At 50.6% G+C, this 66566-nt stretch overlaps 10 protein-coding genes across 13 annotated transcripts in view; 3 read left to right on the top strand and 7 right to left on the bottom strand.

The window, feature by feature from the left end:
• Positions 1-3697, bottom strand: part of LOC131212794 (uncharacterized) — an 11612-nt gene extending 7915 nt beyond the window's left edge. The window contains exons 1-5 of the mRNA XM_058206816.1: positions 3578-3697; positions 2755-3177; positions 548-673; positions 266-448; positions 2-181 (exon numbers count right to left, since the gene is read on the bottom strand). Of these exons, the coding sequence (XP_058062799.1) occupies positions 2-181; positions 266-448; positions 548-673; positions 2755-2934 (669 nt within the window). The 5' untranslated portion in view covers positions 2935-3177; positions 3578-3697. The remainder of the gene's footprint in view (position 1; positions 182-265; positions 449-547; positions 674-2754; positions 3178-3577) is intronic.
• A 186-nt stretch (positions 3698-3883) lies between these two features.
• On the top strand, positions 3884-5182 carry LOC131209008 (zinc finger HIT domain-containing protein 2). The gene is made up of 2 exons (XM_058201973.1): positions 3884-3912; positions 4058-5182. Exons 1-2 carry the CDS (start codon positions 3890-3892, stop codon positions 5169-5171), a joined length of 1137 nt encoding a protein of 378 aa, XP_058057956.1. The 5' UTR covers positions 3884-3889; the 3' UTR covers positions 5172-5182.
• A 376-nt stretch (positions 5183-5558) lies between these two features.
• On the bottom strand, positions 5559-10237 carry LOC131209007 (fez family zinc finger protein erm-like). The gene is made up of 5 exons (XM_058201972.1): positions 10163-10237; positions 9931-10050; positions 6934-8310; positions 6477-6857; positions 5559-6392 (listed from the first exon to the last, which is right to left on the bottom strand). Exons 1-5 carry the CDS (start codon positions 10235-10237, stop codon positions 6168-6170), a joined length of 2178 nt encoding a protein of 725 aa, XP_058057955.1. The 3' UTR covers positions 5559-6167.
• A 6392-nt stretch (positions 10238-16629) lies between these two features.
• Positions 16630-17700, top strand: LOC131210547 (TSC22 domain family protein 1). Its single transcript, XM_058203808.1, has 2 exons — positions 16630-16738; positions 16892-17700. Exons 1-2 carry the CDS (start codon positions 16716-16718, stop codon positions 17376-17378), a joined length of 510 nt encoding a protein of 169 aa, XP_058059791.1. The 5' UTR covers positions 16630-16715; the 3' UTR covers positions 17379-17700.
• Positions 17701-17749: 49 nt separating this feature from the next.
• LOC131208365 (AP-1 complex subunit beta-1) lies at positions 17750-24138 on the bottom strand. Of its 3 annotated transcripts, none has more exons than XM_058201093.1 (6): positions 24020-24138; positions 22911-23043; positions 22658-22828; positions 21399-21425; positions 20403-20588; positions 17750-20341 (listed from the first exon to the last, which is right to left on the bottom strand). In XM_058201093.1, the coding sequence occupies exons 2-6, from the start codon at positions 23016-23018 to the stop codon at positions 17999-18001; spliced, it is 2835 nt and encodes a 944-aa protein (XP_058057076.1). In that variant the 5' UTR covers positions 23019-23043; positions 24020-24138; the 3' UTR covers positions 17750-17998. The 3 variants fall into 3 exon arrangements, with proteins under 3 accessions (XP_058057076.1, XP_058057074.1, XP_058057075.1); XM_058201091.1 differs by lacking the exon at positions 24020-24138 and adding an exon at positions 23135-23249; XM_058201092.1 differs by lacking the exons at positions 21399-21425; positions 24020-24138 and adding an exon at positions 23135-23249.
• A 7671-nt stretch (positions 24139-31809) lies between these two features.
• LOC131210226 (probable cationic amino acid transporter) lies at positions 31810-40457 on the top strand. The gene is made up of 11 exons (XM_058203438.1): positions 31810-31832; positions 36151-36277; positions 36383-36536; positions 36608-36739; positions 37998-38096; positions 38211-38419; positions 38484-38655; positions 38727-39326; positions 39405-39551; positions 39621-39786; positions 39851-40457. Exons 2-11 carry the CDS (start codon positions 36152-36154, stop codon positions 40455-40457), a joined length of 2412 nt encoding a protein of 803 aa, XP_058059421.1. The 5' UTR covers positions 31810-31832; position 36151.
• Positions 40458-42938: 2481 nt separating this feature from the next.
• On the bottom strand, positions 42939-45308 carry LOC131208378 (carboxypeptidase Q-like). The gene is made up of 3 exons (XM_058201112.1): positions 44065-45308; positions 43870-43995; positions 42939-43812 (listed from the first exon to the last, which is right to left on the bottom strand). The coding sequence occupies exons 1-3, from the start codon at positions 45291-45293 to the stop codon at positions 43677-43679; spliced, it is 1491 nt and encodes a 496-aa protein (XP_058057095.1). The 5' UTR covers positions 45294-45308; the 3' UTR covers positions 42939-43676.
• A 237-nt stretch (positions 45309-45545) lies between these two features.
• Positions 45546-47118, bottom strand: LOC131211712 (carboxypeptidase Q-like). Its single transcript, XM_058205294.1, has 3 exons — positions 45956-47118; positions 45770-45892; positions 45546-45696 (listed from the first exon to the last, which is right to left on the bottom strand). Exons 1-3 carry the CDS (start codon positions 47116-47118, stop codon positions 45546-45548), a joined length of 1437 nt encoding a protein of 478 aa, XP_058061277.1.
• Positions 47119-47372: 254 nt separating this feature from the next.
• On the bottom strand, positions 47373-49430 carry LOC131211709 (probable RNA-binding protein CG14230). Its single transcript, XM_058205291.1, has 4 exons — positions 49235-49430; positions 48236-49172; positions 47651-48168; positions 47373-47584 (listed from the first exon to the last, which is right to left on the bottom strand). Exons 1-4 carry the CDS (start codon positions 49428-49430, stop codon positions 47373-47375), a joined length of 1863 nt encoding a protein of 620 aa, XP_058061274.1.
• A 4555-nt stretch (positions 49431-53985) lies between these two features.
• On the bottom strand, positions 53986-61988 carry LOC131210429 (protein sprint-like). Of its 2 annotated transcripts, none has more exons than XM_058203677.1 (3): positions 61409-61988; positions 54653-55057; positions 53986-54573 (listed from the first exon to the last, which is right to left on the bottom strand). In XM_058203677.1, the coding sequence occupies exons 1-3, from the start codon at positions 61571-61573 to the stop codon at positions 54046-54048; spliced, it is 1098 nt and encodes a 365-aa protein (XP_058059660.1). In that variant the 5' UTR covers positions 61574-61988; the 3' UTR covers positions 53986-54045. The 2 variants fall into 2 exon arrangements, with proteins under 2 accessions (XP_058059660.1, XP_058059661.1); XM_058203678.1 differs by lacking the exon at positions 61409-61988 and adding an exon at positions 59077-59136.
• Positions 61989-66566: the final 4578 nt, after the last annotated feature.

Genomic DNA, 66566 nt, shown 5'->3' with positions numbered 1-66566 from the left:
CCCCTTTGGCCACACTGGCTGTCTGAATGCTCAGCTGCTTCTCCTGTTCCGCGATGCGCTTCCTCGTGGCCAGCAGCTCCAGCTCCAGCTTCCGTGTCTGCAGCTCCAGCAGCTCCCGCCTCTTCTCTTCCAGCTGGGCGTGGATCGTTGCCGTTGCCGTGGGCTCAGGTCCCGGCTGCTGCTGAGGGCGAAAGATCAGTCAATTCTCGCATTAGGAGGCGGGGTTGTTCACGATCGTTCAACTGGGCGGCTGGCAACTACTCACGTTCAGGAACTTTGGATTCAAATGAATTGACGGCTGTGTCTTCGGCTTCAACGATGCCGTTATTGGCCACCCGGAATCCATCGAGTTTATCTTGATGTCCAATGCGTACAGCTTGGACTGGGGGAAGAGATCGTTCCACGTCAGCCGCAAGTTGAACATCTTCTCGCGCACCCGGTCGTGGGCCTGTGTGTGGGTTGTAAGAGATCGAGAAAAGGGGACCTTTGCTAGCTGAGTCATTGTCCAGCCCTCCAGTGGCGCACTTTGCGCGCGCGCGGTACGTACCGTTTGAAACACGCCGCAAAACATATTCACTATCACCTGACTGAACAGCGATTGGTACTGTTTGCCCACGTTTTTAACGATCGAATCGACTAGGTAAAGTATCGGCAATTTCACGTCGGGTCCGACCTAAATTCAAAATCAATGCAACGGGGCGTTATTTAGGATGACTTCGACTGCTTTGCTGTTGCTGCGTTTTGATCTTTTCTTCTTTCTTTTTGGACCATTAACGAGTGACTATCGCAACACAACCAACTTTATCCGACCAAAAAGAGGGTACACGACGGGGACCATGGGGCGATTTTTGCCACCATGAACAGGCCTGAAGGCCGGAAAGTGGAATACCCGAAGAACTTTAGAAGAACCTTCGAGGGCAACATCAACAACAACTGAGATTTATCAGTCAAGGAAAAACATACAAATAAATGAACGCGGCATCGGGCACAATCGGGTCTATTTGATCGATTTCGTTAAAGTTACTGAAGAAATGAAACGGTTTTTTTTACAAAGACTCTCTGCTCCAGTAGGGCAAATATATCAACTTCACTTTAAACACTTCACCGGAAATGATTAAATTCTTAGGATAAAACATTAACGAAAGCAAATCGAGGCATGTGTGCCACATTTCTGTGCGCCATCATCGACACGAAATCGAGCGCAGAAATCGATCAATCATTAGGGAAATATCAATCTTTACGCAAACTTTCATTCAAAGCGATCAAAGAAAAACGGTCCACGCGTTGCTGGCCGTAAGTTGGTTGTGAGTCAAAAGGAAAGGTTTATCTACCAGTTTTTCCGCACTCTGTCTATCTCTCTGCCAACACGCTAGCCCAGCAAAGGGGACACTCTAGAGGTGTTACAATCGAACGTAAAATAATACAAAAAACTATAACGGAATAAAACTGAGCGACTCCATTCAAACCGTTTCGTTTAATTTTTTGTAGGGAATTAAAAGATATTTCGCTTCAGAATGATTTATTGGTCAATAGTCAATGGTTGAGCTCTTTCTCTCCCTGTTCCTTTGACTCGGTGGTTTATGTGCCGATTGTCGGCCATGTTTTCCGGTTCTTGGCTTGGTGTTGAGAACTCTGTGGATACGATTGGCTGTTAAAAGCACAACCTGCACAACAACTACATTAGGAATTTAAGACTAGAAATTTTCGCAAACTACTCTCTTTGTGTATCTATCACTGGAAACAGTCGTTGCAAAACAAAAACTCAATCTTATTTCGAATCAGTCTTACTTAGGTTACTCGGTAATAGTGTTTATACTGTACAATTGAAAGAGGTGTGTTGCTTTGGTTTGGTTGCTACGAATTATGCTACTTGCTCAGTGGATGCCCTATCTCAACTCAGTATGCCATGTTGTACTGCACTTTTTCCAGCCATTTGCGTCAGGTCACGCAGTGCACGACGAGCATGACTTTTGTGGTTTTATGCCAGCATTTTCATTATAGAACGACATATATGATCGTTCGTTAAATATGTTTAACCTAAAGTGCCACACCTCGGATTGGGACCATCATTTGCATGGTTGCCGTAGACTCAAAGGGATCATCGAGACAGTGAAGGGGAAATCATTTGCAACGGCGAGTGATCGTGATAAAACCGCATGTGAAACTCCCTGAGCAGTGACTACGCCAAACTAGCACACAAACTATTCTGATATGTACATGTACATACACTTTGTAAATCAACCGCACAACAATACCAACGATCAATCTTCGACATTACCGAACTTAGTTTGCTTTCGCTACATGCAATAGGTGAGTAGATGAGTTAGATTTTCATACTTCTAAGTTGCCCATGGCAACACAGCACAGCTAGCAACCCTTGGAAGGGGCTCAATCAAACTGTCTCGGTAACTCAGGGGGGATGCCGATTGACTCTACACTGTTGATGCTACCTCGACCGCACCGCAAAGATCACATCACTATCGATGGGGACAAGGCGACTGGCACTGGTACATTCGTTTCACGTACGACATTTTATCCGAACTCACTCGTTTACCCACGTACACGTAAAATCTACTAAGTTTTGTTTTAAATGGTTGACTACGCATTAACACGCTTGTTTATGGTGCGCGTGTGTGCTGGGTATGCTAATTCAGTCACGCGCGGATTTGCGCGCAGCTGGCGAGCGAGTTTGGTCCAACATTCGCGAGAAGATGGTATGAAAGTGTGGAGCATAATTTGCATAAAGGGTTTAACCTGGGCGAGGTGTTTTTCCACCGCGTTCACGATGATGTGGGCATACTCTAGGTTTTCCTCGGCCAGTATGGTGAGCATGTTAATCAACGGCTTGCTGTTGACATTCAGATCGGCCAAACTGGAGAGATACTCCTTCTCGATCTCCTCCGCCCGCTTATCGAGTGTTGCTTCCTTCTCCATGGTCGTGTCCGCACCACCGCGGCAACTGTCGCACAGGTGCGCGGTTTGCTGTCCGGTGTGCAGCAGGGGCAAGGTAGCTCGTCCGGCCCGGCTGCCGACGATCTGCTACCGTTGCCGAGCTCCGGCTGGAAGGGCGCGGGGCTTTGACGCCGCCGACAATCCGCTTCGCCTGTACGTTCGTTGCCACCTATCGTGCACCGTGGGTTGATAACGTGATGGTCACTGCTGCCGTGTGTAGGTCAACTGTTGGAACGGAAAGAGAGAAAGTCTTTTTAGAGCGCTGCTGCTGCAAAAAAATACAAGCCACGTCGGAGAAACTCAGTGTCCGTTACGAAACGAAAAGCGGACAACATTTGGTATGTCAAAACGCACTTATGTAGTGAAAAATGGGGAGAAAATGAAACGCGGCACAAGGTATTTTCTTTTTCCTCACGAATAGCACCACCTGCCCTACAATGAAATAACACACACCGAAAGACGCTTCGCGACGACCACTGACACAGTCGCGTGAACAGAAGAAAAAATCTAGCGCTCCGCCATTTTCTTCCGAAGGTTGAGTCACATCGTGTGGCACTTTTCACGGTTCGATTTTAACGCACTCCACTACTCCCGGGGCCACTACTGTACCAGCAATTCGACTCACCTGCGGTGCGCTGTCGAAAACAGCGTATTCTAACCAGATTCGAAGCCAAATTACACATTTATTTCATCACTTATTTTCTGCGCTGCTGCTGCTTGACTTGCTAGCTTGCTTGCTTGACTTGCTTTTTACACGTTGACGTTTAATCGCCATACTCACACATTTTCACATTTCTGCAGATAGACAGAGAGAGGAGAGCTCCTCTCTCGCTTTCTCAACGATTTTGCCATAATCCAATTATGGGATGGGATTATGGCAAAATCGTCGGCTGGCGAAAATACTCTGTTGGCAACACTGGCTCGGTTCGGACCCAGAATGGAAACACAAAATTGCAAAATGTAAGTTGTTATTGTTTTACTTAATACTTATCTGGAAGAGATGAAAGAAGCTTCAAGCTCAAAATCTCTGTAATCAAGATAATAACAATGCAAAATGTAAGGGCTTGTCGTTCCTAACCTAACAAATGTCCATTATCCTTTTTAGCTGCGAAACCGAAGCGCCCAAGTACGTATGCCCCCGATGCAACATTCCGTACTGCTCCGTTGCCTGCTACAGATCGCAAAGACACTTGGAATGTTCCGAAGGGTTTTATCGCGAAAACGTTGTGCAAGAACTGGCGCTCCGAAAAGCCGAAGGCGCTGCCGATCAATCGACCCAAAGTATGATGGCGATACTGCACCGGATAGCACATGCAGACAGTGGCGCGCTGGACAATGACGAGGCTAGCGAAACGTGCGGCCCAGAAGAAGGCAACGATGAATCCGACGGTGTGTTAGATTCCGACGACGAAGAGGAAGAACCGGATCTGGCCGTGCGGCTAGCCGGAATCAATCTAGACGATGCGTCCAACGTTTGGGAGCGCTTGACGAGCGCGGAAAAAGAAGAGTTTGAGCGAATGATGGAAAACGGAGAAATCATGTCGATGGTACCCGAACCGGACCTATGGTGGACGAAAGCGTATAAGGTGGACCTAGTTCAACCGTCCGCAGATGAGCGGTCGCATCAGGAACAGCAGCTTTTATCGGCCTGCCCACCGGTGTGGGACAAAATTGCCGATTTCAACCAAATGCTCCCCAACAAGCCGTCTCCAGTGGTGCGTTTTAATGTCGCCAATGTGCTGGCCGGGTACTGTTTCGTGTACACCTACTTTTACGCCGATCTACACGCCCATCCACTGGAGACGATCGGCTGTCTTTTGGATGTGTGCCTGAACTTGAAAAATAACACAAACTTTGATACGGAACCGATGGCGATCGAATCCGTCGTTAGTGAGTGTCGTAATGAACGGCTGCCGGTTCACCCACGGACGGGTCCGGCACTGAAAGCGCACATTCGAACGCTCTTCGAGGGGCCGTGCGGTTGTGGGAGAAAGTTCAAAAAGCTCTTCCTTCTTGCCGCACTGTCCGATGTTAGGAGTCTACTGTGTCAGGCCCGGCAACAGTTGAAACAACCAGAAAACCCCAGCGATACGGCCGAATGTGCGGAAGAAGGGTCCCGAAACGATGATCTAAAACTCAGAGTCAGCTCGACCGCCCTACGTGGATGCGAAAAAAAGATTGACTTCTACTTGGCGTACGCAAAATCGGATTATGTGTGAATAAAATCCCCGTGCACGATTTGTTACCAAATATATAATACTTCACTTTTTATTCTCATCTGCCTTATGAAATCTAAATCCTTTCTGTTGTATGTACAATTTTGTCCGAGCGGAAAATCTGCTCCTTATATGTGGGCCCGAACATGATTACAGTAGATAAAAACAACTGGAGAACGAGTATTACGGCCGATGTTGGCTGCGTTGGCCTCGAGGTGGTGGTGTGTAAATAAATTAAAACATGGCCCTGGTAAATACCGATAAGCGAAACCTAGAGCTCCGCCAAAAGCAACGCCGTGTCGCGTTTCTTTCGGGGCAAATGGATGAAGCGCGCACTTGAGAGTTTTCAAAGAAATTGGTTCGAATGAAGTTACAGTGCGGTGATGGTTTAATAAATATACTTTCTTATCGTACGCTTGATTTGCCTCGACAACTAAAAGCCTAAAAGGAGTGTTAAATATTAAAAAAAAACATACATCAACATATATCAATACAGCGAAAGGGAGAGTAAAGTACAGATCAACAAACGAACAGCACTACATGAGCCGCCGGCTCCGTGGTGCTGACGACGCAAGGACTTAGTAAAACAAACGCATAACGATTCTCAACAAACTACGATGCCTCGAACGCAATTCGTAATGAAGAGAGTTACTCATAATGTGATAGTGCGGATAGTAGTAAAAAAAAATCTAATCATATAAAAACGAAAACAAATGCCACTGTCCGAACAACAAGCGATCCGTTCACGCAAAAAACACCACCTTCGCGCTTGTTGGCTGAGTATTGCAGCACCCGTCATCGTATTGTCCACCACCGGGGCGGGAGGACAGAAAGCGGATGAACTTAAAAGCTCCCTTTCACCCTTTCATTAGCAGGTACCACGATGCATTGGCTGACCATCGTCGACGGAGAAGCGGATCGCGTGATCTCACAACCCCCAACCGGTCGACGGTGAGGCCGTTTGTTTGCGATTTGTTTGTGCGCCGTCGCTGCCGCGCATTATAAGGACGCAGCCGACGAGCTGAGCGAAGCGGACGTGGTGGAAGCACTCGACGAATGCACCGGATGGTGCAGCTGATGTAGGCCGTCCGACTGGGAAGAGCTGGCCGTGCTGGTGGGCACCAGGACCGTGCTTGTACTGCCGTCAGGCTCGGTGTGCTGCTGCGCCACCAAATGGGGAAGAGTGATTTGCACCGGCAGCGTTTGGTTATCGGCCGTCGGTACCTGCAACGGAACGTTAAAGAGGTGATTGACGTAAAACGCACAATTGCCTTTCCCCCCCCAGCCGTTTTTTTCTTGGCCACTCACGTGTATCGTTACACCTTGCGGTAAACTGATCGCACTCTGTAGCAGATTGTGTGTTGCGGATGCCGTGCTTACGATCGATGGTGGTTGCTGTCCACCGGCCAGCAGGTTTGAACTGCTCGTTGTGATCGTCAGCCCGGGAGGAATTCCCGACGGCAGACTGATGATGGCGTTCGTCGCACCGGCACTACTGAGCGGAGTGATCGTGGTACCGACCGTTCCGCCGTTGCTGTTGTTGTTGCGGTTGTTGCTGTTGCTATTGTTGTTGTTGTTGTTGTTGCGACTGGATGCCTTTTCCTCCTTCAGCCGCCTCGTCAGGTGAGATTTTATGTGCTTCCGTAAATGATCTTTGCGATAGAAGCCTTTCCCACAATCGTTGCATATCTGAAAAGCGGACCAAACCGGAAACCGTGTGTAAAGCGAACGATAACGCAAGCGCTACTCCGGGGCGATTCCTTACCTCCGTCTTCACGCCACTGTGGATGACAAAGTGCAGATTGAGGTGCTCCTTCCGTTTGAACCCCTTCATGCACACGCTGCAGATGTACGGGCGCTCCGGGTTGTGGCCGAGCTTGTGCCGCTCGAGGTGCTCCTTTCGCTTCAGGCCCGCGCCGCAGATATCACATATGAACCGCCGCTCGATCTTGTGCACTACCAGGTGCTGCTCCAGGCACTCCTTCTCCGGGTACGCCATGTGGCACTCGGGGCAACAGAACAGCACCGTCCCGTCGAGCGCGGTCGTAATGTGCACTTGTCCCGGCTTTTGTCGCTTCGGTTTCGGTGGTTTCGTTTTGTACTTCCGTTTCTTGCGCGCCTTGCCCGTGCCCGCCGACCCGTTGCCGTTCGTGCCCGCCGCCGCACCGCCTTCCGTTCCGTCGTTCTCCCGGCCAGTCGCACCCGGCGAGCCACCGTTCTCCTTCAGCCCGCTGCCGCTACTGCTGTCCGCCACACCGTATTGGGTGTTTTCGTTGGAATGATCGTCCGTTATTTCCTGCTTTATGACCGTGCCGCCACCTATCGTGAGGCCGGACGGTAGCACCAGGTGTGGGTGGTTTCCGTTCAAGTTGTTGTTGTGGTTGAACTTCAAGTATGGCTGCAGGTTGAGGTTATGGGTGCGCGATTGTTGCTGCTGTTGCTGCAACAGCTCCGTCAGCTCGCCGGACAACAGCGACGACGGAACCAGGGCGGACTGATTCCACAGTGGGCCACTCGATTCTTGCTTGATTTGTCGCAATGGTGGTGGGTTTTCACTGTCCACCTTTGTTGTTGTGTTCGCGGATAGGCCGGATTGTGCTTGCTGTTGCTGCTGTTGAAGGATCGCTGCGGTGCCGGCGTTCTGCGAAGCAAGTAGCTGCAGATCCTGCGGCTGGAGTGCGGCCACAATGGTCATGCCCTCCGGGAGACCATGGTTGTGGATAACTTCCTCGTCCTGGGGACTGTACGCTACCGTCAGTACCGTTGTGCCCTGCTGGAAGCCTTGGATGGGTATTTGCATCTGGCCCATTTGAAACTTCGGTGTCTGGATGGCCGTTTGACCCGCGGTCGCCGTTCCTGACGTTGTTGTCGTCACCTGGGCGGGCAGAGGGTTTGGGTTGAGCACCTGAATCTGTACGGTTTGCTGCGCGTCACCCGGCTTGGCACCAGGCATCGTGATTGGCAGCGTAATGTAGGCTGGAGTGGACATTTGCGCGTGCTGCATACTACCCGCCGTCACCGTTTGCCCTTGCTGCGATTGGTGGTGGCCGAAGACGGCCGATGCCGCGCTCACTGCCGCTCCGTCCACTTGGCGCAGCATTGGTACGCCACCTTCGCCGCCACCAGATAGTAATCCGAGGACCTAAAAGACGAAACAACATCAATCGAAACAAGTCCGTTATTTTGTGACAACGTTGTGGATTAGTCTGTCGATTTATTCGCTGAGGCACGTTCCGTAACAAAAAGAACATAAACCGTTACGCCAATCCGGAACCAGTAACCTTTGACATTGTGCGCAAATGTCAAAGTTCAACCATTCTTGGCATAAAATCGGAGTCTGCGGAAACGGCGACATTCACTTTCGAGACCCCTGCCGTTGCACGATGCAATCTGCATTTCAGGTACTTGGTTGGTAATGGCGCGGTGGTGGGAAACTTTTATTTGATACTCGCGAGACCCCCACACAGCATCCGGAACCAACACAACACATTTCCTGTCCGTCCGCGTTCCCATGCGCGCCTAGTTCGTGGCTAGTTTTACTTTTTCTTTCCACTTTTCATTCTATCAACATGCGGCCCGGAGAGCGGCCTTTGGCCCCCTCCCTAATCGAAAGAGGTGAATGCCGCGGACTCGGCACGGCGCGGACAAGCAATAGCAGCAGCAGCAAAAAGTCGAGTAAAAGTGAAAGTTTTCTCTCTTTCTCGAGGAATGAACTCGAAGACGGCTGCACGCGCGGAAGAAGAATTGGAAGCGGTCAAAGGAAATACCGTAACGGAATGGTAAGAAAAAGCACCGCGAAAGGAAACACACGGAAAGAATGAATAAAAAAGCACTCACACAGCAGCGTACTCCGCGAGAGAGCTTTGGGCTGCAGAAAGTGCTCCATGTATCTGATTTACATACCAAACGGGCAAAAGCTCGGAAAGAAATGCAAAAAAGGCACCGCGTTTTCTCCCATAATCTGAAACACTGTATGTTCTAATTTCTTCAAACAGTTCCAAATAGCAGCCCCAAACTCAAACATACGAAAATTGTACAATTCTCACAGGACTCAAATAAATCGTTTTATTTGCAGCGTGTTTATACGAAGACAAGTGGCACAAATACAAACAGATCAAGATCGCACCAAACGCATCAATGTTCTGCGTTAATTCGAAAAGAACATGCAGGGCCTCGTTGGTCTGGTTCATAACGCGTGGCAAGGTTCGCCTGCAGCAGATTTTCTCATCGCATTCATTACTAAACACAGCTTCTGTACACTGAGAGCGCCGAGATGTCGAAGAAACGACCTTATTCGGCTCGTTGCACAGCCTTCACACAGTTCTGAAAATGACTCTATTATTCTTCTGCCTGCACAACCCGAAGACTCTCATGAACGAACGAATCTTGACGAGCATAAGTAGGCACCCCAACTCCCAGTAGGCGTAACACGTGGCGTCGAGTGCATGTACGCAGGGTTTCTCGCTTGCGCTCTTTCCATTGCAGCGCAGCAAGCATTGAAATCACTTTCCGACCGATTTGGCGACGTCGGCGACTCGGTTCATGTGAAACATGAATCGCACAAAGCAAAGAAAAACGGGCTTCTAACGTTCTCCAAGTGATGCCGTAAGAGCTCTGTGTTCGCACTCCACGCTACGTAAGTTCTTCTGTTTCTAGCCGGTACGGGGGACTTTATTTGCAGCACTTTCGGTTCCCAAAAAACTAGTACCACCAACGTTTAGAATTGTAGGACGTATTCGGTGGTCGCTTCTCGAAATCTTACCTGTCCATTGCCGGCCGTCGTCGATAGGTTCTGTGGGAACTTTGCCGCAAACTGATTCGCTGCTGCCAATGGCCCAGCAGAAAATGGGGAAGTGAATTGCGAAAAGTTCATTTTCGAGTACTGAAAAAGAAGCCGAAAGAAAACGCGTGAACGCAGTGGGTAAAAATAACTTCCTTTAGCAAAGAAGGGGTGTAGAGAGTGTGGACACATTTTCTTCAGCCGATGTTTTTACCTCAATATAGTTTTCATTGTCATCCATTTTTTCGCCTACTTCTCTCCCTTCGGCAGAAATGCTCGTTTCGTTCATGGGAGCGTTTGCAAGGGATCCAGTAACCACCAATCACAAAATGGAGCGAATCACAAAAACGATTTGTTTCTAGCATTCAATACGCTCAACACTGGACCTAAAAATTTCAATACCAATTCCATCAAACTGTTGAACGAATTTCACTTGCACCCCTAGCGGCGTGGCGGGCACTCTAAGGAGCAGAGCATTGTGACACCAAACCGATGGGATACGGTGTTTCGTAACGGTTCTCATTTGCTTTCACACGACAACAACGGCGCGCGATGGTGGATCGTGCTTTACTTAGGGGCCGGCCACATTATTTATCCATTTCAGTTGCCCGTTTCGTTCACTGCGCATGCCATCGAAGACTCTCACTTTGCCACGAGACTTGTATGCAAATTAAAGCATCGCTAGGCGAAACTAAGTTTTCTAGCTACCGCGGTACGAAACCGAAACTAGGTTCTCCTTAACTCACGCCGCTTAATTACACTCCGTCTACTATTTCTGGGCGCCCTGAAACGCCATCACCAAACATTTTCTACTCGATCCATCGAATCCGAACAAATTTCAAAACCAATTAATGTGTTTGTTGTTTTAGGTATCCTGTGCAGTGATGTCATAGAAAAGTGAAGCTTGCCTTTCACTCTTCGGTCACTCCGCCGGGGCTTTAAGTCGCCCCGATGTTAAAGTGTGAAATCAAATCTCAATTGCATATCGCAACGCCCTTTCTCTTTTGTGGCACATTTCCGCTCTCATAGAGCGTTGTGTTGTGGTTGGCGTTTAGTACTAACGTACTAACGTTTTAGTTTTCTTACAATAATTTGACAAAGGAGTTTTGCACAGCACTACGATGCTGGGCCAAAGTCACCACCAGCCTGCTGTGAGTGCCACTAAACATGAACCGATGCTTCAAAGCACAGTAACCACTGTCACTATAGAGAAACTTCAAGCATCACAGAGTAAACTTTGAACACCACAACAAAATATTAATTCTGCATATCCATATTGGGTAAATGTATGTGCACTCTTCACAAAACTACAGAGCCCCTCATTGTATGGAATTGCTAATCGTCGCGGGAATAAGCTGTACAAAAACGGCACGGCAACTTGTCTTTTGGTGCGCCAAAAGAGAAGATTGCTTTCACATCGATAGTGAAACTACTTTCTGCGGCGGCGACCCCACGAACATCGGGCACGTTCCGTTTCGGGAGCTCAGCATGGAGCACAAAAAAAGACACACACATACAGGCGCTATGCTGAATGTCACACACCTCGGCTACGCGGGATGGACAATCGGGCGAGCGAAATCCAGACGAGGATCGCGAATCGCGAATATCGGAAATTACAACCGAACCCGACCGCGGATCCGTTCACTATGCGCTATCGTTCCGCTGGGCGCGCGTGCGCCCTTGCGACGCTCGGGAATCGATCGGTCTTCGTACGCGGATGTAGCTGAACGCTGCGATCGTCACGATCCCGTACCCGAAGCCACGGTGAGGTTGGCTTTCGGTGCTTTCTCTCTCTTGGCCGACCACGCACACTCTGCGGTAGTGTACGTTAAATGAGCCTCCCAGACCATCGACGCTCCGACGGCCCCGTCCCGTGGCTCGCATGTGGCGATCACTACTACCATCCATACAAGCGGCACACGACAGCAAGCCACTGCGAAAGCGGCTCTCTTGAAATTCTTACAACTTGTTTAATCTTTACATAGACATATCTTCAATGCGTCCCTCTATTTACTCTCCCAATAGCCACCGTATAGTGCCATACGTTTGTTATTTAACAATTCTAACAATCGGTTCCTAGCCGATTTCTAAGCACTCAACACACAAAAGACTTTCATGTTTAACACCGTGATCAATGAAATGTCCCGCTTAGTGTACTTACGCATACCACATAAGCCGACAACACGGAACTACGGCCGAGGCGTGCGTGCGAAGATTAGTGTTTCGTGATGGCATTGGTATTGGTGACCGCTGGACGAGAGCTTTTGTCGGTCCAACCTTTTCTTTTAAGGCAAGCGAAAGCTCTCATCTCAGCAGTCTTTGAGCCTATCTGGTCTGGTAGTAGACCGTCACTACTACTACACAAGTCTGCGCATTTCAATGATCGAATCTTACTTGATCGTATTTTTCGTACAAATCGGTCGCAAAAAAACATTACACGCACGGCTACAGGCTGAGAATGAGCACAAAAAACCACCGTTCATACGTAGAGCCATCCACGGTCCGATCGGTCCGTTTGATGCGTGTGTGTATGTTGGCGCGTTTCATAAACTGATGAATCACTACCGCGTCCACCGCCGAGACAGCGCAACGGAATCAGGAAACCATATGATTTCTATCTCAAGGTGTGTTCTACTGTAACGTAGCAAACTGGCGATCGGTTGCAAAATGAATGATAAGCCAGCACTACCCAGTGGCAGTTACTACAAACGCTATCGGGAACTAAACCTTTCGGCACAAGGTACCGATCGTTTAAAACAATCAATTACAAGAATCCAAATTTATTATTTGCTAGATCGCCCGTATCGCTTTTGCATCGTTCCAAAATGATCGCGAATATTGCGCAAAGCATAAATATGAAAACAGGAGTTCAGCAGCTTCTAGATCGGTTGAGCAAACCGGATTATCGGTGACTTTGGTCGTAGCGCGGGAAATCACCGAGCCGGATCTAGTATACTCATGATTTATTGAGAAACTGGCGGAACAGAGTGCAAACACGAGAGGTTCGTTGTTTGCTCTGGCGTTAAAGTCTTTCGTTCCAGCAGACTGTCTCGCATCTTCGCCAAAGAACCATGGTGCGATAGCTTCCGTGTTACAAGTGATGTAATATTCAGATCTTCTAGTTTCTAGCTGGGACAAGCGTTTACAACATTAGTAAACAAAAACCGCGACCCGAACCGGAGATGATAGAGTGATGGTTCCCAGAAAAAAAAATAAAAATGCTGTCGATGCCGCTTGATTTATTGGCCGATTGACCGTCCCATTAAAACAAACCAACACTCACACTTTACAACAACAAACCCCCAAAAGCATCTACCCAAGGCGAGACAACGGTGTGTGGTTGTGTGCCGTTTGCTCTACTATGCGGCCACCAATGAGAGCTTTGTTCGCGGCCACGGTCGAGTCACGCGCGTTTCTTCGCGCGGGAAGAAAGACAATTTAGAAAGTGGAGAGAGAGTTTTATATAATCCAACCAAGTACCACTCTGCAACATCGATTCCATCGGCCGTTGTTGTGGTTTGCGTTGCCGCCTATCTCGCTTCAGCATTGTTTAGGTTTCTTCATGCTATCTAACTTTACTTCATCCAACTTCTCACTCTATCTCTCTTTCTGTCTTTTGCACACTACATTTTGCTTTGCGTCGTCCCGTTTTCTCTGACATTTTCTTTCCCACTCCAGCGTATTCTTGCTCTTTCTGTTTGTTTTAGTTTTGTCAATCACGTTAAACATTGATTTTCGATGTTGTCGATGGTCAATCTGTCATCCGTCGTTCTGTCCACATTATCGATATTTTGTATATCCGTTTGTACTTCGTAACGAATCCTTGTTTAAATAAATGCGAAACAAACGGCCGGAATTGGCTCAAAGGCAAGGCTTGTGTGGCAGTCGATCGGTGATCGAACGTTCGAATCCGCACGCAGTATAACCTTTAGACAGAAGCAACGGATCCTCCTGTTTTTTGTTCATCCCTTCTCTTTGAAAATGGCCAAACATGCCATGTTTCGAAGCATGCCAAATTCCCCTGCGCCGTAAGAAACACCGTTTTTCTTTCAACGAGTTGTTCGTTGCTATCACACCGAGACCCGAAGATCCAAAGCCACCGTACCAGGCTGCTAGCTCGGGCCATCTATGTTGCCGCTGTTGTGTGTGTCTTCGCAGGTCGTGAAAGATCAAAAGTTTCACTTTCGTTTTGCGCTCGCGTTCGCTCTATTAGATCAACCGGATTTATCTTACCACGTGTTACGTGTTTGAACTCAGACCACTGGCACCAGTAGTTCAACATATTTAACAGTCAACAGAACGCGGCATCGGAAACAGTTGAACTGTTTTGGTGAAAACACCGGATGAAACTGCCATTTTGTAATATTCACAAGAAACACTACCCCCCCAGTCGTTAGTGTCAGGGTTTTTTTAAAGAATTTAACACAATCGCTACAGTCCTGTGATTGGTTGAGTCCATGTAGAAAAACAGTTCCCTCCAAAAACTGCTCTTGCAAACCGTGAACCGAATTACGAAACAGGTGGCCACCACGCTGCTTCTCACATGCTCTCTCGCTTGGCGATCTCTCGGTCGTGCTCTCCCGTGGCGTGCGAAGCAAATCTCACTCATCTTATGTTGGGCCAAAAAGGGGTTTGTCGGATAGAAAAACGCGGGACCACCGTCGCCGCTCGCAGCTGTGTGCGATCGAATCATCACGGCCCGTGAGCGTCGGGGCACGGCGTTTGCTTGCTTCTCGACAAAAATAAACCCACAACATGCTCTCATGCACCACCACCAGCACCATCGTCCGCGATGATACTGCGTGAGAAAGTTTACCTTCTTTGCTTAATTTTGATCGTAAACATTAATGGGGCTGCCGTAATTCCGATTCGTGGGATTTCTTTACATCATTTCGCACACCGAAGTTGGCGTGGTTCTGAATGGATCACTGGCTGTTGCGGTTGTAACTCCGTTCGGTGCATCTTTCTGCCACATCTGGTTGCTCTATTCTATTAGGAACTAACCTAGGAACAATGGGACAGTGATTCGTGTTTCCTTCCCCGATTTGTGCGTGTCCGGCAGTGGGACAGAGACCCATCAACGACACGCGTCGCTGGGCGTGCAAGCGAGCCAAACCTATCGTCCTCATGGTAGAATGCATTTCCTCCACCTGACGCACGAAGCAATAGAGGGGAGATTCATCTCCTACTGCACATTTATGCGAGTTTTGGTATTCTGCATAAAACCGGAGACCGGTGCAGTGAGTTTGTTAACAGTCCTAATGGAACGTAGACAAATTAGTGTTGCTTACCTTGTCCAGTGGTTAATGTGGCACCAAATTTGCCGCCGCTCGCAAATGAAAGATAGATTGAAACCACCGCTTGCTGCGGTGCCCGACAGGATAATTACACGTTGGCAATGGCTACGCCGACGGAAGACACTCGAAGGAGGCAAGGCAGATGGTGATTTGCGGGATTTTAAACAAAACACTAGTTCATGCTTTTTATGCCCTAAACGGTAGCACCGACACAAGCACGACTTGGACACAAAACACACAGTATGATCACTGATAGCGGCTCATGCACAACAAAGAGGCCGATTCCAGGTACGAGAGAGGTATTTCCGCAATGATAAACATAGACCGCCCCAACACAGCACAACGGATCTCCACACAAACCCTTTCGCGGGACAGATTGGGTTCAACGTATCAGGATTTGTCGTACCTGGTGGCCACAATTCGGCAAGCAATGTTACCTTCGCAGGTAACAACGGACAGTGTGGATGAAGTGCACCACGGACGAGCAGTTCTCCATTGTGGCCAAGCTGAACGTGACCCAAAAAATCACCAGGCGATGCGATCAGGCACTGAAAACTCCGACGCGACCGCATAATCCTCCGCGAAAAGCGTGCGAACAGTTTTGGCCAGCAGAATGATGTTTGCGTTTCACAACGAAAACAGCCGCCTGTCACACTATGGGAAATTTGTATGAGACAAGCGGACATATTTCGTTTTAGGAAAAATCTACGTACTTTTTTCAAGATTTCTTTTCATGTGTTTCGATTAAATTCAATATTTTAAGTGTATTGCACGTGTTCAAGCATAGATAACTTCTCTATTTTAGGAAAATGTTACTAAAATGCTCACTTTTTACAGTCAGTTTATGGCTACCTGTCTACTGTTTATTACCCATTGTTGAAAACAAACCCGAATCGTTGTTTATAACGTCTGTCAATCAGAAACATCGCCGGGCGATGTTTACGAGCGCCAGGACGAAGAAAGCAGTGAGAAATCAGTGGAACGGCGCAAAAACAAGTGAAGAAGTCTACAATAAAAAGTATTTTTTTGTTACTGTACCAGGCAGCCTCAATATTGAATACGAAGGAGGCTTCTTTTTTGACATTAAGTGTGAAATAAAAAGTTGTCCAACACCCAACTGTTGAAACGGGGGGCTACGGAGTTGAAAATTTCAGACGGATACGATAAAACAAGACCGTTCGAATTAGGCAGGCAGCAACAATTAAGCCGATGTGTTAGATGAAATAAAGTTCTTTGTCATTTGCAATGATTTACTTCCAAGTTTCGATCCTTTTCATTCGCCATTTTTTCATTCCTTTTCAAATCTAGAAAAACGCAAAATGGCTGCGTCCGTTTATAGACAATTGGTTGACAACAGCCGCAGCCGACAAAGTACAACAAACACAATGCAGGCTGAATCTACAAAATCTGGGCAGCCCTGAAAAAGTCCGTATCAAAAAATCCGTACATTTAATTTTAAAAACCCAAACCATGGCAGGCTCTGTGGACACGAGGTAAGTGGCCGGTGTGCGGTAGTGTGGCCGCGTTGTCCTTTGTTTCCACGTCCTGCGTTCCTACACACCACGTCCATCAGCTGATCTGAGGGACAGTCTGGTGGGTTGGTGCAATTACCATTTTCCTAACCAGCGCCGCTCTGTTTCCCGTAGGAAGCGATCTCGCGAGGAGGAGCAAAACGAATTTATGCCACTGTCGAAACGCATCAACAATCTGCATCTGAACAATAATCAAAGCAACCTGGGGGGCCCTATTCCGGAGCAGCTCGCAACGGTAGCAAGCAATGGGCAGTTTTCCATCGGGGACCACCACCAACCGGACTATGCTGGCCACCACCCAAATCTTCACCACATGCACCAGTTGCATCACCATGGCCACCATCCGCACCATCTGCTCGGGGTCATGAACGGTGGCGCCAGCGGAAGCAACAGCAACAGTAGCAGCAGCGGATCGCTCTCACTCGCGGCCAACAGTGGCAGCAACAGTCCCGCCTCGACCCATGCCTCCACCATATCGATTAACGGGGAAATCCTCGGTGACTACTGCCCGGTGCTGAGTGCCGAGGAGAATCCGCACTACTTCACTACTAACAAGGTTCTCTACGATCTGTACGTCGAGCGGATGAGACGGCTGCAGTGATTTGCGAGGCGTAACGGTTAAGAACTATTTACATTTACTTTATTCTACCTAACTTATCGGAATATGTGTTTACGGAATTCGTCGTGGCTTGTTTTAGTCTTTTTGGAACGGTAAAATTAAGTATCAACCACAGAGAGAGAGGGAGAGAGAGCTGGAATGGATTCTGTGTCGCACTTCCGTATTCGTGGTTCCAAAAACCTCACAACAAAAACATAACAACACCAGCAGTGGAAAATAATAATAATCCAAAGACGCTTCGAACCACTAGGACCCCATTTTAAAGGGTAACGAGTGAATCAAAAATGATGTGTGAAATAAAAGAGTCTGGAACTCGAAATACGCAACAACCATTTCCGTTCGCATACATATATTTCAATAGTTTCCACTAATGCAGACATAATTTATTGTTTCGTTCGCGCCTAGAGAGATGAACGATTTTACGCCAAAAATACTAAACACATTGCTTGCACATTGCGCAGTGGTGTGCAATAGCAAATCGTCAAACACTTGGTCACTCCAAGTGGCCACCGTGGCGCAGCAGTAGAGTAGATAAATGGAGATATTGCGTTACGTTACAATCTAATGGAATATGATAACAGTGTGCCCCGTACCCGCGGCGCTTACGGTGATCGGATGATCTGCTCGTAGGCGGCGAAAATTATCGCACCCACCTCGACCGAGCGCGTCTTGAGACTGAGCGTCGCATCCGAGCTGCCGGGCGATAGTTTCAGCTCCAGCAACACCCAGATGTTGTTCGTCAGCTTCAGCGACTGGTACAGCATGTCCTGGCCCTCGACGTTCCGCTTGGCGATCGTGAAGATGTTGTTCGCCGTCATCTTCGCGGCGACGGTATCGGCCGTGCCCACGATACCGTGCAAATTGTACTGGATTTCGTTCGCGGCCGGAATCTCCTTCCAGGTGGTCAGAAAGACCCGTTTATCGAGCTGCCCGTCCTCGATGAACAGCACGTTGCCGTGCACCAGGCAGGCGAAGTAGAAAATGTCCACATTGTTCTTGATGGCCACCTGGAGATTGTTGAGCGGTTCCATGCGTTGCACCGGCCCGGTGGTACCGAGCAGTAGCGATGTTTCCGTCGACTGTGACGGCTGCAGTGGCGCTACCTGCAGCGGAGCACTCGGCACGAGCCCGAAGCTGTTCTTGTTTAGCTGTATCGCAAATCCGGTCATTGCCTGCATCGCCTTGTTGGTGAACGTCATGTCCATGTACACCTGGCCGGCGCGCCGCGAGAACGTGCCCTGAATTTCGAGCCCCTTGCCCTTGTCGGCCGGCAGCCAGACGATCTTCGGAATCTGAATCATGTTCGTGCTGCTGACGGGTCCGATGCCGAAGATGTCGCCCAGCAGACCACCGGCGGCCGATCCTCCTGCACCAGCTGCTCCAGCCTGTGCGGCCGCGCTGGCCGTGGTGGTGGCGGTATCGTTCGCACCGCCACCCAACAGAATGTCAAGTCCACCGCCCAGCAGATCCACGTTGCTGCTGGCCGGTGCAGGAGCGGCCGGAGGAGCCGGAGCATTAATGTCCATCGAGAGCAGATCACCGATCAGCGATTCCTGATTCGGAATGACGGTCGCTTCGGGGACGGAGGACGAATCGTCACCGGCGGCAGCCGATGCCGAACGATTCGGGAGCGATTTGCGTACGCCAGCGCCACGCCCTTCGACGAACGCCGTCGGTGGCTTATGGTACACACTGGCCAGCGAGCTGATGTGACAAATCAGCTCGTCGAGCAGCGTCGGTTCCAGGAGATCCGTTTCCTCCGAGATCAACGGTTTGTCGGCCAACACCACCTCCTTCGCGGCCGCCGGGTCCGTCGACAGCAACCGCCAGTAGATGAAGCCGCGGTCGCGCAAATCCGGATTGTCCGAGTCTTGCGTGGCGAGCGAGAGGACGTGCTGCACAAGTTCCTGCGTGTCGGCGGGCCGCTTGAGGAACAGCTTCACCACGGCCGTCAGCAGTTGCAGCTGAACCTGGGCATTCTCGTCCTGGAAGCCCTCCAGAAAGCTGTCGAGCAGCTCGTCCGCATTATCGATGCGCTCCGCGTACTCGCCAATGATCCACACCATCGAAGCGCGCGCCTCCGGTTCGTCGAGCGTGTCCAGATTTTCGCACAGCGTGCTGATGATGCTCTCGTACTTGTTCGGGTACTTGCGGAAAATGTCCTTGATCACGACGATCGCCTCTTGCACGACGTAGTTCACCTTGGTCTGGATCAGATCGAGCAACGTCGACACGCACCGCTCGGCCGACGGTTCCACTTTGATCGCGCACCGACCGATCGCGCGAACCGCTTTGCGCACAAAGTCCACGTCCACCTCGGTGGCGTACTCCTTCAGTTCGCTCAGCACCTGCGCGATGTTGCTCTGGTTCGCCAACCGGATCATGATGTCCAGCTTCTCCAGCTTCACGTAGATCGGATCGTTGTACTTCACGAAAAACACCTTCATCTCGTGCTTCAGGATGTCCGGGCGCTTCTGGACGATCAGATTGATGTTACGCAACGCCACGTACTGCACCTCCGGCTCCGAGCTGAGCAGCGTCACCAGCGGCGGGGCCAGTTTCTTCGTCAGCATCGCACAGAAATCACCGTCACCGGCCAGTATTTCCAGCAGTTTCATCAGCACCTTGATGGCACTCAGCACGACCGCCGCGTTGGCATGGGCCAGCCGGGGCGTAATACGCTCGCAGATCGATTGGGCTTCCCGTTCGTCCTTCGGTGTGTAGTTGGCGAGCGAGTCAAGGATAAACACTTGGCCCCACTCGGTGCACTCGTTCAACGCCGTCAGTAGCTTATTGATGGTGGCCGAATTCATCTCCACAAGTGGCTGCCCACTGGCGCTGGCTTCATTGATTTCGCTCAGTGCAGCCACCGCGTTTGCCACCACCATCGGGTTGGAGTCGGACAGCAGATCCTTCAGCTGGTCCAGGAACCCTTGATCTTCTACCTGTGTGTAAAACCCAAAAGGTTTAATAACGTTGTCTATCGATAGGGATCGCAATACATACCATCGAGCTGGAAATATCGTACAGTTTGGCCACGCACACGGCGGCCGTCTTGCGCACGTACGGATCTTCGTCCTTTAGACACTTGCGCAGCGGCTCACACAGATACTCCGTGATCTTATCCACCCGAATACAACCCATCGTGCGTACGGCCAGCGCACGGATCAGCGGGTTCGTGTCCTCGCAGTCCTACAGAGACGGACGGATGGGAACGGTTAGAAGGGTGGTGCGATGCGTGATCGAACGACGCAAAACAAACGTCTTCTATGGAACTCAAAACAACTAGAAGCACTCTCAAGACGAAACTGAAACCGAAACCTAAAAGGACAAACCGAACACTCTCGCAATGTTTGTACACAACAACTGGAAACAGAAGAAGGAGCGCGCAGAGGCCACAGGGAACACCAAACGAAACGGGATGCCGAATGCGCGTGTCAGCAACAGCAATTTTGGGCAGGAATCAAAGGTGTACAGAGAAGCTATCATCATCATCGTCACCAAAACTTAGCTTCATTCGCTAAATAACTGATGGTATGTACAAAATGGACAGTTTTCGGAGGACGAACTTGAGTGGCGCGAGGAACGTGCAACAGAAACGTGTGGCGCGGAACACAACAACAACAAAACCAATTATTGTGGCGCGTGAAACAAAGCATGAGCATGAGAACTAGGACTATTTTGTGGCCACATCGAGTGAATATCACTAAACAGAGCACTTTTACTAGCGGAACAAACTGGACACTGGCCAGAACCTACACTCTACACGCTAGAGGACACTAACATTCAACCAACATTCAACTGAATTCGAGGAAATAATGAAGCAAACGAACATCCAACGAACGAAAGATTGCACGCAAAGCGAGAACTCAAGAGGATCGACCACAACCCTCGCGGACAAGAAGCACGAAAAACAATCCGACTTGGAACAACTTAAACTAATCAAAATACAGGAAAATCGTAGCTGCTAAGCTCAATGGCAAGAATTTATTGGTGATTTACCTTAACGAGTTGAGAATGTGGCAAATCCTTACATAGTTTATTCAACAATATTACAAATACATAGGTTTATATTTTATTTGATTCAGTTTTATCTCATCGGTAAAAAAATGGCAGATAAAAGGGGTTAGTAGAAAGAAACTGAGACAGTGATAGTGTCAAGGGAAACAGATGATAACGGATGTGATAACAAAACAAGGCACGAGGGCAGGGCAGAGAGACCGATCAATGCGTCACTTCTATGAACGGGCGGTGAAGAACGTGATTAACGTTTAAAGGTGGTAAAAAGGTGAATTAGAAACACTCATAAAAAGCTGGGAAAGAAGAAAGGGTGAAATCAGATACGGAAATGGCAAACGCAAGAAACACACGACGAGAGACTCGCTAGCGGTCGCAAAATTCTAAATAAACCACAGTCATAACGATGGAAGAGATATAGAAGCACAGGCGAAAAGTAGTAAAAGAAGAACGAAACACAGATAAGGATATAGATCGATAAGAGTGCAAACAAAATACGCGAGGAACGCCGAAAACCGAAAGAACAGTCCTTGATAAGCGTGACAAAGGAAACAACCAAACGGAGGCGATGAACTTGTTAGGAGCTCGCAGCGATTTCGCATGACGAACCGTCCACCGGTTTGTTTCAAAACTTTGCCGGGGTTATTTTTTTACCTTCCGGCCAAGCTTCAACGTTCTACTGAAGATAAAGCATTAGCTCTTATCGGCCACCCTAAGGGGTTCGCGGGGAGTGATATGCTATCTTTGGGCCCGCGGATACCTTGGGCAACCGGAAACAAAGAGAGTTACGCGCAGCTTGCGTGAAAAGGGGGGCACCAAACAGCGGCAAACACGGCCCCAAACACATCACAATTGTGCAAGATCGTCGCAAATGCACTTTTGAGTTGGCTTTTGTTCAAGAAAAGGGCGGTAAGTTGGGCCCCGGGGGCTAACAAAAATAGACAGAAGTTTGCCCAGCTGATAATTGTAGCCCAGCGACCCCCGGGGACGATTCCGGATGGGCGCGATTGTGAGCATCAGTTTTCGTACAAACGCCTTAGGTTTGAAATTATCTTCTCGATCGCCACGAACACGTGTGCGACCTCGAAACGCGCGCGATCATACGCGAACGGTGCCGAGGCGGATGAGGGAACGGAAAAACATAAAATGAATGGAAGAGAGACTGAGAACGAAACGAAAGAACGCTTTGATAGCACGGTGGCGCAAGTGGATCCGCGGTGCAAGCGAAGACCACGAATACTTACCTTAACGAACGTGTTGACCGCCATGATGGCCATATCGGGCTGTGATTTGGCGTAGTTCATCAGATACAGGTACACCAGCTTCTTCAGCTCCAGATTGTCGGTCTGCATGCAGTTGACCACGTCCGGGAACAGGGCCGACACATCTTTCCCGACGGTCATGCTGGCAATGACCTTCAGAGCGCGCGGAAAAACCCCCAACAAATCGTTAAGACAATGATCCTGTTTGTGGCACCATGTGTCCGTCTTGGCATACCTTCTTCACGGCTTCCTTTTTCTTCTCCTTCTTGTCATTGTTGAGCTCGGACTTGAGTTCAAAAATTTCACCCTTCTTCGTGGTGGTAAAGTACTTCGAGTCCGTCATCCCGCGCGAGTCGAATATGCGCAGCCTGTCCGAGGAAAGATGCAGAAGATGGTTGTGAAAATATGTTACCCACCGGAGTTCGAACGCATCGCGGGAACGGATATGCGCCGCATTACTGGATAGGGGCGATGGGAATCATGTTGCTTGTTTTTCCGGTGGCCGACGGCTTTTACTAGAACGACCTGGCTGCTCAGCGACCAAAAAACACAAACACTCCACTGTTGATCGAAGGAGTCATTGGTTTGCCAACCGCAAACGGGCAATGAACGAGGGCGACTGCGAGCGAGAAAAAGGCATTGCGCTGCTCCGACCGCCAAACAACGCGACGCATCTGAGCAGACCCCCGAGCCTTCGGGGGTCACACGGTGGGGTGAGAAATGGGGTGCACAGGGAGGGTGGCGCGCTCTAGGCGCCAAGGGTCACGATATGTGGCTACTCGTAATAATGTGCAGTCGTTAACGGGGTCGCGTCAGAATTGCCGAGCAGATTGCGACAGAGAGCGAGAGCGACAATCGAAGCAACCGCCGCATCATTGGTACAAATCGTACGCAGGGCCCCGGAGCGCAGAAAACTAGATATCCATTAATTGATGCCATGATGCTGGAGCACTGTGTCATCGGCGGGCATTCCAACCAGGCGAACATTTACTGGCCTCGCCCACTCGTTTCACCGGGGATTACTGCGCACACCACCGAACCCCCGCAGTATTCGAGAACAGTGATAAGAACCGCGAGCTTCCGTGCACGCTCCCCAACGGGGCGGTGTTTGCTTCCCAACTTGTGCACAACTAGTGCGTATCGCAAAGCGAGTTCTGCCGATTCTTCATCGGTCTCTGATAAAAAAAAACACAACATAACAGTGATTCCAGCTATCAGCACTAGTCGAGCCGCAAATGACGGAAACCAAAAAATCGATTCACTCCCTCAGACACTTTTCGGACGGTCGTCTTTTGGAAGGGGTTTCCTTCACACTCTCCCGAAGATCATGCATAAATTCTATACCTGCTGGTTGGGAAAGAACTGCTGCACGATAGAACGATAACTTTTGGCTTCGGTGATTTGTTTTATTGGCCGAAAATACACTTTTTCTTGGGCAAACTCTCGGATCGTGTCACTTTGTCACACTCGGGAAAATCGTGGCGCGTTTGGTGCACGGGTTGAATACTTCACTTTTTGACAACATCCAACTGTCAGTCGGTTGTTGGTCGATTTCGATTAAATATAAAACTCGACTTAAAGTTTTACAGTGCTTGCCATTAAGGTAACCCAACTTAGTCCGTGCTTTGGGGTTTTGTCTATCCGCTCATGAGGGAAATTCGTTAACAATGTCTGACATACGGGCACATTTTCAAATATATATTAATGACAAAATCTGTTGCATCGACTGCGGTGTACATACTTTAGCGAAAACTGGCAAACTCGTCAGACTGAGTGCGCAGGAACCAAACACAACGCTCTGTTGCGCTCAGCCATTCATTGAATGAATCGGAATAACAACAACCGTAATATCGTGCGACCAGAACCGATATGAGAAGGATGGGCAAAGCTGACGCGATGTGATAAAGCCAAAGCTCTACCGAACCGATTCGTTATTGATGGCAACATCATCCGCAATCAACCAAACGCGTAGGATGGTATGTGAGATTGGGCGGTAAGTAAAATATTGAATGAATTTTCTACCGAACAAAAGGCTGATTCTGGTACGCGATTCAGAAGGATGTTCATATGAGAGGACTTTTTTACGCGAAGTATGATATCCGCTCTCTCTCTCTTTATCTCGGCGCTTTGGATTAGGATTTGTTGCTCCATCAAAGCCGAACTTTGTACGCTTTCCTTGGCTCATTCTCTCTCTCGCTCTCCGCGCTCTCGTGACCGTGATGGAGCAGCGAAAGGAAAGCGCACTTCGTATTTTCCATGGCAATTTTCCACGGCTGTGCGTGCCTGTGCGCTCTCGCGCAAAGGTAAAATTTCCCTCGAACCAGTCGGACGGTCAGTGAATGTGCCGTGCGTTCTGTGGTCCAATTGTTTCCCCAAAAGCCCTGTGCTGTGGGAAAAGGCTGCCCAAAGGTTAGTCGAGTACGAATTGTGCTTTTGTGTTTTCCCCCGTGCTTGGATGCTTACGGGTGTACTACGGAGGGCCGAACTGGCGGACCTTGACGGTCCAAAATATTGCTCCCCACGAGCCACAGGTTTTTCTTTAAATAAAGTCGCCCAAACAACCTTCACATTTCAGTTGCCGATGCGAGTGTGTGCTTTTCCGTAAACTCAATGTGAAAACTCTGTGTCCTTTCTCCTGGAAAGTACGTCCGCTACGTTCGTTGTCGTTTCAGGGGGCTTTACGAATTGTACCGTAACTCTTGAAGGTTGTCTCACGTGAAAATCCGTGCCAAGTGACCGAAAGCATTCGCGAATGCCCGTGTCCTTTCGCGAAGCGGTGAAGCGTTTTCGTGTGGAGCACTGAAAAGTATATCCGCGGGTGGCAAAGAGTGAGCAGATTGCGCGACGTCCAGCGTCGCGGTTTCCGCCGACGGCTGCGAGCGCTCGAAGCGAGTCGCAGAAAATAGGATATCGGTAAACCGAATATTTCCCAACCGTGCGTGCGTGTGTGCGTCTGATTAGGCAGGCAAAAAGAGTGTGTCCCGAAAACCCGAACGTTCAACCCGGGGAGTCGTGAGACGAAAGACGCCGACGCGGCCGTGCGTCCGAGCCCGATTTTCCGGACGCAAAAAGCTGTTGCTGGAAGCACACTCACGGGAGCCGAACCGAAATCGTGTAAGTACCGCGTCCCGCGTCAGGAACGGCACGTTTTCTCGCAGACAAAGAACAATGGACCAAGCCCGCCACCAGAAATAGGAAAAGAATGGACCCCACCCCCGAATGTCTCGAGATGGACTGGAAACGAATGGCAAATGTGCGTGCCCGCGTCAAGGGCCGCGAACGACAACACAAACCACTGACACGGTCGGTGGAGCTGCCCCTGCTTTGCAAGACAAAGTTTGAAACCATTTATGATACTCCAACTTGGCCCATAAAATGGCCGCGGTGGCCGTCGGAAAATCGCCGGCCTTCGGCCGAGTGAATTAGCAGAAGAATCTCCGCTGAAAGGCAGACCATCAAAAGCAACGTTACTTTTAACTGTGGCACTTTTAATAAACCGTTAAAGGTGGTGAACCGAACCGTGCTGAACCGAGTTCCTTTCTGGTGTCTGCTTTGAATTAGACTGCCCCAACAAGGACATTCGATGCTCGGCGAAAATCCCAAATTTTCCCAACCCAACTCTAACGTAATTACCGACCGGAAGTTTAAACTCTTCCACGAAACGACGACGACGACGACGACCACGACGGATCCACAACCTTGGCATAAAAGATTACGTCATCGTTGTCGTGCGCGGGCGGTGACTAGAACGCGTATATCCTTGTACAGCGTCCTTGCCGTTGCCGAACCCGCCGAGAACCATCGTGCACCAAGACCGAGGCCCGTCAAGGCGTAGAAAAGAACGATGAAGCGGCAACAATCTATTAAAACCGACAACGACGCCGACGACGACGACGAGAGACGACGGCTTTACGGTGGTGGTGTCTGGGGGGGCTGGTGGGGATACTTTTCGAAAATAGATTTACTCGATAGCGAGCGCCTTGGTGGTGGGCGGGTTACTCTAAACTTGCACAGGACATGCGTGCGACAATGACGCCTCCGCGCGCTCCAAACGGATATTCGAAAGTCGAATTATCGTTAACGCACGACCGAGCTGCGTGTCCTGCGAAGGTCCTGCAGACGTCTGGCTCGGCTTTCGGAGAACGGTTCCGAGAACGTTTTCCGCAGCGCCGAATTGTTCTTTTAGAAAATCCGACGGAAAAGCTGGGAATCGGAATGTTCAATATCGTTTCGGGTATCGCTTCCAGTTGGCGCATTTCGGGATTGAAATATCCAATCTCGTTTTACGATCCCCGAGATCCTTGGTGCGATCGTTCAAAAATATATTTGAAGCCAGTGGACCACAAGATATCTTCCCGTGGTTCCATGCAAAGCAGTGGAAGCAGCGATTCTCGTAATATTTGTGGCCTAAATGGCCAAGAACCGCAGCAGCACGGCTCGCCGGTGAGTTGAAAACCGTTTCATACGATCGGGACACGAGCTCCCACAGGTTGGCCACAAGGCAAGGCAAGAATGCGAGCATCGCGTAGAAAATAAATGCTCTGTTCGTGTGCATTGAGGTGAAAAATTAAAAGCCTCATAAAACTGGAGTTTATTTTCTCATTCGCAAGAGAAAAGAAACTTTCCTGGTGGTGCTTCCGGTGGCGCTCTGGTGTGGTGCGAAGAAGACGACCTGGTTCCAGCATGGTCCAGCCCCATCGTTCCTATTATGTTCACGTTCACCTATTGAGCGAATCTACCCGCAGGCAGTAAAACAAACGCCGAACCTTCCAGATGGGGCACATCTTTCGTGACCACCGTGATGGCTCTCCAGTCTAGGCAGCCTTGAACAATAATCTACCGTTCGTTGTTTGTCTATGCGGCACCCAAGACTACTTAGTTTACTTCTTCCCGTTGCCCGTTACTCGTTGCTCGTTTGCTTACTAAAAATATGCTATGAGACTGCTACTATTAGAGAACAGAAAAGTAGGCGCTTAAATCACAGAGCGTTACCGAGTGTTACTATTAAGGAGATTAAGCTTCAAGGGTTCAAGGGTGCAGATTCCCATCAATAATCAGCTTTTCTCAGGCAGGAAGATCCGGTGCTTCTTCTGTCCTGCTTTCGGTCGTTCGCAGGCCGATAAATCTTGGCAACGGAAAACACAATACATTAACAATTTCGGCAAGCGAGTGCGAAGCGCAGGTAGAGGACCTTTAGCATATGGCCCCGCTCTGCTCTTATTGATGTTGGCGAGCCGTAGGTGCATAATCGAGACAAATCTGGGATCCCATTTCCTCTCCATAAATTATTTACCGGGTTTAAGTGTGGAGAATCAAATTGAGTAGCAAACAAGTAACAGTAAAGTAATACATCATAGTAGGCATTGGTGAACAATTTTAGATTTAACAAAATATAAAGACGATCCATTAAAAGCGAGCCACCCAAAATGGTTCGCCAACTGCGATGACGACGACGACGTGCTTTCTATATTTTTCATACAAGTGGCACTTTAGTTAAAATAACACATGCCACCCGTTGCGTTGCGGCCCCAGGCATTCAGATTCAGCTGAACGGAAGCGACGCTCTAAAAATACTCGCCCACAAGTGGCTGGGCCCCGGAACCGGATATCAAAGATCGATGCCAAAACCGTGGCAGTGTGCAGTTGCTGTAAGTTGGTGGCGCCCGAGTCCTCGAGCCACTTAGTTACATCCCGTTCGTTTTGCGCTGTGAATCCGGAATCCGTCACTCCGTGGGCGATATCCGCCGCCCCGGTTGGCTTTGTTGAATCTGGCTGAAGATAAGTGATGTTCCGAAATGAGTGATGTTTGCCATCGTCTCTGTTGCTGCCATCTTTCAAGCCTGGCGCCAGGCCCTTTTGGGTACACTTTTGGGCATGGCCAAAAAGTGAGCAAAAAAAACGGCACATTTTCATCTTGCTTACATGGTTTGGCTTTTCACGGATAAAACCGAGCCGGATCATGCTCGGGATCGAATTTTTTTTTTCGACACACGAGAACTCCAGTGCCACTCAAGGCAAGGCCCGCCATTTACCGTTTTGAGCCGGAGCGCAAATAGAAAGAGTAACTCTTCCGAAAACAAACCAAACACTGAAACCTCTTTTGCTTCAAGACTCGCACTTCAACGGTGCGATTGAAATGAATTGAAAACGTGTCCACACAACATTCGGTGGCTGGCTGGCTGGCTGGAACATTAATCTCTCGACGGCCGCAAAGGTGAAAGTTGTCACATTATTCACAAACGCGCGTCCATTCGTCATCAAGGAGAGCGCAACGCAAAATGAAAAAAGCAATCTTCACCTGCCCAAAATCCCTGCGGCTTCGTTCTGTGCTTTACGCGTGCCGCCACCTCACAGCCACAGGATAGCCAAATTGCGTGGCACGGACCCCGGACGAGGTCGGTCGAATCCAAAAACGGAGAGCGGGAAAACACCGATTCTCGAGTCCTTTGCCATTTTACGCACAAAGGTTAAACCGACGGTGACCGTCGTTGGGCGGCCGGTTTTATTTCGACCTTTTGCTGTAATCGAATGTTGGCATGTGTTTTTATTTACGAGCCCGTGAATTAATGACGATTTCGGTACGTTCGTGTTCGTAAACTAATATTTTGTGACGGACATTTCAATTTCTGTGGCCAAACTCGTCTGCCTGCCATTACGTTGACGAGTTGAATACAGTAAGAGTGATCATGGTATGTTGCCATGGCAACTGCCGTCTGGAAGAGGACCTGTTGCGTGCAATGGAGTTGTTGCGCTTTTCGTGAATCGTCGTACTTTGATTTCATGGACACACATGAATCTCAGCGAATCTGGCACGCGATAACGGCCTATTTTAATGAATCGAGGCACCAAACTAATCCCCCCATCATTATCATCTCGAGCGAGCTCTCCCAATTTATGTCCGTCGGTCGGCTTCCGGAGGACTACCTCGAGTGCGTAACACGAGGTCGGGCGGGCCAAAATCGATCGCGAGGGGCTGCCAAACGAGCGTTAATTAAATTGACATTATCGACATTATGCCCAAAAAACCGCAACCAGTTTGCGTGTAATGGCAGTCGGAGGCGCACGCCTACGGGATTGAGCGTTGTTTCCGCCGATATCCCCAAAGTATCGCCACCTATCAATACGTTTCGATCGGTTTCGCTCCCTCTCTCGGCAGGACTTCCTGCCGATGGCTGAACGTCATAATGCAATAAAGGGCCCCATGCCGGGTGTCTCTGTGAGTGAGTGTATGTGGATGAACCACAAATGATTGAATATTGTCGGCCATCAGCTGCTGGCCAGCCTGTGCCAACATTATGCCGATGGACTAAAATATGTATTACACCAGGCACAGGGGGGATGGAAATTGAACGGAATGAAGGAATTTTTTTGTCTGTAAAGCTGCAGGATCCATGGACATAGGCCCGACCAAGCGTCCTGCCGGGGGCGGACAATGGCACGGTTGGGTGTTAGAAGAAATCAATCAAATAAGTGTTGAACCTATGAATAAATAACCTGCTCGCTCTCGCCCTTCGCTCGTCGATGTGTAAATTTCAGTTTAATCGCCCAGGAGCCGGACGGACCAGGAAGAAAAGCGGTTACCGTTTGCTTTGAATTGCTGTAAACAATTTGTTTATTGATGTACACCATTTTTTATCATGACAACAGTTATTGATTGATTCAGTTAAAGCTCTGCCCTTTTAAATTGCATTTTTGTAAAATCACGTGTCCATTTGAGTCTTTGCCTCTGATTTCGTTATTTGGTTCCATTGGATAGTTAAAATTTAATTTTAAATCTCTGAACGAGTCCACAATAAGGCACAAGTTTGGTGTCAAACAAGAGAGAAGTTTTACTTTTTTCGCCTCGAAAGATAATAACAAATGACGTGGAGGCAAGATAAACCGAAAATGCTTGCTGCAGCTTGTTATAAAACAAATTATGGTATGGAAATGCTGGAAACATCACTTTTTTACGAGACGCGACGCATCGCCGTAAATCAACCAGGCCGCGTGGGTTGACGGAACTGCTTACCAGAGGCGCCGGGCAGCAATGATGCGATGGTCTTTTAGACTCTGACGATAGGATGTCCATTTTTGTTCAAGTTGTTTATTTCATCCAGTGCACAAACAGATCAACTCACGAACCCCCACAGATCGACAAGCTGTTAGAGCCGTGTTTTCACAGCACGATGATAATCCTGTCCCTTTCCAAAACAGGCGATTGCTACCTTAGGCGATTGTGGATCGCGAGGTTTTATTCATATTATTTTTGTCGGAGAATGATTGAAAGTGCTTGAAATAACACGATATCCGTTCCGTTAAAACCCCACTCGCCTGACTTTGTGGTACGATAAGTTTGTGTCGTTCGACGTTATCTTCCGACAGCAAACCGTTGTAAGCCAACGTGGCCACCGGCAGATCGGATTTTAGGAATGCGTACGTGAATGTATGGAAAAGCTGTGGGGATTCATTTGGAAATCGATCTGTACCGTCAGCCGAATTCCGATAAAGTTTCACCGACGCAATCACCGCCCAATTCGCTGCGGGATGAGTCTAATGTTGGCAGCGGTCGTTCCCACGTTCGTACCACCAATTATCGTACCAATCAGCCAAACGGATGCCATCGCATGCGTCGAATTGAGGCAAAGTGGCGTGCCTTTTGTGTGATTTTTCGAATTTCTCTGTTTTTCGAGCAGAAAAGATTAAGACTGTTCAAAACACGGACATACAAAGTCCTTTTGCAGCTGCCTGTGGCCTGTGAGTGTCGAAAAGGCTCTCGAGTCTGGTCGTTTAAATAAGTAGTCGGTTCGCTATCACTATCATCCCTGTTGGTCCTTTAGATCGCTTGCTCCTACGTCCGGACCGCGGCCAAGGACCGTTCGGCTTTGTGCGGAGTATTGTGTGATTGAGTGGTCGCCCCACGGAAGGAGTGCCGTAATTAGCAATCAATCTTCCCATTATTACCACACAAAACCGAGTCGACCGAGCTGTTCGAGGGATTTTTGAATCGTTCTCTTTAACGAACTCGGTTCCCGTGCTAACAAGCGAGTGCCTGTGGCCGGTTGTTGGCTTACGCTGAAATCCCCCCGTAACAACGGAAAAGGACCTGTCATCCTCGTCCGGTGCTGTGTGCATCCTGTTCCCCAACGCCAGCCGGGGTTTTAATAATCCTGTCGAAGCAAGAAGGCACTGTGTAATACTTCATTCGCCATATCCGGCGCACGGGTCAAGTGGAAATTGATCGACCAAATGGAAACGCCAGGATCGGATGATCGCAAAAAGCACAGGAAAACAACACGCCTCGAACCGGCTGCCGACGAACATGGTCATTAGAAATGGACATTACGACGACATTTCATTTGCAGCATGTTCAACCGTTACCATTAAACCAAGCCGTTCCTTGCGTTGCCCCGGGACTCACATTATCGGCTGGCACTGGGCCAACGGAACAGATTGTCGATCTGATGTCCTGAAAATGAATATTAATAGTTACATGATTTTGCCTTTCGAGCACAGTAAGAGCATGTGAGGAATGCTCTCATTAGGATGCGTTAGCTCCCGTACAAATTGTGCGTTCGTTGGTACAGAGACTGGCTTCTATTAGCGTAATGGTTGTTAGGAACGAATTGTGCCACAGAAAATCTGGGTAGCACTTTTCAATCTTCTGCATTTTGAATGAGTTTGAATGTTGTGGATCATCCACCATGCTTTTAACCGGTAAACGGAAAATTGGTATCTGCGTAAGTTTTATAGTATTTTCAGTGGCGTTTCTCCGAGAACAATCTCCGACAATTCCGACATTGTTAACGTTTCTCTCCGTAGAAAAGGGTTTTGCACCGATTGGCGGGTTTGTGAATCGGTTTTAACCGTTTCTCGTAAACGTCAATCGAAGAAGGGAATTTTTGGAAGGGCACATTTTAAAATGTCCAAAACTAAACGTTCAGTTAGCCAGTTCCAGACGTTGGAATGCAGCCAAATGATGAAGGATTTTGTTGCAAAGCCCACATGTAGTATCATTTACTGTCCATTCGCCCCATTTACTGTCCATTTTCTTCACGTTCCTCCCGCGAATGTGGGCCAGGTCCCCGGAGACCTATAGACCATCGCCAACGCTAGCCATAAAGTTTTTCCACCGGGAACATTTATTTTTCACATACAAATACAGGAAACGTACGGAGCTACTGTACCGGAGCTGGGGTCGGCTGGCAGGTGATACTTTTGCTCCTCGTTTTTCGTTTTATCGCTACACTCCGTCCGGTCCGGTTCTGCATACTGAACAAGAAGTGCACCGCCGGGTGTGGTGATGCTGCAATCCCGTGCACATGCAAGCATGAAGAAAACGGGAACATAGTCATTGTCCATTTGTTCTCCACGTTCACTTCTACCGATTGCTGACGGAACATGTCATGTGGAAATGAGTTTCCACCATTTTGCCTTGTTTTGAACGGGGAGGGACCCCGTATGAGCTTGTCCACCGAGCGCACTACGTGTACGATCGTAAAATCTCCATCAACCGATTTGAGGACTGTATCTTGTTTCGCGAAACGAGCGAAACAAATTCGATTCGTGTCGACCAGACCAATCTCAGGCCGGGTGTTTGGTATTCAGGTGCAGAGTGCTTTGCGTTTCAGACAAAGAGTAGCCTGTCCCCGAAAGGAAGATCACGTAACTTTGATTAGCACATACGCGCGGAAAACGGGGTTCTTTCAAAGGTTCACTAGGAGACACCTAAAGCATCAAATTAGTTTACCGCCGTAGGACGTTCCTGCGCCAAGCGGCGAACTAGGAGCCGTGTGATGTGTCGTCGGCGGATTCAGGACGCCCAAGCAAAGGTGCGCAGGTCATAATTAATACCTCTATTTTCCTACGTAAATAATGGCTGCACTCAATCATTATGAAATATGCATGGAACTAAACGTGACTTGTTTTTCAAATAGCCGTGTCGTGTCCCGTCGTGCTGATGTTTTAAATTTTTAACAACATTTCCCAGCGTTCAGGAGTGGTCCCCGGAAAGTGTTCCGTGATGCCGCCGTATGGCATAATCCATCCAGCGCCATTCTGTGTGATAGGCGCAAAATGGACAGGTAGACAGGTTTCATAGTTTCGGGTTAATGAAACATATTTTCTTAAGCTTCCTTTACAGAAGCCGAGGGACAAATTTGCACCCACTGACGCGGTATCAACGGCCTCTCGACAGCGCGATAGATGTTTGCTCGAAATGGAATTATTTTTCAAATTGCCATTAAATTATTCGCCCTTCGCTGGCCGTCCGGGCGCCTTACGCTCCGGTGTTCGCTATTATTTTATTCCAAATGCAATTGGCCTCGTGACCGCATTCCATTCCTGACTGCATTACGCCGGTGGTCGCATAAATGGCTGTAGTGTGGTGTTGCTGCGGTCCCGATGCTCGCTGTTCGTAATGAACGTGTAAATGGAAAGTAATCTACTCAAAACATTTACCGTGCGATCATCTCAAAATGTCGCTGGCGCTGACGCAAAATGCCGTCCTCCGTTTGCGTTTGTTTCGAGCCTTGTTTGTTTGGCGTTTGAAATCGATTAAATTCCGTGTCTTTTGGAACCGTTTTAAAATATTTCGACTGAGCAAATTATTGCAAAAGCCTTGCAAAGAATCTGATTTCCGTCGCTGGTGTCGTAGCGAATGCCTCGCAACAGGACAACTCGCGTATCTTCCGTGCGCGCGCGAAAGGAACCTTTAGCCTTTAGTGTCCGGTGGCCTACGGCCTACGGTGGTCCGATTCTGGCGACCGTTTTTAATTAAACATGCTACCCCGCCTAACCAAATAGTAACCCTCTTAAAACGCGACAAAAGCCAACAATGGGCCCCGATTGTCGCAATATATACATGACCTTGCTTTTGCCGGGTTGGTTAGCCGAAAATAACGATAATATCCCCGCGTGGAACCCGCAAAAGTTGACGATGACAAAATGTGTTTGTGGGGGCTTCTCAGTTGGAGGCGACGGGTCGATCCAATTTCAGACCCACCTTCGCCCCGCAGGGATGCAGATTAGGGCCACCCGGTCGGCGGCGGTGATGACCGTTCATCCCTAGCCACGGTTTCCTGTGACGCAAAATTAAAAGCTTCACCCCAACGGTAGAGCGCCGCATGGAACCCGGTTTGGGGCCATTTTGTCGTCAGCCAGAGCATGATTAAGCGTCCATACGCACGTCATGCGGCGGCGGGACAAAGTTTTGAGACTCTCTGGGAACTTTATGGCAATATATGCTAATGCCGATAGCATCGTGATTTGGCAGGCGTGATGTGTTTGGCAGTCCAGAACTTTCTACCATTCGCGCGCGCCTTCAACTTAAAGTCGCACGGGAATTCGCATTCGGGTTCCCTTGTGACCTGCTATAAAGTTTGCGTCAAGTCGTGAAATAAATTAGCTATCCCGCGAACAGGGAAACTTCCCTCCGGCGCTTCGGGAACCGTCGTTCGTTTCGAGCCCATCGAACTGTGATTGGTTCCCGTTTTTTGGGGCTATGTTTTGATTCAAGCAAACTGAAACTCCATTTAATGTTTAGCGGATTCGACTTGTAGTTAAAAATTTGGCTCCACTTGAATTTAAATTTTCGCCGATTGGTGACACTCGCCGCCACCGAGATCTGGTGTGTTTTATTCCGATGCTTCCAATTTGCACCATTTTCGATTCTCTTACAGCGGAATGGTTACACTTGGCTAGCTTCGGAATTTTAATGAACTCCGCACAGAAGAAGATCGAATTCGCGTTCGCGCCGGAAGCTGCGTGCCAAGTGGTCTCGTCGGAGTAGCCGTCGAACACTTGAGACAGAAGCCCGATCCTACGACCGGCACGTTTCGGGCTAATTCAATCGATTATCTGAAAATGTGCTCAACAAGTAGGGTTCGCCCGCGCCGTTGAATGGCAATATGTGCTGCCGATGATGACGATGATGATATGCTGATGTCTGGTGGAATAATGCAAAGACATTGCGAAAGCAATTTGCACTCATCGCGCGCGCCCGTCAGCAGACCGCGCTTTCGGAAATGGCGCTCCGGAACGATGATGTCGACAGAGAAGTTCAATTATCTCGAGACGCCCAGTCGGCCACAAAGCGACGGGTTGGTGGCACAAGAGTGGCGAATGATCGTTCTGGAACCGCTGGACCCGAATGTCTGCTGGTCTGGCACATTCTTCACTACATCGCACTCAATTTTATCATGCTACGGACGGAGTGTGACATGTGACTCTCGATTCTGATCCCAATCAAATTAACGTTCACCAAATAAGCTCGTTTTTCCGCTCTAATTTCCTTTCTTTCGCAGTGCCTCGAGTAGCATGTCAGTGACAGAGCAATGAGAGAGCAATAAATTGCATTACCCATCGGTAACACTTCCGTGGCCAGCGTAGCCTCGAACCGGAGTTCTTAAAACAGAAACTACTTATCGCCAGCCAGCCAGCCAGCCAAGTCTGTAAATATTAGCAGCCGGAACGCACACAGCATCGGCCGGGGCCAGGATGAAGTTTTCCATTCCCGTGCCCGGCGGAGGCACCGGACTGGCGCTGTTCTCGAAGCTCATCCGCACGAAAGACCTGCGGAAGCTCCAGGAAGAGGATCCCACCAGTACAAAGCCCAAGCTCACGGTAAGCGGTTCGAACTTGACAGCGGCGGCAGTAGCAGTAGACGGCGAGCGGGTCTGGCGAAGATGGTTTGAACCGGTTCGTCCGTGTTTTGTGCTCTGCTTCCAGAAATGTCTCACCACGCTCGACCTCACCTCGCTGGGAGTGGGCTCCTGCTGCGGAACGGGGATGTATCTGGTGGCCGGCATGGTGGCCCGCAACATTGCCGGCCCGGGTGTAGTGCTTAGTTTTTTCATAGCAGCCGTAGCTAGCATATTTTCAGGCAAGTCTCGTGTTCTCGGCCTCGACCCAACCACCGCTTTATTCGGCCACTTTTTCGGTTTCGTCCCACAGGCGCCTGCTACGCGGAGTTCGGAGTGCGAGTGCCACACACGTCCGGGTCGGCGTACATGTATTCTTATGTGTCGGTCGGAGAGTTCGTAGCGTTCGTTATAGGATGGAATATGATATTAGAATATCTAATTGGTAAGTGTAATAGGCCCTTTATCTTGCCGCCCGCCGCCGGCAGGGTTCCGAAAAGAAGGCAATCGCATTACGACGCAGATCGTAGATCGCCGCTTGTTGCCTTGAAACCGACGGCGACGGGATGGTGTGAATATTTAATGTCACACTTCACGATTTCATAATCAACTCTGGCAAAGGGCCGTGTCAACTGACTTTAGGGCTTGTGTGCACGTCGTCTCTCGTGTGGTAGCCGTCATTAAACTTCAGCAAGACTTCAGCCCCACCGACACGTCTCTCCCAGCGGACTCTTCCGGTTCCAATAAAGAATCGAACAAAAGATTACTGCATCCGGGCCCCCCCGGGGGAAGATAAAATATTTACTCAACCAGCTCGTCTCGCCCGACATGGCGCCGACGACGACCATGACGGCGTTGGGGTGTGATAAAATGATGGGATAAAAGACACCATCGCGCTGGCTGCAACAGATGGGCCCGTCCCGACTGCCCCTAGGAAGTCCTTCGGAAGCCCAGTCCCAGACCGTCCCCGTTGACGGACGGACGGACGGTCTCACAATGGCCGGCCACGGTCGGTAGAGAGCCTGCCTGCAGCAGCACCGAGGAAGTCTTATCACGCGACGAATGCTGAACTTGTTTGCTCAACAGCCCGCGTCAAGTGCCCATAACAGTGCATCCTGCCGCAAAATTGCCCCTTCGGCTCGCCCCCGGCATCACTGTATCCCTCGCCCCCGGGGGATAAAAATAGCTGAAATCTGAAGAACCAGGCCCCCGACCTCGGCTTTTGCCCTGTCCCTACCAGCCGCCATCAGGCGTCATGTCAGGGCCGGAACGTGACCGAGTATAAAGTATAAATCGCTGCACCTACACGCACGCACGGCCATTGCAACCTCATGGCGCTGACTAATTACTGTACGGTGGCGGCCCACGCCACCGAGACCGTAGGCCACCTAGCGAAAAAAAAACAGACCGTTCCGGTAAGCTAATTTTTGGCCTCACGAAAATTACGTCACGCTTTGCAAACTCACCGGACCCAGTCCGATGTGGAGCATCATCAGCGGGGCGCGTCCCGAGCTGGTCTGGGCTCTAAACGCGTGACAGGTTTTAATGGCATCTGGCATCCCGAAATCTCAATTAAAATGTTGCTCTTACCACTTATCGCCCCTGTCACGGAATGCAATTTGGCAACGGAATTAATTCGATTTATGCATACCTTTATTCTCTTTGCCGTGCGCCGTCCCGTTCTATTCGCGGGTGCCCAAAAGGGACGAGCGCGTGTGCCTGTGCCCTGAGCGCCAGTTTCGACTCGCTGTCGGGTGGCTTCATCGGGCGAAGCATAGCAGCCTCCGTGGGGACCATATTCGGTACGTACGACGACGCCGCCGCCTTCGATGCGTTCGATTTTCATGCTACCGAGTTTCGGTCGCATTAGTTTGACAGTTAATATGGTAATTTCTCGTCTCCCACAAATGCTAAAGGGCGGCCACCGGATTTTATCGCGGCCGGCATCACACTCGTGATGACGTGCATCATGGCGCTCGGGGCCAGCAAATCGGTGCTGTTCAACAACGTCCTCAACACCGTGAACCTGGCGTCGTGGGTATTTATACTGACCGCAGGCTTGTTCTACGTCGACACCAACACCTGGACCGAGCACGAGGGCTTCTTACCGTTCGGCTGGAGCGGGGTAGGTTGGCTAAATGGTGGCTCCTTTATCTTTCCCCAAACTTTTGACATTTAAACTCGCGCAGGTCTTCACTGGAGCGGCCACGTGCTTTTACGCCTTCATCGGCTTCGACATCATAGCAACCACTGGCGAGGAGGCGCACAACCCACAGAAAAGCATACCGAAGGCAATCGTTGGCTCGCTACTTATCGTCCTGGTGGTGTACGTCACCAGTAGCCTTATCCTAACGCTCGCTGGTAGGTGGCCATCCCGGAGGCGTCTCCATCTCGCATTACTAACGCTAACGCATTCTCTCGCCGGTTGGCAGTTCCTTACGATCACATCGACACCGGATCGGCGCTGGTGCAGATGTGGACCTACGTCGGAGCGCCCAAGTGCCGTGCCCTGGTGGCGATCGGTGCTACGGCCGGGCTCAGTGTTGCAATGTTCGGTTCCATGTTCCCGATGCCACGCGTCATCTACGCCATGGCCCAGGATGGGCTGGTCTTTCGCCACCTGTCCCAGGTATGGGCGCGAACCGGTGTGCCTGGTATAGCGACGATCGGCAGTGGTGTTGCGGCATCCATCGTGGCCCTCACCGTCCGGCTGGAGGTGCTGGTGGAAATGATGTCCATTGGGACGCTGCTGGCCTACACGCTCGTCTCGACCTGCGTCCTAATCCTGCGCTACCAGCCCCACAGTACCTCGCTGGTCGATCTACTTCCGGCGCAGCTGCGCACACCGCAACCCCCGAGCACTCCCGATCCGACCACGCAGCAGCGGGTGAAGGGCAATGTGTTGGTGAAAAAAATCACACGACGCCCATCGCCCGACTCCGACGACAGCTACGGTGACGAGAGTCCGGAAGAGTTCATGGGGCGCGACGATCAGTTCCTGGTGTCGGACCGTACCGAGAACAAGTTCTACGGTAGGGAGCGCCACTCGCGCTGCACTCTATGGCCAACAAGCTACATGCCAGGGGTGGTTGCTTTTTCCCTTTTCTCAGGCGCAGTGCACGGTGGGCCTCAGCCTAGCTCCAATCCGTTCTCGCTGTGGGGATGCGACTTCCTGGGCCGGAAACTGCAACAGTACTCGTACCTATGCCCGGGCTTTTTCCCCTGGGTGAAACCGGGACCAGCCACTCACGAAAGCGGTATGGGAGGAGCTGCCTGGTACAAATCGCCCGTACATTGAGATTGTTTTCGGTGTTCCGTCCTTCCAGGAATGTACGTCACGAAGCTGGTGGGGCTGATGTACGTGTGCATATTCCTGCTCGATCTCTTCATGGCCATCGGGCTGTCGGGAGCGTTCTATTCACTCGTGTATACCGCGCTGGTGCTGGGTATCTTCGGAATACTTGTAACGATCTCACGGCAGCCCCAGAACCGGTAAACCGAATTCTCGCCATGTCGCCGTGGAACCACTTGTTTACCAATCATTTGTTCAATCCAGATACGCACTTTCGTTCCTTACCCCGGGGCTTCCGTTCATCCCAACCATCGCCATCACGGTGAACATCTACCTAATCTTCAAGCTCAGCATCCTGACGCTGGTCCGGTTCACCGTCTGGATGACGCTGGGACTGATCATGTACTTCTACTACGGCATCACGCACAGCTCGCTGGAAAACCCAAGCGAGGAGTTTGAGCTGACCGTCGACAACAATGGCACCATGGCGGCGCCGAATCTTAAACTGAAAGTTCCTTCAGCCCCACAGGCCAACAACAACAACAACCACCACCAGAAGCGTGCGGACCCACCGACGGCCGTCTGGGATCGGCACGGGTACGAGAATCGCATGGCCACCAACGACGAGGGCGAGTATCAGTGGGCCAACCCCGCACAACAGACCAATAGTTCCGCCACCAACAATGCCTACAGTTGGAACCCCAGCGAGGCCTGGGGTGATCGGACCGTTTACGATCGTCCGACGGCTCCCCGTTCGACCAACATATTCCAACCGCCGGCGGCAGCACCGTCGGCGCCGCCCGAAGCGAAAAAGGATGGGTTCGGGATGTTCTACAACGAGACACCCAGCTATCCGACCTGGGACGATTAAAGTATTCGATCTGCTCGGGCCAGTGTACATATGCCATCGCACAACCGCCAGCAGCCGGTCATATCCGAGCACCGTATCCGAAGCAATCTTGCCATTATTCTTCCAACGAAAGTACCTTTGTTGATCATCGTTCCGTAACTCTTCAATGGACAACATATCCGTACCAGTTTGCGTTTCGAATGCCATCAGTGCACAATCCGTGTACCACGAAACGGTACACCGACGGGCAGCTAATCGGACAATCCTAACAATGGTTTATTGTGTATCTTGTTATTAGGATACGGTTTTTGAAACAATTTTCTTTTCTTGCATAGTTCTGCCGTATACGGGGGGGGGAGAGAGTTTTGAATCATTAGGTATAGTTTTAAAACTTATCGATGCAATCTTCCGGAGGACTAGTGCAGGCGGACCGAGCCGAGTGTGTCCCCTTGTGCACAATGATTTCAGCAGAAACTACCTGATCTAGGAATGGCAATCAGACCGAGTCCGTGCGTGTATTGTAGTGTAATTAAACCTGGTTCTGGTGATGATTCGCTGGGCCCTCCAGGGCTCAGTGTGGCACTGTACACAGTTCGCACCCCTAAAAACGAGGCCATAACTAGTTGCACACGTAATTGTCATTCCGACCGTCATTCTCTCGCTCGTTCACCACTGAATCATAAGGATAACCCGTAATAAACACATTAACTCGCTCGTAAGTAAACTCACAAACATGTATATGATACATAGTGGAATGCCCGTTTTAGTTGAATATGGCAATTTTAAGGCAATGAAATTGACGGAATTTAGATAGAGCTAGCTAGAACGCCACGCGACCGATACGGAGGGCTCGAACGGTGGGTTGGATACCAAAATACACGGGCCACGGTGCCAGATGTTGGGGACAGCACAAACGCAGCGATTGACACAAAATCGAATCGGACACGGCTAATGAATTGATAAAATGATAATAAGATAAGCAACGTGCTGCTGCTGTTACGTTCCAAGCAATCTTCCGTTTGAAGCGGGTTTTCCCTTTCGTTTGACATAACAACAAATGTAACCGGAAGCCCCAAACTCGATTTGTGTGATGCGGATTGCCTGCATTCAGGCGTTTCTTTTTGTTTGGCGAAGGGCAGCTTCAAGCTTCTGCGCCTGATTTATTGCAATGTAACCGGAATGAAATGAAGCTAAAGAACGTATTTCCGGTACGGCCCAAGAGACAGAGAGGCCGCCCCGTTCGAGCCGTGGAGGAAGGTTGACGGTGAAGGGTTAATAGGCAAATAAACATAACATTACGTAACCGTACACGCATAAGCAAGTGAGAAATCAGCATCTTTCATCAAATTAAGTGATATTTTACTGTTGGAGTTGTTAATTGCGTAACATAATAAGGATTTAAACTGTCTTACAATATAATGTATGTGTGTGTGTTCGTGAGAGTCGTTGAACGGAAGCACGAACCCCGAACCGGGGGCGCGTTGCTCAATACTATTGAACCCCCTATGCATTGTTAAGCTGCAACTTCCGCCCTTCCCGACCGACCGACCGACCGGACCGGACCGGACCGAACAGAGGAATGTTAAGCCGCAAATTTGTTACTATATGCGAGGAAGGCGCGTTCGCGATCGCTGTGTGTTTACGGTTTATTAATGAATTTTATGCACCCTCGACAAATCTATGTGGTTCTCAGACTCTCAGTGAATTAATAGAACAAAACTAAAACTGTCTCCACCCGCAACACAAAAGTGCAAACCCTTGCGGGAATCATTCGCCCTGGCCGCAAGTCTATCATAAATGCTACCACCAATATCAACGATTGTGACTGTATTTCCACCAAACGCGGGCTTTCGCGTTATAAGAAGCACGAGAGAAGCACTTTTAACCTATGCTCCATGCAAAACCGAGATATTTATTAGAGAGACCGTGCAGTTAGCACCCAACCGAAACCAGAATCATTCAGCGGATAAAGGGAGGTGAAGCCAACAAAGATTGCAACAAAAGAACAAAAAAATGGAAACATCTTTTGACTCTTCTAAGTGTGATATTTACCTTCGACGCATTTAAGACAAATAGAACTATAAACCTATTGCGTATGCAATGCACTCGTATACACCCGGCAGGTGAAGGAAGAACCGTTTGCGTGCCGGAAACATCAGAAAAACGGAACTCGCGAATCTGCGCTACAAAACTAAACCAAATATTAGCGAAACGACCTTTTCAACAACAATTCCAAAGCAAGCAACTCAACAGGCAACTTACACAGGCACAGGCGAAATACACTACAAAGACTAGTCAACAAGCCGGGAGTGTATTTTCACTACGGCGCGATCTACAGACAGAGAGAGGGCATGAGAGAGAGGGGAAGAGAGAGAGAGAAAGCGAGAGAGAGAGGGGAAATCAATCTTCAAATATTATATAAATATATATACATAAGAAAACCTTATATATTATACACATACATAGCTAGTACGTCTATTTCAATTTTTTCTCGAGCCCCTACGCCGAGTACTCGGTGGCGCGCGCGTTTCACACCCTGTACTCCTGTACTCTTCTCTTCACGTGTATAGCCAAACAGATTTAAGATCACCCCGATCACACACCACACCACACACGGCAGACAGACCGAATCGATGGCAAACATAAAACCGAAGAAATATACAATGAAAATATGTAACGTTCAGAGAAACCGATTGACTGCTGATTAGAGAACTAGATAACGGGCCCTACGGAACGGCGGGGTTCGGCCTCGGACTTCCCCGGAAACTTAAAAGGCAAAGTATTATACATGAATGTTTGTTAAGTTGCTGTGGTATTAGGCAAACGAAATGTTACCGAAACGGAACAGCACTAGCCGCTGTGCGGAAAATGGCGGTTGGCGGCTGTTCCGGCGTTGAGTTGAGCGTTTACGTTTAATGTACGTGTTTGGAAGCGAAACGAGCGATAAGCATCCGGAAACAAAGCGAGGCAACAGCACTCATCTAACACTAATTGCTATAGTTCAACCACTACTACCGGGCCAGACAGACAGACAGACAGAGAGAGAGAGATACGAGAGCGAGACGGAAATTAGACGACGACGGTCAGAGGACGGAAATACAAATATAAGAATTAAGAAAACATATGACGACGGCAACCCAACAGCTAAGGCGAAGAAATATAAAATGCAAAATATTAGAAACGGGAAGACGCGATCTATATTCTGCCTGCTGAAAGAACGATCCCGGTGTGTGTCCGCCTTCACTGGTGGACCTCCTTTGGCATGCTGACGCTCAAATCGGCCACAACGTAGGCGGCCGCAGCCCACAGTGCAGCGCATTTGTCCAAGCTCTTGCGATCCTCAACGGCCATCGTATCGCCTGCCGAGTGGTGGAACCTGCCGAAGAGATCACGATCACACGAGGCACGAAACGTTAACGGCCACACAACTCACCAGAAATATTTCTCATTTTTGTTCAACAACGAAGCCCCCGGAAACCCACGTGATGTCCAGTGGCTGATGTCCGGCCCGCCGTCGGTCGGTGTGGCGAACTCGGTCGCATTCAGGGGCGACATTAGTCTGTAAAACGCAACATCATTTTGGGGTCAAATAACCAGCCACACTTCCCGATGCTCCGCCGTTCCTTACTTGACGATCTCCCGGAAGATACACTCCGCGTCCGCGTTGCCGACAAAGTCTAGTCCCCGTGGCTCGAACGTGCCGATGTCGGATTCGAAGAAAAAATTAAACTCCTTCTGCTCCTGGGCCATGTGGCCCTCCTTGTAGGCGGCCCCACCGTACAGCCCTTCCTCCTCGCCCGTCCACAGGATGGCCCTAATCGTTCGGCGGGGCCGTAAACCGAGGCCCTTCAGGTACGCGAGCGCCTTCCACGAGATCAATGCCCCGCCACCATCGTCCATCGCCCCAACGCCAACGTCCCAACTGTCCAGGTGGCCCGAAACGACCACCACCGACGTGTTGGTGAAGCTCGTCCCTACCAGCTCCCCCACCGTGTTCCGGGAAATCACCGGCTCCATGGGTCGGTCCTCCATTTCCAGATGGATTTCCATCACGTCCCCCCGTCGGTACTTACGCAGCAGCATCTGTGCGTCTTCGACCGTAATGCAAGCGGCCGGAATTTTCTTCACGCCATCCTGATAGTACTGCTGACCGGTGTGCGGGGAACCGATCGAGAACGGCGTGATCGATCGAACCAGCGCAGCCACGGCCCCCTTGCGTGAAGCCACCGAAGCGGCCTGGCTGCGGTAGACCACCGTCCGCCCGTACCCTTCCCATTGCGGTGCAAACACGACGATCTTTCCCTTCACCTGCTCGGGTGGAATGTTTTCGAACTCTTGGAACGACTCTACGGCCAGCACTTCGCCGATGATGCCGCCCCGCGGTGTGCCGACGCTACTCCCGAGTCCCAGCAGCGGCAGGATCTTGCGGAACGGCTTCACCAGCTCGGCACTCTCGTACCCTCGTACCCAGTGCGGCACGGACGCGTTTTCGGTGTGCACATTCTCCAGACCGTCCGCTTTCATGCGCTCGATCACATAATCGATCGCCTTCTCAAGCTGCTCGCTGCCGGCCACCCGGGCTCCGAACGTATCTACGAGTTCCGCCAGATCGTCCCAGGTGCGACCGGCGAACTCACCGTTCACAATCTTATCGACGATCTTGTTCACGATCGGCTGATAACCGCGAATCTCTTCCGCCAGCGAGTCGGGCAACTTGCAACCGTCGCCATCGTCACCCGTTCCGAAGTGATCGATTCGGTTGTCAGCCACACCTGCGCTCGCCGGAACTGCTAGCAACCCTCCTGCAACGGCGACGGCCACACCCAACAGGAACACCAACCTTCCGACGGACCGCATTCTACTACGCAATGCTCGAACCGCGAACCGACTGATCGCTTATCGTCGCGCGGCGCGTGACAGCTGACGCTGCGATAGAAAAGGGTTTATTTGTTTTGGTTTCATTCTCGGCCAGTGGTCATTCACTTCGAGCTATCGTTCTCGGATCGCCAGCTAGGGTGGTACACACCACCGCGATCGCGCACCGTACGGGGCTTGGAACATATTTGAAATGAAATTCTCGGTTTATTTCTCCACACTGGCCATCTTAAGTCACAGCTTGTCGCTATAATCGGTCACATCTTTCGGAATGTCGATGCTCAAATCCGCTATAACGTACGCCGCGGCAGCCCACAGCGCGGTGCTTCTGTCCAGATCAGCCGAATCTTCCAGTGCGATCGTGTCGCCCTCTGAATGATGATACCTTTGGGTTGGAAAGGTCGGAAGGATTTAGGATTTCTGTCCCAAAAATGTCCCTCTAGGCGATTGGGACTTACCAGAAATAGTTTTCATTCTTATTGCGCAACGACACTCCTGGAAAACCGCGGCTCAACCAGTTGCCGATATCCGAACTAACGACCCCGGTGGTGTACGTGAACTCTTCGAAGCCTCTCATCAGCCTACGGATTGGAAAATGGCCATAGTTATTAACGATTTATGGGGCCGGGGCCGCTGAGACAGACTTTGAAATTTCAGCAAAAATGCACTGCGCCTCACTGTTCCCGGAGAAGTCCAGCCCCGTCGGTTCGAATGTTCCGCCGTCGGACTCGAAGAACACGTTGAACTCTTCCTTCTCTTCCGCCGAATGTTGCCGCTCGTAAGCGCTCACTCCGATCAGGCCCGGTTCTTCGGCCGTCCAGTAGACGGCTCGGATCGTACGCCGTGGCCGTAATCCCATCGCCTTCAGGAATGTGAGTGCTTTCCAAGAGATAAACACACCACCTGCGTCATCGGATGCTCCGGTTCCAACGTCCCAGCTGTCCATGTGTCCCGAAACAACGACCACCGACGTGTTCCTGTGCACGCTGCCCTGCAGCTCACCGACCGCATTTCGTGACACCGTTGGGTCCAGATTGGTGGCATCCATTTTCAAATGGATGACCAGCTGGTCTCCCCGGCGATACTTCCGTAGCAGCAACTCGGCATCCTCAGCGGTGATCGCTGCCGCCGGTATCTGCCTTATGCCGGCCTCGTACCGCAGTGCCCCGGTATGCGGTGTTCCGATCGAGAACGGAGTCATCGATCGGATAAGCACCGCGACGGCACCCTTCTTCGCTGCCGCCGATGCCGACTCGTACCGGTAGCGGCCCGTGGGACCGTAACCCGTCCACACCGGTGCAAAGATCACTATTTTCCCGCTCACCGTGCTGTCGGCCAGTTGCTCAAACTCGTCGAACGATTCAACGGCAATCGCTTCGGCGGTGATACCGACCGATGATGTACCGACGGACAGACCCAGCCCGAGCATGGGCAGATTCTTGTGGAACGGTTCCACCAGTTCGGCCCACTCGCGGCCCCGTACCCAGTGCGGTACGATGGCCTCCTCCGTGTGCACGTTCTCCAGCCCGTCGGCCATCATCTCTTGGACCGCGAAATCGATCGCATCCTCCAGTTGCTTGCTCCCACTTAGCCGGGGTCCGAAACGGTCCGTAAAGTCCAGCAAACTGTGCCACGTTTGCCCGGCAAACTCACCCGAAACGATGCGCTCGAAAATGGTGTCCACGACCGGTTGGTAGGCAGCTATTTCCCGGCGCAGGTCATCGGGAAGCTGACACTCGTCCCCAACGACCGGTCCACTTAGGCAGGCCAGCAGCACGCCAACGAACACAGCCACTACCGAACGCATGATGGCCAATGAGCTACGCGAGTGATGTCTCGACTTTTGTCTCCTCTTCCAGTATCTTCATCACTCGGACAGGTACTCGGCAGGATTTAGAAGATGATTGATGGCATGACATGCTATTGGTGCACCGATAAGGCTTGATAATTTGAATCGACCTCGGATTCGTTGCTATCGCAAGCCACTTCAACCGCAATCTTAAGCATGCAACCTTTTCAATTAAACAACATTCATTTATTCATTTTCCACAAGTTTCTTGCTCACTTTTTTGCATTCTTTCGATCTTTCGCCACTCGAATGCCTAGTTTGGATTTCATTTTCATTGTTTTACCCTCACGCTGTCGACGTTTTTTGTAGATTTTAGAAATTTGCTGCCTCGTGCTACCTTCATTCTCAGCTCCGTCGGGTTGTCCTTCGACCGGCCGCTCGTTGCACGAAGCGCTGGTATCGAGCGCAAAGAACTGACGACCTTCTATAGGGGGTGAAAGCACGGTATTAAAAGAAATACGATTGATTTAAGGACTAGCCATGTTCTTACCATCGAACCGGGAATCGTTGGGAAGAAAGAAAAACTTCTCCTTCCAAATGCCCTGTCTGGCGTAGTATCCCGCCTTCCGCTGGTCAGTGTCGTCTACTTCTCGTCGGTTCCGCCCCTTAGGGTCCTTTCGAATCGGTTCACTCGCCTCTGGCTCCTCCTCGCTTTCCGATGATTCGTGCTTGAACCGTGCCCCACTATCCTTGGGTCGCTCGCTGTCCTTCGGCTCGGTTCGCTGGAACCGCTGGCCACCCTCAGTGGTCTCATCCGCCGGCCCCGAATCCCTGCCGAACATCGTTCGGAGGCTGAATCCCTCGTTGCGTTCCTTCTTGTCCGATGAAGCAGCCAGCAAGCCGGCCAAGCCATCCGATACGGTGTAAAACTTTTCATCGCTCACTTTGTAGTCCGTCTCGAGAGGATCCACTTTCTCAGTCTCGGACGCCGGCAGTCGGTTCTTTTCCGTAGGGTCTCCCCTCTTTTGCGACGGATCAAAGCGTTGCATCTGTGGAAGTTTATTATGGCTAATGGAGGAGAAGGATAATAATGAAGATAGGGAACCGAATTGGACGAAATTGTCCACCGTCTCACCGTTCGTTCCGTTTTTCACTTGCGACCGGTTTGCCCGTTACGTTCGACAAGATTTCCAACTGTTTCAGTCGCTCCTTGTCCGCCGCTTTGTCCTTGGATGTATTTCTACTGCTCGCCTCGTTTCCGTTACGCTCCAGAAAGCGATCATCTAGCCGAAAACGATTGTCCGCCTGAAAGGATGTCTGCATTTCGTACAGTTCCTTTCCCTCCGATCCGGATAACTGTTTCCGGACTTTGAAATTCCCCTCGAACCCATCGTCATCTTCCTCTGCAGCTGTACCGAAGAGAGACAACTTCCGCTTGGTCCCTGACTGCCGCTCGCCGCCTTCTTCATCGTCATCAAACGCGATCTTCCGATTGCTTCCGGAACCAGTCTTCGACAGGGCACTTTTGATCGCGAGCTGTTGCTGTTCGTAGGCGGAATTCAACTTCGTCAGACCTTGCTTTCGCTTTTCGTCCGCTATGCGCGCCTGCTCACTGAGCTGCTTGCCCTCCGATCGCTGGTGTGGCTTCGTACGATCGATCACTTCTGTCACTTGGCCCGTAATCGGTATAATTTTTAGCTTTCCATGCTCGATGTACGTTTCTTGGTTCCACTTTTTCACCAGCTCCTCTTGTGGCGTTTTGGAAGCGGCCGGTGCTTTCCTGACCGGTTCGCGACCTTCCTCCTCACTCGCAGAATCTTCCGAACTTTCGGAGGAACTGACTTCATCATCCTTCCCCAAACTGGGCAGCGTGGGGAGTTGCACGGTGGTGGGTGCAGTGTGTCGCTGATCGTCTTCGGCCTCTTTTCGGTAAGGATCGAGGGAGAGCGCATTCTGCTTCTGTGACTCCGCTTCTTCCCTTTCGCGCTTCAGTCGATCCAGAAACGATTCTTTCGCTTTCGAAACATTCAGATACACACCCCTGTACTGCTGCTCACGAAACTCTTTGATGCCTACGGAGAAAGGGGTTCCATCATGCACAACGGAATGCAAATTAAAAGGACACGTTACTTACACTGTGACACGATTTTGTCGTCCGTGCTGAGTGATAGAAAGCCAAACGTGTCGACAGCGCCGCTTAGAGCGTTCGGTTTGCTTTTGATTTCCACAGATTCAACGACACCGTACGCACTGAACTCGTCACTTAACTCCTTTTCACTTACGCCGGCCGGGATGTTCCCCACAAATAAGCGGTGCGACTTCATTATCATTTCGGACCGGCCAATTTCCACCGCGAGAAGTTTGTTTTCAAAACCCGCATGCGGCACAACCACTTGACAGTTCCAAACCATTGCCAAGGTGGCTACAAACGAAGGTTGGCGAGCTTCTGAAACGTCAAGATTGCTATGTGTTCTAAAAATTTAAACTGTTTTTAGAACATAGATTTTCCGTCGTTATTTTTTCCTAAATGATGATGTTGGGAACGATCTAGAAAAACACTAGTAACGCATATTTTGGTTACAAAAAATTATTAATATAGAAAGTAATCATTCCCTTTCAACAATAGGCTCACGATGCGGGAATGGTACTGAACTCGAGGGCGTCCGTAAGTTATATAACGAATCCTTGTAAATCATGCACCTTTCCCCGAGAACCTGCAGCTGCCCCAAAATCACCTTTGGATGTTTACGACATTAACACCTCTTGGGCACAATGAAATGAGTGGGAAATGAACAAACGAGCTTTTCCGCGAGGCGTGGTTAACACCGGGGTCCGAGCGAAGTAACGAAGGATAAACCAAGAAAGTGACGGTTGGAATCAATAAATTTTATATTACATTTGATCGCTGACGCAGGTTGGTGCGAAATTAGGGATCGTATCTTTCTTTTCTTCTCAACATCCCAAAAACATGATGTCGATAGCACATTTTCAACATTTCGTCATACATTTCAAATCGCATTCAAAGTGAAGTTTGAAGGAGTCCCCGTTCGGAACGTAAAAGCGAAATTCAATTCGTTTGGCACTCATCATAAATTATGGATTACAAGCTGGAAGCACGGCCTTCCGTCTGTACCTCTTCCACCGTGAGGCGTCTTGTGGATTGACCGCTGCTACAGCACACAGATCGGGTGTGTGCGGTCAGAGTGCCCTTCTTCTTTGCTCTTCCTTTCCCACAGGCTGGTGTGCTCTATCCGTCCGAGTCCTTCTCCTTTGATGAAGGTCCCGTGTGCACGCTTACCTGCCTTGACTTTGCTACCAGCGGATCAGGCCTGAAAAAAAACCCGGGGCACCCTGCGTCCTTTGTCGCACGAAGCATCATTGCCAAAACAATGATCAATTCCCAAAAGCACGCGGCCCCGACGGGGTCTGAAGCATCCCTTCGGTCCATTTGTGCGTGTCCTTCGCTGAAGTGGGTGCTGGGTTGTTTGTAACGGTCGGAGATTTTTGTTTGCGATTTTCCATCTCGTCCGAAACTACTTGAACCCCCCGGTGGAAGGCCCGGGCTGGCCGGCCGAAAGCACTCGAACCTCACTCCGGGGGCCTGAACGGTGATATGTATCGCTCACTTTCTTCACTCACCGGCGGCCAAATATCCGATTAACCAGGAGCCTCCAGTTGGATCGCCAGAAGCTGTTGCTTTTCAATTTACTGTTCACCACCGGTAAGCTTGGCTTACCAAGTCTCACGACAACAGTTACAATCACTGAAAATCGTCCAGCTCGAGCATCCTTAATTGGAACATCCCGTAGATCGTTCAATATGCTCGTGTTGCTCGTGGTTCGCAGCCCGCAAAAGAGCATCGGATTCGGCCGGAGGCCCCGAAGGGTGTTTTCTTAGAGCCTTTCTTCCTGTCTGACATGTGATATATGAATTCCCATATTTCTTGGATTCATAGAAATAGGAAAAAAAAACGTGCGTTGAGACCACTAGACCCTCTGGCCCCGATTCTTTGTACGTCGTCGTGCTCTGATTCGATACGATCCTTTTCGGCTGAGGGTCCTGCATGTTTTCATCCTCCCTCTGCGTTGGCCTGAGCAGGATCCGTTCATCAGGCGAGTTCGACAACGATCAGCGTTTCCCGTTCGTCTATTCGATCGTGTAGAGGCCGAACATAAGGGCGAGACCAAACAATAGACGAATATGCTGTTAAATATATCCTTCCCGAAGAGAATAGAATAGCCGAAGTTATGTACCGAATGCGTGCATTCAATTCGTATGAAAGATGCTTTAAAAGCCCATTAAGGCTGCACAAAGCTCCACGCGGGCTACGGGTATGTGAAGGATGCGATCCTTTTCTACACTACATTTGGGACCTCATGGTGAGAGAAAGAATAGGTAGAGAAACTAGCTGTTCCTCATCATCATAAGCCACTCTACGATCATTGATGGGTGAAGGACTTTGTTTCCTGCCGTCTATTGTTCCTCCATATTGCGTCCGCGAAGGCTCACGAAGCTGCGGGCGAGTCCCAGCGGCCTTAACGAGCGATGGCAGCACATCTTTCACAGCCATACCATTTAACACTTCCAGCTCACACACGGAATTCATGTTCCATCGATCCAGCGTCTCAGCAAACAAGAACCTAGCCGACCGCAAGGACACGACACGACGGCACGTTTAATGAAGTGACAGTCAATTATTTCCTTACTTCTTCGTACACCCTCCCTGGCCCCGTCGGAAAATCACCGGCGTGATCCGTAGTTTCCAAAATTCCCAATGGACAGATACACAGTGGGGAAAACTTCGTTCGGCACCGAGGAAGCGGAGTGTTATCTTGATGCCATCTTCCCTACGTGCCATGGTCGGCAGCAACACGTTTTAATGATGTCTTCGTCATCTTATGACAGCTGGTGAAAGAAAGAAAATCGTATCATTCATCATGTTTGACGAGCTTCTTAGTGGTGCTAAAATTGAGTTAGGACCCCGAACTCTTTGGACCCTGAACATATAGTTTCGCACACGACTTGCAGGAGCTGTGAGATTGAAAAGCTGGATTGTTTTCGTCCCATTGCCGTTCGTTGCAACAGTGACTTTGAATTTAAAGGTTCTCATACAAAAGAATGGTTATTCTTTCGTTCAATTTACACAGAACCTAGCGTGTAACACTTGTGCTAAACTACCATAAATTCTCGCTTTTTGAACCCACCCATTCACTGGTAATTCTAACTCATCAATTCCTGGTTGCCTTCCCGACAGTCGAACCATGTCCTACAGCAATGCCCGCGCTGCTCTTGGCCACATTTTTCACATCTGTTTTTTTTTGTTTCGAACAGCATTCCATAATCTGCTCTTTGCCAGTGCGCCCCGTGACCTTCGGAGGAAGTTGTAATGTGTTCGGCAGAACTTCGGCAGGGAAATCGACTTCTCGGTTCCCACCGAAAGAAATCGGAACCCAACAACCCGGCACATCCCGGGGCAGGCTGCTGGTAGACGAGTCATGTATGCTCGGCAGCAGCCAGCCCTCGGTATAATTTACGACAATATACAGATGGTTCGTTTTTTACTTTTCCTTCTTATGGAGCCCGCGCTTGCGGTGGAAATGTATATTTCGTTTCTTTCATCTTCGCTGCTTCGCTACTCTGGCCTCAAAATGTCCTCATTACTGCAGGAACTCCCTGAAACTCGAAACCCTGCACGACGAAAGCCGCCGCCTGAACGAGAATTGATGTGTGAAAAGCATGATTTTCCCAGTGGTTTCCCCCAAAAACTACAGTCCCGGCGGCCAGCGGCAACAGAGTTGAGAGTCAAGTGGCCCTACGGAACAACGGCGGTTCCGAATGGTGGTGACTAATTAATTTTTTATCACATCCTCTTCAACGTTACGGCCATGTTACACAATCTGTTACAGCGAAAGGGCCGCTTCATTTTCCAATTTTTGCGTCCACATGTTCCGTTGGAACGTATAAAAATCGGAAAACAGAACTAATTCCAGGCCAGAGGTGCCATTGTAGCAATGCAGTGCCAGAGTGCACTTATGGTGGCTTGCGCAAAGAAGTGCACAATCCTCAGATTCACGGTAGTCTCTCGAGTCACTCCAGCTCCATGATCTGTGGAACACAGATGAATGAAGAGAATTAATGTAACTACTCAAACTTGGCTCCCTAAAATTACATCCTGCCATTGGCCAGCTTTGTTCAACGGGGACTCGGATGACCCGCATAATTACCCATCGACAAATTTAATTGACCCTCGGTGCATCCTGTTGTTCCCATCTTCCGTACCAGTCCCGTACGATCCGTCCGTGTCCCACGAATGGCCACATGCAGCGGAAACAACAGGACGAATGCGGCATTTCGATTGCAGTCGGAGCGCGCGTTGGTCAACCGAAAGGCGCACTCAAACTCGTCCCTCCGGGGTGCTACGGAACGGAAACATTTTAATAACGGATTTTATTGCCCATCGCCTAGGCTAGCGCTGCAGCCCTGACCGCATGCTGGGTCCGGTCGGCGCTAATAGAGCCAGGAGGACGGCCGAAAATCAACGCCCTTTCCTTGATCCGCGGCGCGGCCCCAGCAAAAAGATGTTCAGGGGTCTAGACAAATAGCCAGCCAGCATTGCGTGGGCACTTCCTTGCGGTTCTTTATCGTCTCGGCCACATCTAACGCCGGGACTAATGAGGATCGACTCTCGGAGGGCCGAGGCTTGCGCTTGTGGCGAGATGACCTTTTTCGGATCCACACAGCCTATAATTATGTGGCCCATGCGTATGCGCATTAAGCAATTGCGTGCGGCCAAACAACACGCAGAGGGCTTTGTAGCTTTGGTCGAATAATTTATTTCTCATCTCATCATAATTATAGACATTTTGACAAAATAAAGAGCGGGCGAATAACAAATCGGAGTGGATCGGGGCAACGGAGGGTTGCCTTACAGGAGAAACACGCACCCTAGTGCTTCGTGGCGTGCGTCAGGTCGAACACGGTCTCGTAGTCATCCTCGAACTTCGTCTTCACGACCAGGTCGGCGGGTCGTGGCACCGACAGCGGAACAGGCAGCGCTTCCGGCATCACCGAGTGGTGCACGATCAGCGCCCGGAGCGAGGTGAACTCCTTCTGGAAGCCCTTGATCTTGTACCCGTCGGAGGCCGTGCGAACGATCAGATAGTGGGCGATCCGTGTACCGGAACCGGGCGGAACGCGTAGCGACAGTGCGTAACAGTCCGGCTGGGTGGTGCTCTTGCGCACCAGGAAGTTACCCGGCAGCTTGTCCGTGAGCAGCTCCAGCGACAGGTTGCGCGGCAGGTTCTCGTGGTACCAGGACTCCCCGAGCAGCCGCTGGTACTCGCGCTCCCGCTGCAAATCGCTCTGGATGGCGCCCGTACTCGAGGACTCGTGCTCTCGCTGCAGAACGAGTGCGCTGTCCTCTGCCCCGTCGGCCACTGCCGTTTGCAGCAGATTGAGGGCGATTTTCTTGATCTGTAATCGAAGGCGAAACCCCGTTAGAATGGGACCACCCAAACGGAAGGCACTAAGGAGGGCGGGGGGGGACACTTACAAAGGCAGGCTTTTCGACACACTTCGCCAGGTTGACGTCGTACTCGAGCTTCCGGTTCTGTTTCTCTAGCAGCGTTTTAATCTCCCGATAGTCGGGGCTCGAGGTGCGAAAGCTCATTGGCACTAGTGGACGGCTGGCGGTGGTGGTGGTGGTGGCAGACTGTTGCAGCAGCACGGCCGTGCCTCTGTGGTCCTTTGGCGCGGTGGCGTTGGTCTGCGTTGCACTACCGAAGGTGTTGCGCTTCAGGATGCGCTTGATGCATTTGTAGATCCGCGCTTTGCAGTTGCTCTTGCGTTTGCTGTCGATCGAGAACTTGCCACCCAGCAGCCGGAAGTGGGCTGTAGTCGCTGGCTGTAGTCCTTTGCCGGCCTCCACCGACATGGCACTGCTGGCGGGAGAATTGACCTGCGGGGATCAAATAAGGCAGCTTCATTAGAACGTTCAAAAGCGTGGTTTAATTGAGCTCAATTGCAACAATGAACCCCGAGAATGCACGGCCAATAATGGGGACAATTATAAGGGACGCGCACGGAAATCGCTTTTCCCAAAGCCGAGGAACTGTCACAACACAAATTAAGACGAATGATTGAGGGAAAATGGAAAGGCAACAGGCGTGAACCCGGAGAGCCACAGCCAAAGCAAACGGATTTTTTTGCACGCTGCGCCCACCCGGGAACCCGGGAACAGGAAGCCCGGAGATGGCCTTCCTGCCCGGTGATGCGTTCGTCTGATGCACATGTGTCAACGGCGACGGATCCGGTCGCTTTAAGGGGCGGTGTGGCCTAACAAAATAACGTTGAATTGTTGTGTTATTCTATTTCTTTTCTGGCCCGCTCGAGACTGCCGAGAAATAGGATCCGTGGTGGTGAAGTGTGTCGCTGGCATTTAAGCATTTGCAGACAACAACAAAAATACGATACCACAGCGACAGGGCCAGGCAGCGACGAGTGACAGAGTGAAGGGCCTTCCTTTCTATGCGCCGGGGCAGCAGGCGGTGGTGCGTTGGGCAGCGTACAGCAGAAGGAAATAGGTGGGAGAAATTCTTTCCCTCGGCAGGCAGAGTAGGCTACGCCACTCTCCGCGTGGTACGTGAAATGCATATCGAAATTTGATGACGACGGCCCGTCACCTCAGCAGCCGCCATCGGTCCGCTTTCGATTGTTTGTTCAACTAAAACGGCCTCCGATACCGAGGACGGCGACTGGAGATGGCGACAACAGGGTAAATAAATAAAAATATGTGCCCTGTGATACTTCTGGAACGTCCCGGACGTCCGCCGTGCGTGCCAGGAACCTTTTTGTGGGGAAATCGTGCGCGGTCGTGGAGAAAAGTGAGCAGAAGGCGACGACAATCATCGCGTATCGAATTCATGTGTCGTTAAATCGAACACTTTAGCGATGCCAAATGAGACACCGGGACGAGCCGAATCAATTCGAAACTGTGCGCTCGTACCGTAATTGGGGAATCTGGACCCTTTCGCCGGGCCGGGCTGAAGTGCTTTTCTATTGTTTCACCCCGAACCGGAGGCAGCTGTGAAGGCTCCGTCGAAACCCTTCTGTCGAACCCCTCTCGGGCGCAAAAAGGACCCCGACGGGCCGGGATGCCCGTGTGGTTTCGTGGCATGCGAATGACGGGTAAAGTTGTTGCCTTCAATGTTATTCCAACAATTTCGACAGCCATTCCGACGACAGCCCCTTGGGTTTACCGCCGCAGAGTCCCGAAATCGAGTGTCTGGTGACTGCAATGCCAGGGACGAGAGAAGGGTATTTCGCCAACAAGGGCCCTAGCCCTCCGGACGGGACAAATTCCCGCGACGGGGGAATAAGCAGCTAATAATGATCCGGGATAAAGTGTGTTTTCCTTAAATTAAATGCACCACCACGAGGCTACGAGTTAATCGAACAGCTAATACAATCAAATACAGTTTCCAGTTCAAACAAACAGTCGGCGGCCATCACTCTAATTTTGGGCGAGATTTTTCTAAGTAAGCGGGGTGTTTTTTCTGCGCCTGATCTCAACCATGCGCCACTGACAGACTTTTGACAAGTCACCATCATCACCGTAATCAACTGGCTGTCGTCGGACGAGTTGGGACCGCCTTCGCCGCGGCCCCGGGCTGCGACCTATGGCTTCCGAGGGCGGAAGTAGGCAGCCAGCAGCAAATTGTATCCGAAACATGAAATTACATTTCGTGTACGTCGTCACCAGGGCCAGCCAGTCAGTCAGTCAGTCAGCCAGGTCGGGTGGTCGGCTCTCGGATCCCTGTCGGATTGCATATTCTCGCGCCCGTCGTCTCGTGCGGGGCACGTGTCGATGTGATTCAATTCCGAATGGGCGGTTCCCGAGAGAAATAGACTTAAATTACGTGTGCGCCACGACCGCACGACCGTGTCTCGGACGGTGTTCGGTGGGGAATTCTACGGGATCTCTCCTGCCGGTTTTGCTGGTGTCCTTCTCGCCCATTTTGGCCTCTTTTTCGTGCACACTTTTCCAACGGACGTGTTGCGATTGCGTTATTTGTTTGTCTACACTTGTCGTCGGGCCGGCACGGCCCAGCCAGCTTCGGTCGCTCCGGCGGTGGTGCCTGGATCAAAACTAATTGAGGATGGTTCCGCAACGATGGTTGATTGCACGCTCCTTGGCGCTCCACTTTCTCTCCGCTGCGGGAAAGCCGATTCTGTTTGTTTTCCCTGCGCAACATCACTTTGATCGCGCGCGCTCGATATGTGCTTTGGGGCGGCCACAATATTTGGTTTTCCTCTTCCACGACCAACACACTCATAAACAATAAAAATGTGTTCGCTTTCGGGGCGCGAGCGCTGTCAATTTTTTTAATGGGCCCAACCTCGATTAACCGTGGCGGGTGATGCTGGCGCGAACCTCCCATGTTGGCGCGAACGCATAATTTTAGACGCGATGAGTAGCGGCTCTCAACGAACCAATCTGTTGACACATCCGAACCGGGCCGCGAACCGCGCGTTTTCGATGCGTAATTCGGCGCGCGTTCCATCGGCGGGACGAGTGAGTTTTTAATTCCAATGGCCCACGGTTTCGAATGGAAAGGCGTTAAGACATTTGTTTCAATTCGAATGCATCGCGCGCGCTGCATTTAAAAATGCTAACTCGATGGCGGCGGGGCCAGTCAATTAAAACAGTCCGACGGCCCCGTCCGTCGTTGTGCGCCACCACGGCCATGTTAAGTGGTTATCTTAATTCCTCTGCCATAAATTCGTACCGTTCCTTACCGATCCTCCCGAGAGCTCCGGGTTTCTCCTCCGGCTAGGAGGACGATCCTCCGAAGGCCCCCGAAAGTGATGGAGGGAATGCGGTAGAATGTGGAGCAGCGCACACGCCGCTCCGTGGATTTAGTAGATTGGCCCTTCCGAAGCAAATCAAATAATTTATGGCGTCGTGAAGATAAACAATTTCTTCAAAACCTCCTCTGCTGCTAGCGCGATCCTTGCGTGTGACGATCGTGTACGTCCAGTCCATTAGGGACTCACGGCCCACAACGCCGGGAACGGAACAGGAGGGAGCAGAAAAAGGCGATCCCAGAAACTACTAAAAGTCCAACGACGATAAGTTACGGTTCGTCGAAAGATTGATTGGTGGATAGGCCGTTGTTGCTGCAGTGGGTTCAACCGTGCTACAACCATCCCATCCCCAGCCACACACACAGAGAGAGAGAGAGGGGTCCCGGGTTGTAAAATAAAGTGTCAACGGACAAGTTGCCCTATAAATTAAACGTTCCAAAGGCATTATCACCCGGGCGCTAGGCGTGGCACGCAGGGAAAACCCGGCGAAGAAAAAGGTTCCCGAGAGGTGACAATAACCGCAATCGAGATAGTGATGCGTGAGGTTTGTCCATTTTCGTGTCCCGTAAAGAATTTGGCCCTTCGCCCGCGAGCGTGGAGAAGGACCCCTCCGGGGGAGATAATCCCCGGACGGAGCGTAGAACCTGCACCGAATGCTGCAGGTTGTGTTCTCCTTATCTGCATTCCATTTCCATCGCGAGCTAATCAACTTGTCCCGAAAACCGAAGGGATTCCTATCAGTCGGTCGTGTGCTGCCTCGTCGCAGGCGGAGCGGCGGTTATCGAGGTGTTTTAATTATGCGAAGAGCCGTAAACTGTCACCTGGGTGTCGCTTCGAAAAGCCACTCGAACGAACAATTTGTCCCGAACAACGCCGCCCGCTGCGCCTTTGCTGCGGGCGGAGGTCATTCGAAAGGTTCTTCAGCGAGAATGCCTCGAGATGACTCAACACCCGGGATCTCTGATTAGGACCCGGAGCCGAGTCTGGCGGGTGTTTGATTTTAGATAGAGCGACCTAACGATAACGACCACACGACGACCGCACATCGGATTCTTCCCAACTTTGAATCGAAAAGGACGATCGTTAAATTTTATAGATTGTTTCCCGTACCTGGTAAACCCTGGCTGCGCACCGGCCCTATTCAAAATCCTGCTGACATCCATAAAAATCCATCCGGGGGAAAAAAACCTGCTCCTCGCTCGGGATGACAATAGTGTCCGTATGTGTGTAAGGGGGGGAGGGAACCGTAAATTTTATTGCCGTCAATTCCGAAAGGCTCAAGCTTTGAGGTCGAAACACGTTAAGGACATAAACTATGAACCCGAACCGAATCCGTTACGCTAATCGGGAACGGAGCCCGCTCGGAGCCAGCGAACGTTCTCACAAGGATTTAAATTGCGCCATTTTTTCTAAACAATATTTCAAGCAAACTAAATCCACAATCCGGCCACAGGAAGCCTTCGCACATCTTGCATGTAAATTACGCTCTACGCCTACTGCGAGCTGAACACGTGTGCGGCGGCAGCCTACTGCGATGACACAGGGAAACCCTTCACCGAGCATTTGATGCGCTTACTGAGGTGAGTTTGTTTTCATTTTTCTAAAAGCAAATACGGTTCACTGGCTACGGCTTACGTAACGCCGGCGGCACACTCCATAATTCCCCGGGGCCGGCGTTTCCGGTGCCACCACGAACCAACGGGGAGAGCGCGCGCGAGAGAGAAGGAGAGTGTTCCAAGGGAAAAGCATAGTGATGCGTTTAAATTTTTCTATTAAATTAAATTAGAAAAATATTGTCACGTCAAATCACACCGCCACCGCTGCCGCCGGTGGTCTGGAGGGACTTTTTCCAAGAAGACCCGGTGGCCACGACGACACGACGCGCTAAACTCGGCATCCGGAACCCGGGCAGGAAGCCCGTTGAGGGGGGACCTTCATTTCAATTCAGCCAACGTACAAATTTGTTTATTGAAGCGTGATTTTATCCACATCGAATTTATTTTTTCCCGAAGTGACGACGGTGACGAAACCCGACGGACCACCTCGCGCTCTCGATTCTTCGAATCGATCGAATTGATTCAATTAACCTGACCGATTGGCTTGGCCGCCGTCGCTGGTGATTGGTTTTTATTGGACGAAACGAATCAAACGACCATCCACACAACGGCGAGGGTTAACGAGTGGTAAGATCGATGAATATTCTAAACGCAGCCCAGAACCAGCCACTGGAGGAAATACGGCCACGGCCACACGGCAATCAGCGCAATGATTGGACACTTTTCTTTTCTGATGCTGCCTCGATCTGCCCCCCTCGGCCGCGCGGCAGCTTTCTTCCAGCGATTCGAGTGCTGACTTTCCCGGACTTTATTGTGAGTCGTGTGATAGGGGGAATAGGGACCCGAAAATAACCAACAACATTTCAAAAATGATAAATCACAACAACCCGGCCACAAGCAAGAGGCGGCGTCACCCTTCACGGGGTTTCCATCTTCTGTGTTTGCCCAGGCTGTATTTCGTCCCAGAGCCGCAGTTCATTTCGTTGGGCTGAATAAACAAACATCAAACGGACGACGACGACGACGACTGCGGACCCGGTCCGGAACATCTTGGAATCGGAAAATGATGACGCCCGTTTTTTAATGACTGCACAATCAATTTCGCCAAAGATCCTTCGGGGTGCGAGCGAAAGGATGGTCCGGCCGCCGACTGAGACAAATGATCCTGGCTAATGGCCCCTTTTTCTTTCAAACGGGTTTGGCGCGGAAGAAAATGGAGTCACGTTGTAAAACAGCAACAGAGAATCGGTGCTGCCCGAAAATGAGCTGCTAAAATCTTCATTTGTCGCCGCGAGATAGGGTTCGTGGTGACTGACTTGCCACCGGAACTTTTCCATTACTTCGCCACCGGGAAACACCGGCGACCCGGCGTGGAGAGCGGAATGATAAATAATGTCATTTAATATTCCAAAACCCAAAATCCGTTGGCGTGGGCTTAGCACGGTCTGCACACCCAACATCTCGTCCTGCTTATCTTCCTCTGCACAGAAACGCGTCTCAACGGGCGACAGATAAACGAATAAGCCACACGCGGCCAGAAACCGACAGATTAGAACGAAGAAAGACGCGGGTACATAATTATGAATTTTTAACTCGCTGCATACGCGCCACAAATTGAAGGGCCACGACGCAACCGGGCGTCGGATGGCGTCGGGTTCGGAGGATCTCACACGAACTTGCTTCTTGGTGGCGCAGCTGCCCGTACCAGCTTGCACTTTGAGTGGGTCAAATTATCAAAAAATCATGCTCACTAAGAGATAAGCGGCGTTCCATCGGCAATTCGCCCGGCAACATACGGCACCGGGGGGACAAGCGTAAATGTGGTCGCATTTGTTGGCGGCGGTGGCCACCGAAAAGGACTTCCAAGACTTAGGAAAGGAGCTTACATTTTTCATGGACGATCCATTCAGCTGATTGTGCAGCCGCTGTTGCTGTGGTCCCATGCCGTGTGCTGGTGCTTTGGCTCTGCTCCGGATGCTGGGCTCATGATCGCCTTCGGCCACGCTGGTGTTGTTCAGCTTCTTGTACTTCAATCCCCCGAAGCGCAGCATCGTGGCGTCCCCAAACAATCCGATTTTGATTTCAATAATTGAGCTACTTCAGCAGCAGCTTCCGTGGGGAAAACTCCTTAACTTTGGACAACGATGGCACTCCGTTTTCCAACACACACACAGTTTCACGCTTCGATGCAAATTGGGATTACGGTTCAGCGGCTATCACAGCACAGATTACGCACGAAATCGCTTCTTAGTATCCTGAGCTCTATCACTATCGGGCGCGTACTACTCCCTATCCCCTGGTAACTGGCATAAATTGGCACAAATTTTCTCCACACTCTGGCACTTCGCGGTGTATCTGCTAAACTATTTTGGGCGCGCCTAAAACGGCGTTTCTTTGGCGCGACGGCAACAACAACACGTGGAACGTGGACAACGCGTGTTTCCGGTTCGGTCGGCGAGTCCGGGCTTTCCGGCACTACCTTCGGCTACGAGCAACAAATGCGAACTGAATTCGAAAACGAAGCGCGGCCGACGGACGATGGCGACGATCTCGGCCGTAAACCGACGACGGATTCCCGAACGCAACACATGCCCCTCTCTGCGGAATGGCGTGCCGCCACCAATGGCCACAGTGCGCTGCGAAAGAGTAAGAGATTGTTAAAATAGTGACGCAAAAGCAGTGACGAAATATTGTAATTAAAAATATGAATAAAAAAAGAATTAATATAACTTTCGATGTAATTTCATTAGGTGCAACTGCTTGCTAAAATTCAAAAAGAATGTTTACATCATCGAGTTCAGAGTTTGAAGTATCGTCAAACGTCAAGACTGTCGTTCCCGTGAACATGTTTTTATGACCATCACTGTAAGCCACCACCGTCGGTGGTGGTGGTGGTGGTTGATTATGTTCGGACCGATTGCCGGGCCGTGCCCAGAAGGGACCGTAGGGACAAGGAAAGATAGCCACCGCACGGCAATAAGCAAACCAAGACCCGCGCCCCGCGCTCCCTCCGGCTCTTGTCTACGCCGTTTTTATGCTGCGTACGACCTTCCTCCCCGAGAAGGAACAAGGAAAGCATAAAACCGGGCGGCAAGAATGGAAAGAATTCTCCGGAAAACCCTTCGCCGTCATCGATGGTTGCGGGCCAACCGAAATGAATCGGCAGGCGTAAAGGGCCACCTAGCGAGGGCCCAGCGGGCGATACGTGGCGTTGCGGAGAAAAGTGTCGAATTTCGTTGCCTGCGACCACTATTTACGCACTTTCCCCGGCAAATTGCCTTGCCCCCTTGCGGCTAGTAACACACTGAAGCACCACCGACCGATTTATGCACTTTTAAAAGACGTTACTTACCGAAGGACGCTGCAGCAGGTTTCTTGGATCGCTGTCGACGGTATTGCCTTTTTGTCGTTTAAACTTCCAAAAGTACGCCCTACGGCTAAAAAGTGTGACACATTTCGTTAGCAACTAATTTCGATGCACACGTGCTGCGACCGGCGACCAACCGCGTCGAAAAGGATTCTTATGTCTCCGCCGGGAGCTAGGGCGCCCGAGGGTGCCGCGCGTTCGCGTGCTGGTGGCCAAGGTGAGTAATCATTTTATGTGTACTGTTTATCTTTCGATTCCTATTTATCCGACATACGTCGCCCGTTACTCTCGCAGGATACTATAGAGCACCCGGAGTGGTACCCCTTAAAAAAGGCGAACCCCCGGGCGGCACCACCTAATGGTGTGTTTTCTTTTATGCTTAGTGATAAATTTTATTACACCAGACAACCGAAGGGACCGTGGGCCGCCGGGTGTGGTCCTTTATCGCGCGTCTCTAAACTTCGTCCTGGCGTGTTGCTGTGGGGAGACTGTAAAGTCCCGCGCAATCGGAATGCGTATCAGCCCGAACGCGGGGCCATTGTCAAAACAAAGAATTATTGTTCTCTCCCCCCCGAGGCCACAACGAAGCGACATGATTTCACTATCAGCGTAAACCAAATTTGTTTCGCCTTGTGTTCGGGTTCCCGTGAAGGGAGGATTTTAAATTCTGAACCCACCCTCCGGGCTCCGGGTGGATGGCTGAATCACGCCCAACGTCGGTCGGTCGTACGATTAGGAAATTTCGTTACAAAATGAATACGTTTTTGCAGGGAATCGAAAGACAAGCTGGGCGGCCACCAGCAAGACCGCACACGGGAAAGAGGACACGCCGCGCAGGGCGGTGGCCACCACTCTCAGATTACGATCGGCGAATCCGATACGATACACGACGTTACGTTTTGCTGCCAGCCGGCCGGCAAGACCTGTTGGCCAGCGCCCGCCAGCGTAATTCGCCCAACGGTCGGTTTCATTTTTCGTGCGAACCCTTGCGGAACGGTTCTCGAACGGAAGCCGACCCGATGCGATGCGTAAGCGAGATTTGTGGTAACACCGCCGCACGAGCGGCCACTTTTCGCGATCCATCACTACGCGGGGCTGACTCCCCCGTGCCGAGACGGCGGTTTAAGGTTATCACCGTCGCCGTCAGCGGAAACTGACCGTTTTTGCCCGTCTTCGAGTGGCACCGGTTTCGGTCAACGATTTGGTTTTTTTTTCGTGGCCATGCGCCGTGAATGCCGGGCAGTGGCCTCTCGAAACTACGGTTAGGATTTGAAGCCCCGGCACACGCATATGCCGCCGGTGCGTAATTGCAAACTGCAAGCCGTTCGAGCCGCGTACACTGACCTCCGGCGGTTCCTTCATATCGGTGGGTTCGACTGGCCCCGTGCCCATATCCACTGGAGTCGCCATGTCTGCAGTGAAGCATTTTTTCGCTTGGAGGGTGGCCCTGTGGCCGACTGGTTTACTGTTGTCCAATAGTGTTCCCCAGGACACCACGTGGACACGTGCGTTTGATGAATCGAATCGAGTTCTACACTCCATAAAAATATGGTACATCTTTTCCGGAACCAACGCGGCTCGGTTGGAGACGCTCTCCGTTGTCGAACACATGTTTATTCCCCCACGGGTCGGTTCCCAGGTTCGCTGAAACTTTGTACAGAATGTTGTACACGTTCCCCCCGCGGCTCAAAGGCTGCCGACATAGGCCCAGAGTCCCAGAGAGACGAGCCGAGCGACGAAACCACGAGACCCGAAACCGATAAATCTTAATCCACCACCGAATGGGAAGCAAGGAGCGGCTTCGGCAAGGCCGGGCCAGGCGTCCCCACGCAGAGGCACGAAATTTGAGAGGGACCAACAAAGAAAACCGAAAGTAAACCGCAACGCAGCGGAACCGCGTGAAAGGGGTTCCGCTTTTCCGGAGAGAAAATTTCCCAATTTTCCTCTTCGTTCCCTTCCGAGGTGGCAGCTATCAGGCCGCGAGGACGACACTAATGACTACCTTAGGTTCGTGCTCCGGCGGTAAGTTTTCCGATTATCCCTCCACTCCGGCCGCGCTTCACAAGGGCATTCACCCGCCGCAGGAGTGTTAGGCCACGATTGGGGCCGGGTCCTGTGCGGAGTTGGACGCTCACTGTTCTCTGCCTGGTGGTCTGTGGACCACGTGTTGCCCGCCGAATCGGGGCCGTTAGTGTCGCAATAAACGACATCTGCCCAGCATGTTTGGCATACGTTAGCTCCATTTTCTGAGGCGAATGGTTTTTGTGAGAAAATTTTGAACTTGTAAAACAAACCGCTTTCGGATTTCGGTGAGGCTTTCGAGAAAACATCGTTCGCTTTCAAAATCAAAATGTCTTCATCTCACGCATAACTAGAGACTTCGAGCGTCGAGTGGTGTAATTTCATTTTGAGTAGAAAATATGGAGCCAGGCCAGGGCCGGAGCGAAAATGAGACGTCAAGCTTGAGCGGATCACCGGGGACACAGTGGGTCGCATGTAAACTCGGCTTTCAAAAGGCCGATACCACGTCCCGTCGTACCCCGTCCTGCCCCGTCCTGCCAGGACAGGGGTCGGCTACCGGCCGCACAGTTGAATGAAAGTTAAGTAGTGTGTTGTGTCTGCTCGATAATCTCCTGGCGACCCTCGTTATACACCTTAAATAAGGATTAAAGTGTCGTTTCTTTCCCGAAACGCATCCCGCGGTCCGGTCGGCTCTGTTATTAGCAGATTATGCTGCCGGGCACACAGCACATAGCGGCATAGCGGCACCCGTCGGAGGGTGCGGAGCGTCGCGCGGTACGTGGCCGGCAGTGCAAACGGGCAACGCGGACGGAAGCTTCTATTTGTTCGTTCCGCCGGGCTCTCCGAGAACTCTCCTTGAACTCGCACGCATTTGTATGCTGATGATGGCGACGGATGGTTCTATTGAAAGTCTCCCACTGTGACTTTATTAGGATTAAAGACTCGTACCTCGGGAGAGATAGTTGTTGTACCTACCACCCGGCACCGGCAAGGATTATGGCACAATTCGGAACGAATTTCGGTTTCCTCTTCAAGTGTGGATCGGGGTGGGTAAAGGCGGCAACTTCACAGTGGCCACTGCCACGAAAAATCGTGTAACGAATGTTCAAAGGGCTGCCCCCAGAGCTCCGCAGGAGTTCCTTAGCGCGATAGGTTGAGAATGGCTTACGGTTTTCAAAACTTTGCGGCATGTGGTGGTCGATTTTTACATCTAATAAAACAGATCATTAAATACGACCAGATTCTCTTCTTTTTCTTCTCCGGTTACAACCGCCGAGCGGTCTTGGCCTCCACCGTCCGCGGTCGAGCACCTTCGTCCACCACATTTCGATTCCAGTCGCTTTTCCGTCCCTGTCGACGCATTCCCGCCATCTCAAGCGGTCCTTCATAGCATCTCCTCCATTGTCCCTTCCCACATGTAGGGCCAAATATCAATCCGAGCACCTTCCTCTCGGGCGCGGCTAAGAGGGTTTCGTTGGTTTTAGATAGTGTCCATGACTCAGATGCGTATGTGGGAGTATGTGGGATTATGAAGATTCTATATAACCCCAGCTTCAACCGTTTCGACGCGAGATGTGAGCGAATTAGTTCCCTTAACCTTTCACCCTATTTAGGTGGAGCCCGGGACGACTTCGAACTTTCGGTCACCTATTAGT

Source organism: Anopheles bellator, chromosome 2 (assembly GCF_943735745.2).
Source record: "Anopheles bellator chromosome 2, idAnoBellAS_SP24_06.2, whole genome shotgun sequence".
Lineage (NCBI taxonomy): Eukaryota > Metazoa > Arthropoda > Insecta > Diptera > Culicidae > Anopheles > Anopheles bellator.
Note: the sequence above shows the minus strand (reverse complement) of the source record. Positions and strands in the feature narration are given on the sequence as shown.

What these genes read in the sequence shown, in the direction of transcription:
- LOC131211712 (XM_058205294.1), bottom strand. Translation starts at nt 47,118, where the DNA reads ATGCGTTCGGTAGTGGCTGTGTTCGTTGGCGTGCTGCTGGCCTGCCTA. An exon ending in ATTTTTGCTGAAATTTCAAA is followed by an intron (nt 45,893 to 45,955) that starts GTCTGTCTCAGC and finishes TCCAATCCGTAG; the next exon opens with GCTGATGAGAGGCTTCGAAG. An exon ending in AAGAATGAAAACTATTTCTG is followed by an intron (nt 45,697 to 45,769) that starts GTAAGTCCCAAT and finishes TCCAACCCAAAG; the next exon opens with GTATCATCATTCAGAGGGCG.
- LOC131208378 (XM_058201112.1), bottom strand. Translation starts at nt 45,293, where the DNA reads ATGCGGTCCGTCGGAAGGTTGGTGTTCCTGTTGGGTGTGGCCGTCGCC. An exon ending in ATCTTCCGGGAGATCGTCAA is followed by an intron (nt 43,996 to 44,064) that starts GTAAGGAACGGC and finishes TGCGTTTTACAG; the next exon opens with ACTAATGTCGCCCCTGAATG. An exon ending in AAAAATGAGAAATATTTCTG is followed by an intron (nt 43,813 to 43,869) that starts GTGAGTTGTGTG and finishes TCTCTTCGGCAG; the next exon opens with GTTCCACCACTCGGCAGGCG.
- LOC131210547 (XM_058203808.1), top strand. Translation starts at nt 16,716, where the DNA reads ATGGCAGGCTCTGTGGACACGAG. An exon ending in GCAGGCTCTGTGGACACGAG is followed by an intron (nt 16,739 to 16,891) that starts GTAAGTGGCCGG and finishes TGTTTCCCGTAG; the next exon opens with GAAGCGATCTCGCGAGGAGG.
- LOC131211709 (XM_058205291.1), bottom strand. Translation starts at nt 49,430, where the DNA reads ATGATAATGAAGTCGCACCGCTTATTTGTGGGGAACATCCCGGCCGGC. An exon ending in AGTGAAAAACGGAACGAACG is followed by an intron (nt 48,169 to 48,235) that starts GTGAGACGGTGG and finishes CTCCTCCATTAG; the next exon opens with CCATAATAAACTTCCACAGA. An exon ending in CAACGATTCCCGGTTCGATG is followed by an intron (nt 47,585 to 47,650) that starts GTAAGAACATGG and finishes CACCCCCTATAG; the next exon opens with AAGGTCGTCAGTTCTTTGCG.
- LOC131209008 (XM_058201973.1), top strand. Translation starts at nt 3,890, where the DNA reads ATGGAAACACAAAATTGCAAAAT. An exon ending in GAAACACAAAATTGCAAAAT is followed by an intron (nt 3,913 to 4,057) that starts GTAAGTTGTTAT and finishes TATCCTTTTTAG; the next exon opens with CTGCGAAACCGAAGCGCCCA.
- LOC131210226 (XM_058203438.1), top strand. Translation starts at nt 36,152, where the DNA reads ATGAAGTTTTCCATTCCCGTGCCCGGCGGAGGCACCGGACTGGCGCTG. An exon ending in GTACAAAGCCCAAGCTCACG is followed by an intron (nt 36,278 to 36,382) that starts GTAAGCGGTTCG and finishes CTCTGCTTCCAG; the next exon opens with AAATGTCTCACCACGCTCGA. An exon ending in TACCGAGAACAAGTTCTACG is followed by an intron (nt 39,327 to 39,404) that starts GTAGGGAGCGCC and finishes CCCTTTTCTCAG; the next exon opens with GCGCAGTGCACGGTGGGCCT.
- LOC131209007 (XM_058201972.1), bottom strand. Translation starts at nt 10,237, where the DNA reads ATGAACGAAACGAGCATTTCTGCCGAAGGGAGAGAAGTAGGCGAAAAA. An exon ending in ACAATGAAAACTATATTGAG is followed by an intron (nt 10,051 to 10,162) that starts GTAAAAACATCG and finishes CTTCTTTTTCAG; the next exon opens with TACTCGAAAATGAACTTTTC. An exon ending in CGCAAGGTGTAACGATACAC is followed by an intron (nt 6,393 to 6,476) that starts GTGAGTGGCCAA and finishes GTTCCGTTGCAG; the next exon opens with GTACCGACGGCCGATAACCA.
- LOC131208365 (XM_058201091.1), bottom strand. Translation starts at nt 23,157, where the DNA reads ATGATTCCCATCGCCCCTATCCA. An exon ending in ATTCCCATCGCCCCTATCCA is followed by an intron (nt 23,044 to 23,134) that starts GTAATGCGGCGC and finishes TTCCTCGGACAG; the next exon opens with GCTGCGCATATTCGACTCGC. An exon ending in ACGATATTTCCAGCTCGATG is followed by an intron (nt 20,342 to 20,402) that starts GTATGTATTGCG and finishes TTTTACACACAG; the next exon opens with GTAGAAGATCAAGGGTTCCT.
- LOC131210429 (XM_058203677.1), bottom strand. Translation starts at nt 61,573, where the DNA reads ATGCTGCGCTTCGGGGGATTGAAGTACAAGAAGCTGAACAACACCAGC. An exon ending in ATGGATCGTCCATGAAAAAT is followed by an intron (nt 55,058 to 61,408) that starts GTAAGCTCCTTT and finishes TGATCCCCGCAG; the next exon opens with GTCAATTCTCCCGCCAGCAG. An exon ending in GTGTCGAAAAGCCTGCCTTT is followed by an intron (nt 54,574 to 54,652) that starts GTAAGTGTCCCC and finishes CTTCGATTACAG; the next exon opens with ATCAAGAAAATCGCCCTCAA.